The sequence below is a fragment of the Miscanthus floridulus genome, chromosome 12 (genome assembly GCF_019320115.1).
Source record: "Miscanthus floridulus cultivar M001 chromosome 12, ASM1932011v1, whole genome shotgun sequence".
In the NCBI taxonomy this organism is placed as follows: domain Eukaryota; kingdom Viridiplantae; phylum Streptophyta; class Magnoliopsida; order Poales; family Poaceae; genus Miscanthus; species Miscanthus floridulus.
Genome location: NC_089591.1, coordinates 42,046,232 through 42,118,320, shown reverse-complemented (window position 1 = coordinate 42,118,320; position 72,089 = coordinate 42,046,232). Strand labels below are relative to the sequence as shown.

Genomic DNA, 72,089 nt, shown 5'->3' with positions numbered 1-72,089 from the left:
GTGATTGTCTCTGGCTCCGATCGTGGTGATTGTGAGGGGTTCTTAACCTTTCTCCGGTAGAGAGCCAAAAGGTACTCTAGTGGATTGCTCAAGGCTTGTGTGATCCCCATCTTGTGTTGGTCGTCTGGCACCCAATTGTGGGTTAGGCATGTGATGCCTATTAGCGCGTGAACCTCCAAGTGGGTGAATCACTACAACAAGGACTAGCTTGCCGACAAGCAAGTGAACCTCGGTGAAAAATCATTGTGTCAATTGGTATTCATTGTGATTCATTTTTTGCTTGATCGGCTTAGTATTGATCTCTCTACCTCTCTTGTATTTACTTTTGTAGAGATATCTTGTGTAGAGGTAGCCTAGCTAGTAGAGTAGCTCTCTAGTGTAGCATAGAAGTAATTAGTTGAATTACTAATTTAGGTTGCTCACAAGTGGTAGTTTAAGCGACCAAGCCATTATGTGGTACACTAGAGATCATAGATTTAGAATTAGTTAGGTGGCTTGCAACACAAGAGTAGAGCTAGTGCAAAATTCGCTTCGCTATCTTATTTACTAATCACTTTGTCTTAGTGTTGTAGAAATTTTTAATAGGCTATTCACCCCCCCTGTAGCCATTAGAACCTTCCAATGACCATGAGCACTTCATGACTTTGCTTTACCTTGATGCAAGCTTCACAATGATGCCACGTGCCTCCTCCAAGTCCATCAAAAACTCTCAACCAAGTTTTGAGGCCCAAACCCAAAAACCAGGTATTTTCTCTACAAAGACACAATTACACGGTTTGCGGCGAACGTACCATAGGCTCAGGAAATCAATTTTATTGCACCCGATGAAACTCATATGTGACGAGGGTCAAGTGAAAGCGTGTTTCGATCCATTTGGAGATAGTGTTAATCTCATAGCAAAATTAGAACATAGTTTGCAACGATCAGAAAATGATTTGGTCACACCCAAAGGAACTTCTAGGTGACATGAGTCAAGTGAAAGCTCATTTTGGTACTTTTGGAGACATTATTAATCTTGGTACAAGCTTGGAGATCAGTTTTTGCCAAACGTACCAAGGCTCAAAAAATCATTTTCCATCGAGCTCTCAGCACCCATTCACTCCTTCCACCAGAAAATTAGGATCCTCTCCCTTCCTTGCCTGTTTGTAACCCCTACTGCAAACCAAGTACCGATAACATGAGCAACAATGAACTGGACATAAGGACGTTCTGCCCGAACCAGTATAAACCCTTATGTCCTTCGAGCACACCATCCAAGCCAGACGCACAAATACAATTTTAGTCGTCGGTGGTCCAAAAACACTGACAGTTGGCGTGCCAGGTAGGGGCTTTTTGTGCATCTCAACGTCCACATCAAGCCTCGAATGGCTAGTCATGGCATCAGCTGGGTCCTAGGCGCGCACGTGCGCTTTTGGAACCTGGACTTGATCGTTACAATAGAGGGAGAGTTGGCGTAGGTTCCCATCGCCATCCAACCTCTCCACTCCACCAGCCTCAACACGATCGCCGAGGTGCTTGAGGAGCTGTAGCTGCACGTACCGGAGGGCCATGCCCCTAAGAGCGACCAACTCCTCAGCTTCGATTATAGGAGGCTAGAGTGCTAGCTCGGTGCCTTCCTAGGACCGTGACCGTCCTAGGATGACCTGCGCTGCCTCACCTTCTCATTCACCAATGTCATGATGCAGCTTGTTGGAGGAGAGCCGCTTTCCCCAGAATACCTCATCCAAAGCACCCTGATAGTGCTCCCATTCAGTTTTCGCAACGTCGCAGAGACCGTTGGCCACCTTGTGGCACAGCGCAAGCCCCCACCCTCTATGAACGACGAGTTCATGGGGATGACCAAATACATCATGGAATCTTTCCACCACCTTCTCATGGGAGAATCAGAGTCGCCCTCCGACTTTGACTCCAGCAGGGGGAGCCATCACCCCTCGCGAGAATGTTTCATGGTAGGTACCCCAAGGGATACATCAAAAGCATCCATGAGGGATGGGCTACCCCAATAGATGACCTTGATGATGAGGTCGAGGGGGATGCAGGGGCCCCACCTCACCTATGGGTAGAGCAGCTGATGGCGTGGCACCAAGAGCTTGAAGAAGCATGACCCCAGCTCGAGCAGGAATGTGTGGAGCTCAAGCGAGAGATCGAGCACCACGAAGACGGTCGGCGTGCGCGTGCCATCGCCTGTGACATGAACCAGAGGATCATCAAGGATGATGAAGCCCTCCCACACTTCATCCGAGCAAGCCAGAACATCGCTATCATGACGGCCTTGCTCTAAGGGCCTTTGGAGCCCGCAACACCTGAGGATCATCGGGCCCATAGCGAGATTTGCATGCTACTTGAGCATGCGACGGTGTAGCAGGCCGAGAGCTCATTGTCCTGACAACACGAGCTTGATGCTAGCTAGCGCGTGCCTTCAAAGTGACCCAACAAGGACATGTTAGTTCACTAGGCATGACAAGGAGCCACACGCCATGGTCTTGGTGCATGAGCGTCTTGGCCACAACCGTGACGCGCGCGACACCATCAATGCCCGTAGGCGTGCCCATGGCAATGCGAGGGAGGGGGCTAGCCATAGCTACCACCCTTATCGTGGCAAACACTATGACAATGGCAAGGACCGAAGACCAAGCCCTGACTTGCTAGGACCTCAGGCCATCGGCCAACACATCCTCAACTCTGCCTTCCCACCATGGTACTGACCGCCGACTAACATCCTGAAATACTATAGGGAAACAAACCCTAGACTATGGCTCAAGGATTGTCGGCTTGCTTGCCAAGCCAGTGGAGTGGATAAGGATGATTTCATTATCCGCAACCTTCCATTATTCCTGGTCGATTCAGCATGAACGTGGTTGGAACACCTTCCGCCCAATAGAATCCAAAGTTGGGCAGACCTAAAAGAGATCTTTGTGGGAAACTTCTAGGGCACATACGCGCATCCTGGGAACCCATGGGATCTCAAAAACTACTAACAGAAGGTTGGGGAAACCCTTCGTGGGTACATCTAGCGCTTCTCCTAGCAGTGCAATGAGCTGCCCAATGTCGCTGATGTCGACATCTTAGGAGCTTTCCTGTCTAGGACCACCTACGAGTCCCTGGTCCATAAACTGGGATGTAAGGGCCCATGAACCACCAAGGAGCTGCTCGACATCACCACCAGCCATGCCTCAGGTGAGGAGGCGATTAGAGCGATCTTCAACCGCCTCAAGGGCAAGGCAAAATAGGACTAGGACACTGACGAAGGCACCTCCAACCATCCCAACATGAAGAAGAACAAGCAGCAGTGCGAGTGCTCGCTCGTGGCCATCGCCGACCACAAGGGGGGTCAAAAGACCACCGAGGGTACCCTGGACCACTTTGAGAAGCTGCTCGAAGGGCCATGCCCAAACCATGCCTTCCCTATCAAGCATCTATACAATGATTGTGGCCTCATGAAGCAGTTCTTGTCCGGAGGCTCCAACATGGGGAAGCATAGGAAGGAGCCTAAGCCCACCACGGATGATGTCGAAGGTAAGGATGATGGCTTTCCAATACTAGATGGCTGCCTCTTGATCTTTGGAGGGTTAGCGGCCTATGGCTCCAAGCGCCACCAGAAGCTTGCACGCCATGAGGTCTATATGGCCAAGCCGGCTGTGCATGCTTTCCTCCGATGGTCAGAGTCTGCCATAACCTTTGATCAGACCGACCACTCGAAAAGCATCCCACAGCTAGGAAGATATCTGCTCATGGTTGACCCAATCATTAGCACAAAGCAGCTCACCAAGGTGCTGATGGATGAACGCAGCGGCCTCAACATCATGTACGCCAAAATGCTCGACACCATTGGCATTGACCGATCGCGCATCCGACTGACCGGGGCACCTTTCCATGGCATCATGCCTAGAAAGCAGGACATGCCACTTGGGAAGATCAATCTGCCCATCACCTTCAGGGATCTGACCAATTACAGGACGGAAACCCTTACCTTCGAGGAGATCGGGTTCCATGGAACCTAACACTCCATCCTAGGACGTCCGTACTACGCGAAGTTCATGGTCGTCCCCAACTACACCTATCTAAAGTTGAAGATGTCGTGTCCATACAGGGTCATCACCATTAGCACCTCCATCTAGCACGCCTACAAGTGCGAGGTCGAGTGCTGCGAACATGCTATGGCAATCGTCGCCTCCAAAGAGCTTGTGGCCATCAGGAAGGAGGATGTCAAAGAAGCACCCAACCCCAAGCGGTCGGCTAGGTCTTTCAAGCTTGTGGAGGACGCCAAGGAGGTCCTCATAGACCCCAGCGGCTCCAAGGGCAAAGTGGTGCACATCGGCACCACGCTTTCCTCCAAATAGGAAAGCACGCTCGTCGACTTCCTTCGCGCCACCAGAGACATTTTTTTGTGGAGACCTTCGGACATGCTAGGCATTACGAGAGAAGTCGTCGAGCATGCCTTGAAGATCAGACTAGGCTCCAAGCTAATGAAGCAGCACCTGTGTCACTTCGACGAGGAGAAGCGCAGGGCCATCAGCAAGGAGATCGCGAAACTTTTGGTGGCCAAGTTCATCAAGGAAGTATACCACCCTAAGTGGTTAGCCAATCCCATTCTTGTATGAAAAAAGAATGGGAAATAGAGAATGTGTGTTGACTACACGGGTCTCAACAAAGCGTGTCCAAATGATCCGTTTCCTTTGCCACGCATAGACCAAGTAGTCGACTCAACCTCAGGGTGCGAGACCCTTTGCTTCCTTGATGCATACTCTGAGTACCATCAAATCATGATGAAAGAGTCCGACCAGCTTATGACATCTTTCATCACCTCATTCGGATCATTCTGCTATGTCACAATGCCATTCAGTCTGAAGAATGCAGGGGCTATGTACCAATGTTGCATGCTCAAGTGTTTCAAGGATCTCATCAGGTGGACTATTGAGGCCTACATGGATGACATCGTGGTCAAGTCCAAATGGGCTAACCAGGTCATAGGCGACCTAGAGCAGACCTTCATGAAACTACAAGTGAACGGCATCAAGCTCAACCCCGAGAAGTGCGTTTTTAGGGTCCCAATGGGTATGCTACTGGGTTTTATCATCTCCGAGCATGGCATCAATGCCAACCTAGAGAAGATCTCAGCCATCATGAGGATGGACCCGATTTAGAATAGAAAGGGGGTACAGCGAGTTGTAGGGTGCCTCGCCGTGCTCAACTGCTTTATCTCACGCCTCGGTGAATGAGGTCTCCCCCTCTATCGGCTTCTGAAGAAGGCTGACTGTTTCAAATGGATGCCCGAGGCCTAGGAGGCACTTGACACTGTCAAGTAGCTTTGGATGAAGGCCCCATTCCTAGTCCCTTCGACCAATGGAGAACTACTTTTGCTCTACATTGCGGCCACCACGCAAGTGGTCAGTGTCACCCTAGTGGTAGAACGAGAAGAAGAGGGACATGCCCTTAAAGTGCAGCATCCCATATACTTCATTAGTGAGGTCTTGTCTGATTCCAAGACCCGCTGCCCCCAACTCCAGAAGCTCTTGTATGCCATCCTTATCACCAAGAGGAAGTTGCATCACTACTTCAAGTCACATACGGTGACGATCATGATGTCCTTTCCTCTCAGTGAGGTCGTCCAAAACCAGGATGCCATAGGAAGAATCGTGAAGTGGGCACTCGAGCTAATGGGTCAAGGCATTTCATATGACCCTTAGATGGCCATCAAGTCCCAAGTCTTGGCTAATTTTGTTATAGAATGGACTGAGGTCCAAATGCCACCAGCAGTCATCGACTAAGAGTATTGGACGATGTACTTCAATGGATCACTGATGAAGAAAGGCACCGGTGCAGAGCTGGTCTTAGTTTCACCCCTTGGGGTATGCAGGAGGTACATGGTTCACATCCATTTCCCCTCCTCCAACAATGTGGCTGAGTATGAGGCGCTCATCAATGGCCTACACATCACCATCGAGTTGAGTATCCGATGACTCGATGTCCGGGGCGACTCCCAGCTGGTCATCGTCCAAGTCATGAAGGAATCAAGCTACCACAACACCAAGATGGCTGCATATGGTTGAGAAGTACACCAGTTGTAGGACAAGTTCAATGGTCTCAAGCTCAATCACATCTCGAGATGTCTCAATGAGGCAACCAATGTGCTGGTGAAAATGATGTCTAGTCGAGAGCCAATCCCGATGGGCATCTTCACCAGTGATCATTACAAGCCCTCGGTCTGCTACAAGGAACTAGAACAAGCTAGTGATGAGCCACCTGCCCTAGGGTTGGGGGCTAACCAACCATCAGCTCTATCTGACCCTAAAGTTATGGAGCTTAACAAGGATCCAGCGATAGAGCCTGACCCTCTGGCCGACTGGAGGACGCCTTACCTCGACTAACTCCTCTGTGAGGCACTACCGATGGACAAAATGGAGGCTCGATGACTCACACATCATGCCAAGTCCTTTGTCCTTATTAAGGGTGAGCTATATAAATGAAGCCACACCGAGATCCTATAGCGCTGCATCCCCATCAGACTCCAAATGATCCCCATCACATGGCCATTCATGGTCTAGGGGCTCGATCTGGTCGAACCTCTCAAGAGGGTGCCCGGGGGCTACACACACTTGTTTGTTGCCATAAACAAGTTCACAAAGAGGATAGAGGCTCGACCGATCTCTATGATCAAGTCCAAGCAAGCCGTGTTGTTCGTCCTTGACATCGTCCATCGCTTTGGGGTCTTGAACTCCATTATCACGAACAACAGCATGCAGTTCACCGGAAAGAAGTTCCTCCAATTCAGCAACATGTACCACATTTGTGTCAATTGGGCCGCCATGGTGCACCCCCACAAGAATAGGTAGGTTAAGCACATGAACGACATGGTCCTACAAGGTATCAAACCTAGGATCTTCAACTGGTTGAACAAGTTTAGTGGACGATGGGTTGCGGAGCTTCCCACGGTACTCTAGAGCCCGAGGATGGCCCTCGGCCGGGCCACTGGCTACACACCATTCTTCATGGTCTATGGTTTCAAAGCGATCCTCTCGACCAACCTCAATTATGGAGCACCAAGGGTTAGGGCGTATGAAGAACAGGGAGTAGAGGCATAACTCAACGATGCCATGGACCAGCTAGATGAAGCACGCAATGTCACCCTCCTCTGCTCGGCCAAGTACCAGCAAGCATTGTGCTGGTACCATAGCCGTTGAGTGCGGGGTCGGGCCTTCAACGTCAAGGACCTGGTGCTCTGCCTCTTCTAGAGCAACAAGAACCACCACAAGCTCTCTCCATCGTGGGAGGGACCATACATCATCATGGAGGTGCTACAACTAGGCACCTATAAGCTCAGGACCATCGACAGCGAAGTCTTCATCAACGCATAGAACATCGAACTGCTACGTCGCTTTTACCCTTAATATACGCATGCTTTCTCTTATCGGTTTCACTATCGACTCCTTGATCTTTAGTGACACCTGACCCTAGCAACGGCAAGGGGCTCAGGACCATCCATAGTGAAGTCTTCGTCAATGCCTAGAACATCAAACAGCTATGTCACTTTTACCCTTAATCTACGCACGCTTTCTCTTATCGGTTTCGCTATTGACTCCTCGATCTTTAGTAACACTTGACCACAGTAACGGCAAGGGGTTAGGCCTCACTCAGGAGCTAATAAGAGCATATCTATCTTGTAGACAATCTCTATGCCTGACCCTTTCTCATGTTAAGGTATAGAAGTAAGGGTTATGGAAACAAACGGTAAGTAAAACTGGTCGGACCGCAAGAAACCTACGCCCCAGCGGCTATGGAATTTGTGCTCACCAGCGTGATTAGAGTTTTTTGCCCGCACCCCGAGCTTTTTAGCCTTAACTATGGAAAGAGTCAAAATGCATTAAAGAGTATATGTATCTAGTTGAGATTCTCTATGCCCAACCCTTTCTCATGTTAAGATCTAGAAGCAAGGGTTACGGAAACATATGCTGAGTAAACTGGTTAGACCGCAAGAAACCTATGCCCAGTGGCTATGGCATTTTTGCTCACCAGCGTGATTAGAATTTTTTCACCCGCACCTTGAACTTTACAACCTTAATGACAGAAAGGGTTAGAATGCATTAACCTTTTTATACAAAAAGACTAGAAGAGCTAAACATCTGTTTGGCCATAACAAAATTTAAGAGCTTGTCCACTTATTACAAGTTCGCCGCCTGGCTTATCTACCTAACAAATTTCTTGGGGGATGATCTCATCCCCTATCTTGGCAGGTAAGTCTTGTGCTAGAGGGGCCACCTCCTTCTCAATATTGTCCAACTCGGTGTTGGTGTAGACAGGCGCGAGAACCATCATAGGTAAGGAGGGATATGGAGCTGAAAATGCTCCTACGGTCCATTCAAGCCTAGAAGTTCGAAGGCTGGCCCTCCGACGGGTTCACAGCCTCTCTAGGGTGCCCTTAGAGTGATGAGTGGAAAGGGATGGGCCCACTAGCAGCTAGAACCTAGGCACATGAGTGCCACAGGCATCCTAGCCCACGTTCGAGTCTTGGTCGGTTCCCAGTCCATGGTTTTTCCTCGAAGAAAGGCAACAAGCCCTTGGGACCGATCGAACAGACCCAAGAACTATATGGATTGGCCACTGAGAATCTAGAGTTAGTCACTAGCTAACCCATGCTAGACCCACATGAACGGGAAGCCAGGGCCCCACTCGGACTAGCCCGTTAATAGCTCACTGAGCACCAGGTTTCGTCCATCGAGGATAAATGTGGCACGGCTCAACCCCTCCATTTTATCGAAAAAATGCTTGAGGGATGACGATCACAAAGACGAGCCAACCCTCGACTGGACCCCTACTATGTGTGGGGGCTCGAGGGAAGTTGGGCTCATAAGGAGACCGAATGCATGGTCGTAGTACGATGGCGGACCAATCAGATCCTAGGGGACCGAAATCAAGAAAAATCTTTCCAACCCCCCAAATCCTATGGTTACATGCCCCTAAGAAGATCAATCATGACAAAAGAGAATCACCATCCTACCAGGACACGTCACGGGCTACAAAAAGAAGGCCAAGGCCCTCAGAGTCCTCCTGTCCGAAAAACCATCTAAAGGAGTATCCTACTCCTTCGCAGGCTCGGGGCTACTGGCGGGTATCGATATTAGGGATACCCAAAACAAGTAAGTTAGCACCCATGTTGACTTCCCTAGATGGCTTGAGACATATTAAAAGGTCTTACCCAACCCCAAGGCCATGGGCTCTGTCTTGCCTGATCTTAAGGCCACGGGCTCTGTCTCGCACGACCCCTTGGGTGCGGGCTCTGTCTTGCCTGACCCCAAGGACGCGGGCTCTGTCTTGCCCGACCTCGAGGCCATAGGCTCTATCTCGCCTAACCTCAATGCCGCAGGCTCCATCTTGCCTGACCCAAGGACACGGTTTCTATCTCACCCAAGGTCACGGGCTCCACCCCGCCCGACATCGAGGATGTGGGTTCAGTCTCATTCGATGGGGACCCATACCGCTACCAACCACTACAAGGCTAAGCATATGGGCCTAGGTTAAAACTCTAACACCAGTGAAGAGGTCGGCACACCTCGATGTAACCCGTGGCCATGACAGGCCATACCTAGGGATTTACATCAAGAATAGTATCGGGCGTGCCGGTGCTATTCTACCTAATCCTCGTACGGACGCTGATAGGCACGTCAGTTTACCATGATATCCATTGGGATGGAGTGGAATGCCAGACCAGCAGATGACACCTACGCATGGTGCCAGTGACAAACAGGGCCACGACATGGAGTCGTCCCTGTAGACATCTATAGGATCAGCGGGACCCGCATGAAGGAGAAGAAGGACCTAGCAACCCAAGAAGCCTTCTTCTCTCTCGTTCTTCTACTTTTCCTCCTCTATAACCCACGCTTTCCCTTCGTCTATAAAAGGGGAAGTAGGGCGCCCCATGGGGGGTCTGAATACAAGAGCACGACATGAGCACATTGCTGAGCGGCAAGCAAGCTCTCAGCACCCGTTCACTCCTTCCACTAGAGACTTGGGATCCTCTCCCTCTCTCGCCTGTTTGTAACCCCTACTGCAAACCAAGTGTCGGTAACATGAGCAGCAACAAACTATACGTAGGGACATTCTGCCCAAACTAGTATAAACCCTTGTATCCTCCAAGCACACCATCCGAGCCAGACATGTAAATACAAATTTACTCATCGGTGGTCCGAAAACACCGACAAGTAGAATACCATCAGAAAGTACAAACCATAGTGAACAAATGAGTTTCTTTTTCTTCCTTTCACATACTCTAGAGTACAACACAAATTTTGTTGAACTAGATCGAGCATAGCCCCTCATCGCCATCCTAGTCACATCATAGGAGGTTACATAGGGCTCGGGGGATCCTAACCAGAGTCTAACGTAGGAGTATATTAAGTCCTGAGAGAGAGACAGAGGATCGATAGATCCACAAAATGTCTTTTGCAATAGACCAATGGAAACTAGCCTGCACCTCTGTCTTCTTTGCCCTTTTGCTAAACTGGTTTGGAGCTAGGTTAACTTGTGAACCAGTATCAAAATTGCTCATAATCATTCAGTACCAGACATCTATGTTCAGAAATCATTTAGTACAAGATGTGGTTGGATACCAAAGCCATGACCTACCGCCTGTCGGTGACGCCGTGGCGCTTGTCGGATGGGAGCAAGCGGAAGGAGGTGGAGAATGTTAGGTTCACCAAGGATGAAGTGATGAATAGGAGGGGCGACCAGCCTTGAGGGGCCTCGACCCTACTACACCAGCGGCCGCCGCTGCTCCATGGTATCCTACGCAACATGAGACGCAAATAGCGTGCAAGATCATATGTGCCTCGCAGCGAGTCAGTGACACGTATGTCGACTGACACCCCATAATGGACTGCTATTGCCAGTTAGCCAGCCTTTCGATGTGGTGCCAATGTCATCACTATCTCTGGTTACCAAACTGACGATGCGATTAACATTGTTGTGCTTTGTGCAATGGGAATGGGCCCTTCCACTACTACAAAAATGATTTTTAGCAACGGGGCTTTTTTGTAGGGGCGGCTCCACTACCAACCGGCCCTATAGTGGGTGAGCTCAGGTCCTATGATTCTAGCCGCCCCTACAAATCTAATAGTAGGGGCGGCTAGTGATACGAGCCACCCCTATAAATGGGTAGATTTGTAGGGGCACCTCACTCACCAGCCACCCCTACTATTAGATTTGTAGGGGCGGCTCAATCACCAGCCGCCCCTACAAATGTCCATTGTATAAATGGTTGCAGCCTCCTTCTTCCTCCTCGGGTCACTCACTCCAACACGTGAAAAAAGGTAGGGAGGCCTTGGGCACCTCCCAAAAATTGCTCTACTAAGGGGGGAAGGTTTTGGTCTCAAATCCTTTGGTGGAGAGGTTGTAGAAGGTAAGAAAATGCTATTCCACACATTTTTTTTGAAGTTTTAATGGTTGGTTAGTGAGTAATTAGAGTTTTGCTTTTCTCTCTCTTCTTTGGTGCTTGAGCTACTTATGAAGCAAATTAGACCCAAGTTTTGAATGTACTAGGGTAAATTAGGTAAAGGAATAAGATCATACCCTTATTTGGTCCATGTTTCTTGATTTTAGTCAACAATTAGTTAGTTTTATGGATGTTTCATGTGCATGTAGATCTAGATCTAGGGTTTGGTTTTTTTATTAATTTTGTTTTTGTAAATTTATGTTTGATGAAATTGGGCAAGGGTTTGCATGAAAGATATTGGATAAAATATAATTGTTGCTAATTGTTGTCTTTGAAATTGTTTATTGTAATAAACAAATATGTATTTTAATTATTTATGGATAAATGGGCCATTAATTAATTTTCCTCTACCATGGTGTGTTTGTATGCTTCATGTAATTATATTTGATTTATATTCATATATATATCTGAAGTATATACAATTATTCTCAAGTAATTATTAATTTGATTCATTTTTTTATATATCTGAATAAGTAGTCCTTTAATGTTTGTTTTGTTGTTGTTGTAAAAGATGGAGTACAGGAACTCTTGGATATATGGTTTGTTAAGGTTCAAGGCAGGTTTTTGTGAAGAGGTGGATAAATTTATTGAAGCCGCAGAGAAGCATGCAACGACATTGATAGATAATAAGGATATAATTATTTGTCCCTGTAAAGATTGCAAGAACCGTATGGCATGGATAGATGTGACTATCATCAGATCACATTTGATTATGCGAGGATTTGTTGAGGACTACACAGTGTGGATTCATCATGGTGAAATGTTTATTGTTAACGACGAGGATGAGGAGGAATACGACGACGAAACCCTAGAATCCCTGTCCCAAAATTCAGCAGAGCTTGATGCACGAATGGATCCCGAGTTTGGCAATGAACAAGGTGGTGATGCTAGTGGTTGGGATGGTAACAACAAAGGTGGTGCCAATAATGATGGTGGAGCACGTGTCGAGGATGAAGATGATTTGGAGGACAAGATTCGAGCCCTTGGACCAGAGATTTTACTAAAGAGCCTGAAAGGTCTAGAAAATTTAGAAAGGGTGACAAAAGCATCGAAGGAGACTGTGTATGGTGTTGAAAAGGGTTGTCCGACATATTGGACATTGCTACATTTTGTGCTTGAGCTACTCATCCTGAAGGCTAAGTACGGCTGGTCAGACTGTAGTTTCAATAATCTATTACGTCTCCTATCATGGGTGCTGCCACAACCAAACTCAGTTCCTGCCAACACATACCAAGCGAAGAAGGTCATAAGTCCATTGACAATGGGGGTTGAAAAAATCCAAGCATGCCCCAACCACTGTATCCTTTTTCATGGCAAAACATTTAAGTCACTAGATAAATGTCCCTAGTGTGGGGCCAGCCGATACAAGAACAATGACCTTTACGGTGGGGACAAAGCCTCCACGGAGAAAAAGAGGAATAAGAAGGTTACAAAAAAGGTGGTACAAGAATCTCAGCCCCTAGAGGACACTCCATTAGGCAATGATGCAAAGCATAGAAGAATTCCTACCTTGGTAATGTGGTACTTGACAGTGACCGGCCGCTTGAGACGTATCTTCCTAAACCCTAAAGAAGCCGCACTCATGACATGGTGGAATGATGAGCGTAAGGTGGATGATGATAAGATTGCACACCCGGCTAATTGTAGTCAGTGGCAAAGGATCGATGAGAAGCATAAAGAATTCAGCGATGACCCAAGGAATATATGGTTTGGCTTGAGCACTGAAGGAATGAATCCCTTCAATGAGAGGATGAGTGACCATAGCACTTGGCTAGTGATCTTGACCATGTACAACATCCCAACGTGGTTGTGTCAAAAGAGAAAGTACCTTCTCTTTACTATTCTTATTTCTGGCCCTAAACATCTAGGCATTGATATAGACGTGTTCCTTGAGCCTTTGATGCAAGAAATGGAGAGACTATAGAGGCATGGGGAGCCGATGTATGATGCATTCTGAAAGGAGGACTTCATATGTAGAGCAATAATATTTATTACTACCAATGATTACCCCGTGTTGTTTGCTTTGTTTGGATAGATCAAAGGGAAGATAGGATGCTTGGTTTGCTTGGATGGTACTACATGGGTGTTCCTAGATGCATCCAAGAAGATAGCTTACCTAAGGAACCGGCGCTTCTTAAAGACAAGTCACAAGTACCACAGCAAATTGTTCTTTAGATTTTATGACAACACCCCGCAGATTGAACCCTCTCTAGAGAGACGTCATAATAGAGAACACATGTATAGAATGGTGAAAGAAGAACATATGCGTCGTCTATGGAAAGAAGAATCCGGATGGGATGAACAGAGATAGAAGCACACCTCCTGTCGAAGGCGTACCTTTCAAGAAACAATCGATCTTCTTTCAGTATCTGCCTTATTGGCCAGACTTGGAGATACCCCATGCAATTGATGTTATGCACATGCAGAGAATGTCTTTGAGAGTCTCACTGCTACCTTGATGGACACCATGCAAGTCAAAGATGGTCTGAAATCACGGAAAGACATGGTGCAGCTAAATGTGATGCCACAGCTTCACCCGGTACCTGAGGCTAATGGAAAATACACTCTACCCGCGACGTGCTTCAAACTAACACCAGAAGATAAGAGAGCTATTGGTTCATGCCCCCATGGAGCAAAATAATTATTTAGTAATTACAGCATTATTGCATAATGGCTGGCCCACAAGCATTCCATTTTAGTTGAGTGAATCAACACGTGAATGGTTTGTTCACTTTAGGATTGCCGCCAGCCGAGCATACAATGCTAGATTTTGTTGGCATACCATTTTTTCTAAACTATAGCCCTAGCAGCAAGTATGGTTTACTCTCAAGCAAAATTAAATTCATCCACACAAAACTGATAATACAATTCAGTGGCATCTAAGCATGTTCTCATCCTATGGCGAAGATGGAGAACCTTCTAAGAACATGTTCGACAGTTAAGGATACTATTACCACAAATTCAGTAAAGAAAATAGAAAGCTTGCACCCTAGTAGATTTGAACTATATGTGTTCTAGCTTTCAAAACTATATAACTCCATTACAGGCCAAAGAAAACAGAAAGAAAATTAACACCCTGTACAAATTCTTTTGGGCCAACTTCATAAGCTTGCCAACTAAAATTCACACCCTGTACTGCTACCTAGATGTGAACTCAATTTTATTATCTTTTATCTAAGTTAAGTGCTTGTTTAGTTTCCAAAATGCATAACTGGTGTTAGAAGTATCCAAAAGTATACAATGTTGGTGGTTGATTGGTGGACCCTCTGGTGCCTCCAGCTCTCCACATGCACAGTTATCCCTGCGCTCCTTGCATTCCAGAATCTCTATAATCAATAATAGCTTACAGAAATGCCTCTTGTGTTGGTTGGGTCACTACAAAAGAAAAGGGCATACATGAATATAGAATCAAGGACAATGCAGGTATACAAAAATCAAATGGCCAAAAATCACAGCATCTCTATTCTGAAAAAAACTTCAATCTTTTCATGAGCAAGTAACTAAAGAAAAAAGAGGTTAACTACATCATAAACCAATGTGTGAAGAGCATGCAAATATGGCATATGTCAACCTCGAGGCAGCATCTTGTGATTGCTGACCCTTTCCACTGAGTTCGACAGGAACACTCTGTTCAAAGTCTTCTAATAACCTCACATATGTGGAGTTGGGTTTTTAAAAAAAAGTGTTGTTGTTGCTTCTCACTGTTAGTTGTAAAGAAGCAACGAACACACCAGGCATTGATACTTTTTGCTGAATTGTCACATATAAGTAATGGTGGTGTTGCTTGTGTAAACATGACAACCTCTGTCTTCTCAGGTTAACCGTGTGCTTCAACATGACAATAATATGATATAGATTCCATTAAGATGATCATGTTGTCTTTATGCACGAGCTTAACTTTGTCAGACAGACCCCAATTTACGCATGAATACCTCATTTTCATGAAAGACTAAGGGTTTCATAAACCTTGGGGATGCCATGCAGTAGCTACTTTGTTTTGTTCCAAATCGCTCTATTTTAGTTCCTATTGTCCCATTTAACCTGGTGCAAGTCTGATAAGTAGTGACACTGGTGGCATCACTGTGCATGGTTCGGTTAGGCCCTTGGTTTTCTATATTCCTATTTGAACTAGGTAAAGTTATCTGTTAAGGGTAGAATTTGTTGTAATTTAGTTGCAACAGAATGCAATTCGGATTTTGCTTGTTGTGGAAATGTTGTATATCTCAGATTTTGCTTGTTGTGGAACTGGACAAGTCTGATAAGTATTACAGTTGAAAAGAGTTCTTTCTATTGCTCCATTCAATATAAAACAATTTTGATTTTTCTTGAGAAAATATACACCAGTTTTTGTACAACAGCAACATAGAATTATAATTGGTTTGTCGTTTTTCATTGTTCCAGCTATTCACTCGTATATAGCTCTTGGTAATTTCAATCGGTCGAGTATGATCTTTATTTCAATCTGCCAATGCTCTTGGTAATTTCAGTTTGCCTGATAGCTAACTTGTTTTTTGTAACATTTGAGAATTCATTTTATTCAGTTTTGCCTAATAGCTCTAGTCAACAGTTCTCATAAAAAGAGGTTGTAGCTTATCTTCAGTTACCCATATTATTTTTGTATTGGATATATAGAATCAATAATGATTGTTTAATATACATATACCATGTGTTTAATATCAAGGCTGGTGATTAACTACTTGCAGCGCCTGATCAGTCCTTGCTACTTGATTGATTTAATAGTTATTATTGTTTTGTTACTTCACTGCTCTATCGCTTCTAAAAATTCAGATTAAACCCATTTTCAGTGAACTGCTCATTTCAGTCAACAGTTTATATAGTTTGCTTTGTTCTTCCCCAATAGATATCTATAGTTTGTTATTCCTGGCTACATTCTATGGTTCCTGGCTTGCGGCTGTCATAAACTACAATTCAGTACTATTGACTATATATATTTTATATGGTTCAGATTTTCATTTGTCCAATGTGCAGCTTGGGGCATAGGACCAGTGGGCCACTACTGCTTTTTGGCTATTTTTGCCATTAGCTGTTGCTCTATGTTTGCTAAGCAGTTGTTGCCTTTTTTTGCCAAATCTCCCCTCTCCTCTCCTCTCCTCTCCATTATTTTGCCGATGATAAAATTGACCAAGTCCATACATTATATGAAATATGAGCTAATGATCAAGAACTTGTGAGGAACTTGGCATCATTACTAGCCGCCCCTATATTACCTTCTCCTCTCTTCTCTGTTATGATGCCACTATGCTCCAAGTTCATGATCAAATGATGATTGACATGTTTCTGAGGCCTCTACTACTGCTACTACTCATTTTTTTATATATTATTGTTTTATAGGACTACTTTGGTTTATAGACCTTTTTATTTCTTATACCATCTCACATACCTAAAGCAATATCAAGTAAATTATCAGAAGCTAGAACTGCAAAGGAGTTCTCAGTGATGTTATAATTACCTTCAGTGATGTCCTGCACCTCTTTTTCTGCTGTCTTCCTCTCCTTCTGTGAATTTGGAAGATCCTGCTCTTTAACCCTCTTACTCTATCTAACATGTTGACATACCATCATAGCCCATTTTCCATTCTTATCAGCATGATTCGGTAACTTTAATTCTTGACACATCTGAGCCTCCATAACCGTTACCTCAGCACCCTCTTCTTGCTGAAACAAATCAGATTCTGATACTTGGCATATCTAAACCTCCACTGTAGCTACAACAGCGCCCTTTTCTTGTTGATTCAGAGTATTTTCTTGGCCTTTCTGAGCATTCACCTCAACCAAGTCGTCTCCATCCTTTTGTTGATCCAGTTGCTTTTCAAATTCTTCATCCTGACTCAACTTCTCCCAATTGACTAGGTCCTCTTCTAACCCATAGTCTAATTTAATTTTCTTTATTTCTTTATCTTCATGGTAAAAGAATTGATATATGATTCCCAACAGCAGCTTGGAAAGCTCTCACTTGATAGTTGTGCATGACATGTTTCTTTTTTTTCACTAAGGCCTTGTAGAATCTGTTTATGGAATCTGACCTTCATGCTAGTGCTAGAAAGTTCCTTAGTTCATGCTGCATTTTCTTGGTCGATCACCTTCTTGGTCGGTCGGTCTCTCTAGCTAGCTGAAGCTCCGGTCATCGACTACTATATGTGGAGTACCCATCTATCGCCTCTATCTAGTTCTTGGCTTCTTCTTGCTACTATATATCTATTGATCTGTAGCTATAGTTTAGCTGCCACTACTGCTAGTACAACAACTGCTATTGCTGCTACTGCTGCAAATTACCTATTAGCCTATTGCTCTTTCATATGCTTTGCTGCTGGTATTGCTACGTACTAGAACTACTACTGCCTCCTAATTAGGTCAGTTGTGGATCTGATCATTTCCCAGCTTAATTGGTGACTCTACTATTTGCTGTTACTGGAGTACTGCTAATCCTCTAGCTGCAGTTGTGAACTTCTTGTGTGATGATATGCTTGCCTAGCAGCTTGCTCGTCCTTGCTTAATTAACTTGGGATTTTAATCAGCCAGCCGGCTACATCTACATCGATTTGGTGAAATTAATCCTCTTGTTTAATTTCTAGCTTGCTGTTGATCTACCGGCTGCGTGCTTGGGGGCATAGGACCAGTGGGCCACTATTGTTTTTTTGGCTATTTTTGCCATGAGCTGCTGCTCTATGTTTGCTAAACAGTTGTTGTTTTTTTTTTGCCAAATCTCCCCTCTCCTCTCATCTCCTTTGTTTTGCCGATGATGAAATTATCCAAGTCCATACATTATATGGAATATGAGCTGATGATCAAGAACTTGTGAGGAACTTGGCATCATTACCAGCCACACCTACATTACCTTCTCCTATCTTCTCCGTTATGATGCCTTGATGCTCCAAGTTCATGATCAAATGATGATTGACATGTTTCTAAGGCCTCTACTACTGCTACTACTCGTTTTTTTATATATTGTTGTTTTATAGGACTACTTTGGCTTATAGACCTTTTTTATTTCATATACCTTCTCGCGTACCTAAAGCACACTTTCTTGCATCTATTAGAACAAAGCATGAAATAATGTCGCAAACACCAGATAGTGCAGCAAGATGCCCCGAGCATGATGAGCAGCCAACCTATGAGGAGCAAGCACTAGAGGACCAGCTTACTCAGGAGCAGTTCGATAATGAGTTAGAAAAGGATCTTGAAGTGATGCTTACTTAGGAGCAGTGTGACAAGGAGGAAGGGGGAGCAGAAGGAAGAGCAGGAGACGCTGCTGAAGGCAAAGAAGAAGAGGATGATGATGAGGAGGACTCAGAAGTGGGATATGTAAGTCCCAAGGATCCTTTCTCATGTGAAGCCAAAAGGAGGCCAACGGAGGAAGATTTGGACAAGGATTTTGACCCAAACGAGGAGGTAGGGAAAAAGCCTGAGCTTGTAAATTTTGCTAAAGCTTTGGCTATGTTACCTCTGCTAACACTTTGACCTGTCATATATACAAGTCCCTCCTGAAACTCAGAAAAGATGACATCAACGTCCGCGACATCTTGCCGGACAAGACGGAGTAGAGGAAAGGAGAGCAGAGGCAATAGCCACAGAGACAGACATTGAGGCCTCTGCTCCACAACCTCAAGACACAACCATGAACATGACTACCAAACCAAAGAGGAGACAAGGGGATAGAAAAGAAAACCAATATCTAGATAAGACATGCTATGTGATAATAGAGGTCGGGCCAGCAGGGGAGATCCTTGAGCCAAAGGAATTCAGAGGATGATTCTATAATGCGATCAGGGCCTTAGTAAGAGATAAATTGAACCCAACAATCTCTAACTGGAAAGAGATATTAGAGAAGAAAAAGGATGAACTATGGGATAAGCAGCTGAAGCTCAATTTTAGATTTCTAGAGGGTAAGCATGAACTGGTAAAAAAATGCTTTCAGGATTATGGGAGAGTCATTCTGACATTGGAGATCGGAGCTCAACAAGAAGTATATCCAAAAGGGGTTAACTCCCTTCAACGAGTTCGATGACATAACTCCTAGTCAATAGGAGGAGCTCATGGCTCAGAAGACTTTACCGGAGGCATTGGAGCTCAGTGCCCGTAACATTGAGCTGACGAAGAGGAACAAACACCACCATCATCTAGGCCCTAGTGGCTATTATGCCAAGGAAGAGCAGTTTAGGAAGATCAACAAAGAGGCCGCAACATCTGGGAATATCGATGTGAAGAATTTGAAGGTACGCTTAAGGAATTGGATATATAAGAGGAGTACAGAATCATCCGGCGGTAATCTTAAGTTTGATAAGCCAGAGACCCAAGAGGCGGTATCAAGGATTCTGAAATATGCTGAAGACAAGGAGAAGGGCTCATTCAATCCTTCCAGAGAGAGGGACGAGCTTAGCCTTGGCTTGGAAAACAACGAGCACATAGGCCACACCAGGGGCCTAGGGAAAAAGAACGACCTAGAAGCACGGATTCGAAGAGGACATGCACATGTACAAGAAACATGGCAAAGACTGAGAGACTAATCTTGAGCTCCAAGTGAAGGCTCTAGTTGTGAAGGCGCTAGAGGAGCAAGGACTGTCTATGGAGCCACGGACATTAATGACGCCATCGGGAGAACTGGCATTAGTTGGCAGCCCTTTAAAAGTTCCTAGCAGCCAAGGTTCCACTATAGCCACCACCCTAGTCGATCGCATACGGGAACCAACTAGTTGCACCTTGGTGTTTCTCAGCGGCCGACAGAACATTGTGATGGAGGTGGCAACGGGTGTGGCACATCCTCTTGGTGACTTACACCACAATAATAAGATACCGCCGGACTACACTAGGGTCGAGGTGCATACCGTGAAGCCTAAGTTCATGCAGTGGAGGATAGACTATGCAACTCCTAAGGGGGCTGGTGTTACTCGGAGATGTAATGGGGCAGTTCATCCTCTAGCACAAACGGGACATTATATTGACAGCTTTTTCGCTGCCTCCCCCTCTCTTAAATTTGGAGCGAGTTGTTGAGGACGGGGAGATATTTTCACCGTCTCATGACCACCGCAATCCTGAGATGTCACATTCTTCGCTGCCTCATAGCAAGCATGTGCCTGATAAGCCACAACCTTCTCCAGCTCGTACCAAGCAAGTGCATAATGAGATGCCACAGTCTTCTCAACAAGCACAGCCGATACATGAATAGCAAGTGCCTCCTAAAGAAGGTGATGCACAAGAAGATGAGGACATGTCCTGAATGGGAACTTCGAAAGAAGCATCCAATCACCATAAGACCAATTTATGTTCCGATGAAAGACGTCTCATCGGTGCACAAGTCGTATTCCCATGACCAGTTCAAGCCTAAGAATCAAGTTAAAAAGAGTCCCATCATGGGCTTCTGAGGAGGCCGTCACTAGCAAACTCCACCAAACAGCAAAGCAGTATCCAAATGTTGATACCATCAAATGGTCAAAGAATTGCCCGAAAACATATGAAAAAGGCAAGCCCTTCCTACCAAACTAGGACATCCAGCACCTACCACTTGGAATGAGAAGGTTCCATGATTGGTACTTGCGTGTTCTTCTAATGAGCATAGACCTCGTACAAGCATGCTTCCCCACCGGCACATTTGGAAGCCCAGCCGGGAAAATTATCTTTGATTTCAATGACATGCAGACATGCTTTCACCTTGGAGCAATGAAAATGAATCTAATTCGCACATGGTTCCTATAAGTCCTTGTCCTTCCGATATGATATGAATGTAATCTTTGAATTTTGTTGTAACTAACCTACACCATGATTTATAGAATGCAAGTGCACATTGTAAAACAAATGCCAAGTGTGAAAACCAGGTATATAGACCCTTAAGCTATAGCACAAACAAATTTTAATTGCCCTAGACAATAAAAACTGGATGCCAAAGAGCTAGCTGTTGGAAAGACCCTTCGGAAGAAAGAGGACATCTGTATGAAGAAACTAAGGCAAGAGTCCCTTAAGGTTTCAGCATACATTGCCCTGACTTTTAAAAATCTCCAACAACACTCTACTATATGGCTACCATACAATTTTGAGTAAGTTTAACTCTATACTTAAAGCTTTGTTCGATATATTTTATTCGATGTAAAAGAGCTTATCTAGTTCTATGATTAAATCCATGTAGCAACCACTAAATTTGTATAGACGTCTATGTCGGGAGAAGTATGGCATAGGTCTTTGATTCAATAGATAGAGACCCGGTGACATACAAAGACTTCATATCGATTCTCAAGACGTATACATATCGACAATCCTCATTAGCTTATATATTTGTATATATACTTGTAGCGTTCTCTTTTGGATACTAACAAGTTGTATTTGCTAAAATAATTCGAACAGAGCATTTAGGTTCTATGTCAATCAACATCACAGAAGGCATGATCCAGTAAGGAAGGAAAGGTTGGCTATAAAAATACTATGTGCGGTATGTGTAATTTACTTTAGTACTTTATTACGTGGCTATCAAAAGCATTACTTAATATTTTTATATGGAAAACACACAGTGCCCCAAGCAGAAATCTGGGAGTGTACATTGTAGATACTATGTATGTTCTATAATGAGTAACACCAGTGCCTATAGGAGACACCCCTTAAGGATAAGTTTAAACCTCTTCACCCGTAGTATAAAAACTTCGCACATGATATGAAAATACTAAACCGAAACTTGTTCTCTTGTAGTGGAAAGAAGAGAAAGAAATGAAAAGAGACCCATACAAGGATGACCAACTCTTAGAGCTCGTCGGTGACCTTTGTAATTTCATATTGGACCAGATTATACACGTCAAAGGCACCTACCATGATCGAGATTCTAACTTATGTAGAAATCCTCAGTACCAACACCTTCGTGAGACTGAAAGGCTAATTCTAGGCCGTTGATAACAATGTGTATGGAATTTAACATTGGTCTTACCTTGTGGGACGGTTTGGACTTGTGGAACGAATTAGACTTATGAATTATGTCTATTTAACGATGTATTGTATATATTCTTGTGAATTGGACTTATAATTGTAGTTTATATAATACTCTTGTGCTCGTGATTAGATTTAAATTATATATGTTCTGGTCGAATTTGAATTGTAAATTTAAATTCTTTTTTTGTGAAAAAACATACTGACTGAACCGCCCCTACAAACAGGTATTATAGGGGCAGCTGAATAGATTTGTAGGGACGGTCTGGGAACCGCCCCTACAAATACATGATCTGTAGCCACGCTTTGGTAGGGGCGGCTCGCCAAACCGCCCCTACAAATCACCTGGAGCCGCCCCTACAAAAGGTTTATGTAGTAGTGTTCAAATCTACTCTTCAGAGTCTGTTTGGTACAGCTCCAGCTCCGGTCAAAACAGCTCTAGTCGTGACTTCACCTGTAAAGTAGATTCATTTGAGGAGCTGAAGTAGTTTTTTTTACCATCTAGCAAAATAGCTTCTAATGATAGTCTAAAATGATGAAATGTCTGTAATACCTATTTTTTTCTTTTTTCTTTTTTCTTTCTTTTTTTCCCCAAGCTTATCTGCCTGGTCGAATTGCATGTGTCTCAATGCATCTCCCGCATCCAGCCATGGTGCAGTGCCAGAGCCGCAGCCATCCGCATCTCCACATCCAGACGGACGCGGTGCCAGAGCATCCAGCCATCCACATCTCCGCGTCTCAGCTCCTCCGCGGCCAGGCGAGCTTGCCCGCGCGCGGCCCGGCGAACCGGTGACCCAGCATCCCGACGGAGCCGCTCCTCCTCGCACATGCGTGCGTCCTGCGCTCGTCGCCGCCGCGCCGCCGTCCCTCTCTGCCGGCGCACAGCCTATGCCCCTCGCCGTGCGTCCGTGTCGTCGCCCCTTCCCGTGCCGGCCCACGCCTCCCCCGACCGTGCCCGCGCGTGGGGGCCACCAATGCGAGGTGATGCCGGTGGGAGCTAGTATTTTTTTGGCTCCTCTTTCCTCTCCTTGCTTGTCTCAGTGTGACTTTAGTGGCTCCTACCGGGGGCGCTTTCGTTTTCGGGCGTTTGGCGGAGTGAGCCGCAGAATGGCTCCGGGAGCCGGTACAGAGTCTGTACCAAACGACCCCTCAGTTTACCGTGTTCTCTCTACTAGTACTGCAGTACAGGCAGAAGAAACCAACGAGTAGCAATAGCATGGCATACATCCAATTAAAACCGGCATGGCAAACACTGGTTTACTGAGGTGGAGGAGTTCGACCGGGACTCAGATGCCTGCCAACACCCAACCACAATGGCTTTTTCGACGTGCATGGCTGAATATATTGTTCGTTGAGTTATCGTAAAAAAAATATTATTTGTTCATTAAAATAGCACGGACAAATGTCTCCATCGCACACCAGTCACCTCCGGACCATGGCAAAGAAACGAATAACGATGCAGTACAAGTTGTGATCCAGAACTTCCGGTTGCATCCATGCCCGCGCACAGGCACAGCATCATTTCCTGTTTGCTCGCGGGGTGATGGATCGTGGATAGCTGTCGTGCACTCACGCTCGCGGTCAATGCCCAATGCTACGTACATTTTTCCAGCTGAATTCCGTGGAGGATCCCCCTCGCGGACAAAGGATGAAGGATCGAGTTATGTGGACAAGGACGTATCCGGCTTGAGCTTCTGTGGCACCAAACATTCGCCTTACAAGGACAAGCAGGGCCGTCGTGGCCCGTCGTCAAACCCCGTCCACGTCCAGTCCAAAAGGCCAAGTTATAGGAATGTTGGTCTCTACGTACAGAAACACAAAGACTGCAGTGCGTGAGTGAGAATGAGGGATCACTGAGATGGAGATGCAGACCGGTTCCTGTAGGTGATTTCCAATCCAACCATCCAATTCCAATCTAACCAGGGCCTTGTTTAGATGCCATCTAAATTCCAAGTTTTTTTACTCTCTCTCCATCACATCAATTTTTAGCCGATTGCATGGAGTATTAAATGTAGGTAAAAAAAATAACTAATTACACAGTTTAGTTGGAAATCACGAGATAAATCTTTTGAGCTTAGTTGGTCTACGATTGGACAATATTTGCCAGATAAGACGAAAATAGTACTATTTATCGGATTCTTTTTTTCAAAGTGAACGAGGCCCAGATGCGTCCGGGTGCACGCACAGGCGCCCCCGCCGCACGAGGACAACGCCCGCCCGCCCGCCGGGAGATCTTGACAATCCAGGGCAACTAGCCCACGGATTGATAATATGCATGCGTGGAATGGAACAAACAGTGTCCTCGATCAGTTGCTGGTGCCAAAAGGCAAAAGCAAAGGGGGAACAGTTCTTCAGGCGCGGAAGAAAGAAACGGGAAGACAGTGACGTGAAGGTAAACGAGAAGAAGGGTTTTGAGACTTGGGTCAGGAATTGCGGTCACGAGCTCACTCCGACGCCTCAGCTACTGCGCCGATTCACTGAACGAAAACACAGGACGCAGGCACTGTGATGAGATGAAACGACAACCTGCTCTTTTTTCTGTAGCGCTTGAGAGACTTTCCACGTATAGGCTGTCGTAGGTTCCATGGCCCTCTAGCTTGACGGCCTTTTCCTGCAGGTAGATACATGCACCACACCACACTACCAACTGTACTACAACAGCACGAGTCGTAAGAAGCGGCGTCTGTCTCTGTTAGCGTAACAGGAACTATGGAATACGCGATGTGTTAGTCACGAATCAGTGTTGTCTACGTATATGCACGATGGAGAGCATGGTACGGCAAGTCCACTAGGCCGAGCTACGTTTATAATCTAACACTCTCCTGCAGTCAGGAATTAGAAGCACCTGCGAACATTAAAACTGGACCTAAGCTCTACAAAGACGGATGTCAGGAGTCCCTTGGTGAAGATATCAGCCTACTGGGATGTCGTAGGGACATGTACAACACGAACTTCTCTAAGGACGACACGGTCACAGACGAAGTGTAGACAACATGCTTGGTCCGCTAGTGCTGAACGGGGTTGGTGGACAAATAAATGGCACTGATATTGTCATAGTACACAATGATGGCTCGCCGAAGAGGTGAATGGAGCTCATGAAGGAGTTGGCACAACCAGCATGCCTCCGCAACTCCATTGGCGACAGCGCGATACTCAGCCTCTGCACTGGATCTAGAGACAGTTGCCTGACGCTTCGAAGACCAGGAGATCAAATTGTCACCTAAAAATACGCCGTAGCCAGAGGTGGAACAGCGAGTGTTGGGACAACCGGCCCAATCAGCATCTCAATATAAAGTCAGATCAACAGGCGAGGTGCGACGTTCACCAAGATCCAGAGTACCCTGAATATAGCGCAGGATGCACTTCATGGCAGCAAGGTGTGGCTCTCTCGCATCGTGCATGTGAAGACAGACACGGCATAGGCAATATCAGGACGAGTGAAGGTGAGGTACTGAAGGGCACCGGCAATGCTACGAAAATGTGTCGAATCGTTCACCAGGAACACCAATGGCAGACATCTTGGCGTGAGTATCGACAGGGTGTGCTGCAAGGCTTGTAGTCACGCATACCGGCACGGTCCAGAATATCCAGCATATACTGCCTCTGAGAGAGAAATAATCCATCAGCTCGACGGTCAACAGAGATACCTAGAAAGTGATGAAGAAGGACCCATATATGTCAGAGAATTCCCACCGGAGAGCTGCTATGACCTGCTGAAGAAAACTCTGTGACGAGGCGGTGAGAACAATACCATGCATATAGAGAGGCAAAAAAAGTTATGTCAGCGTCGTGGCGGTAAATGAACAGGGAGGTGTCAGCCTTGGCCTCAACAAATCCAAGAGAGGTGATGTGACGGACAAAGCGACTGTGCCACACGCGAGGTGCCTGCTTCAGTCTATACAGTGATTTGTTCAGCCTGCACACATAGCTGGGTTCAGAGGAATCAACAAATCCATATGGCTGCTCATAGTAGACAATCTCAGTTAATTAATGTCCCATGGAGGAAGGCATTCTTGACGTCCAGATGATGGATCGGCCAAGAGCGAGACAGAGCCAGTGTAAGAACAACCCGGACTGTAGCTGGCTTGACGACCGAACTAAAAGTTTAATCATAATCAATCCCAGGGCGCTGAGTGAAGCCACGAAGAACCCACCTCGCCTTATAGCAATCAAGAGAGCCATCAGACAAAAATTTGTGATGATAAAACCATTTACTGGTGACGACGTTCATACCAGGTGGACAGGCAACCAATGTCCAAGTGTCAGTTAGCCAGGAGTGCATCGAACTCAGCCTGCATCGCTGCTCGCCAGTTGGGGTCTGCCAAGGCAGAGCGGAAGGTCTTTGGCAAGGGAGAGAGAGTCGCCGTATGAAGATCCAGACGATCGACTGGCTGAATAAAGCCAGACTTGCCTCGAGTCCGCATGCTGTGATCGTTGACCACATGCACGATGGACTGAGGCCAGTGTAGCGTCGGTGCACCCAGCTTTACTGGCAGCGACCTAGGACGGAACGTCAATAGGGGCAGTAGAGCCAGACGCTGAGGAGCCAGGGGCAATACCTAGACCAGAGCCTGGCTCAATGGTCGGTGGCGCACTAGGTGCAGCCGCACTACCCGAGCCAGAGGCGGGCAGTGGACTAGGCGTAGGCGAGGGAGCACTGGACATGGGCGATGACGCCCTGGGTGCCGATGCATGAACTCCAGGCACGGGCAACTAAGGTGCGCCAAGTGGAGTACCTGCAACCACAGCACTAGGCCCAATAGGCATAGTGGAAATGTCATCACTGTTCAAAAAATCCAAGGTGGCGGGATCCAAGGGTGAGGTTGACATCTCAAAAAAGGGGAACAAGGACTCATCAAATATCACATGATGAGAGATGATGATTCTGTTGGAGTGGAGGTCAAGACATCGTTAGCCCTTATGATCGGAGGAATAACCGAGGAACACACACAAGGAGGAACAAGGTGATAATTTGTGCGGGGTTGTGGAGGACAAGTTTGGATAACAGGCACATCCAAAGACCCAAAGGTGAGTGTAGGATGGATTAGTGACGTAGAGAGCAAAAAACGGTGTAAGGCCGCCAAGGGTCGTAGTGGGGTGACGGTTAAGGAGGTAAGTGGCAGTGTGGAGGGATTCAACCCAATAGACCAGTGGAAGGCTGCCCTAGAAAAGGAGAGAGCGCACAATATTATTAATAGTGCGAAGAGCGCGCTCGGCTTTACCGTTTTGCTGAGAAGTGTATGGGCACGACATACAGAGGACGGTGCCCTGTGAGAGGAAGAACGTGCGAGCCAAAGAGTGATCGAACTCACGGCCGTTGCCGCACTGGACGGCCTTGACAGGAGTGCCAAACTGCGTGCACACGTAGGCAAAAAAAGTTAGAAAGCATGGCAAAAGTCTCAGATTTAAGACAAACCAAAAATGTCCAAGCATAGTGGGAGCAATCATCAATAATAATGAGATAATATTTGTAACCCGACACGCTAGCAATAGGAGATATCCAAAGATCACAATGTATTAAGTCGAATTTATTGACTAGCTCGAGAAGTAGATGTTCCAAAAGGAAAACAAACATGACGCCCCAATTGGCAAGCATATGACATACGTGATCACATTTGGGTTTATTACACGGAATAGCTTGAGAGCTAATGAGCTTGGACAAAGCATTGGAGCCAAGGTGACCGAGATGACGATGCCACAGGGTGGAGGTGGAGGCAGTAGCGGCGAGTGAGGGTGTGCTGCTGGTGGGCGGGAAGAACGGGTAGAGGTCAGTCGTGCTATTGCACTACCGATCACGCTCCGCGTTTGTAGGTCCTTCATAGAAAGGCCAAAAGGATCAAACTCGATGGAACAATTATTATATGTGGTGAACCGACGTACAAAAATTAAGTTCTTAATAATTCTAGGGGACACTAAAACATTGTTGAGAACAAGAGGATGACTCGGTGCATTAAAAGAGAATTGATCCAATAGAAGTAATGGGTAGCAAGGCACCATTACCGACAATGATAGATGAAGGACCAGACAAAGAGGGAGGCTGAGGAGAAGAGAGAATACCAGAGTGGGCCACTTGGCGGAGCTAGCTGGTGGCGTCAAAGAATCATGTTGAAGTTGTTGATGAGGGACGCCTGCTCCCAAGACCCACCAGACATGGGGTTCCATGGCTCCAGCGTCGACGATGTTCCTGATGAAGAAGCCGAGGACGTCCCTCCCCTGTAACTGAAGCCTGGGGGCGGTGCGAACAACGACGCGAACCCTGGGGGTGGCGCCAGGTAGTAGGGCTCGGGGTACGACACCATGTTGAATGTCGGTTGGGGTTGTTCGTACACCATAGAATGGGGGCAGCATGGGACCAGAGAGGCCTCCGTAGCCATGAGGCCATAGTTGCATAGTGCCAGACCATGGATTAACATGGCCGGTGCCTGGGCCAGACGGCGCGCCATAGGACAGAGCACCACTAGGTCGGGGACCACCAGGACCGCCGCTAGACTTACCGCCGCGTCCACAATAGCGGGAGTTACGTGATCTAGAGGAAGCGCTTGAACCAGCAGGTGCCAGCACTAGAGGGCGCTGCTGTGGAGGTGATGGTGCTGCAACCAGGGCCTGTGCCGTGGCGGGAGTTGCATTGTCCATGGTTTTGTTGAAGTCGATCTCCTCAAGGAGGAGGAGCGTATGCGCCTGTCGAACATGGGGAACGGCCGCTGCATCTTCATGTTGGACACCTTGTGATTAGACTTAGCGTTGAGGCCATGGAAGAGGGTGAGGACCAGCTGTCGATCACCGATCGGATCGCCAAACTCAGCGATAGAGGCGGCCATCGTCTCAAGGCGGTGATAGTAGTCCATGATGGACAGTTCACCCTGCTTGAAGGTGCGGAACTCAGCCTCCAGCAGGTGGGCGCGAGACTCGCCCTACTCGAGGAATTCATCCTCGAGGTAGAGCCATGTAGCGCGGGCGCCGGGTTCCTGGATCATCAATGATTGCTGCAAATCGTTGGACACAGTGTCGTAGATCCAGGTGAGGACGCAGCAGTCCATGGTCGACCAAGCCGATCAGTCAGCGTAGGAGTCATCAGAGAGTACATGAGGCTTGAGGTTGTACTTGCCGAGGACGATGAGGAAGAGGGAGCGCCAGCGGCCATAGTTGTTGGCCGGCTTCTCCAAGGTGATGGGAACCAAAACCTTAATGATGATGACGGCGATCGCCTGCGTGTGCAGGGTGGTGTTGGTGGCTTCCTCGGCAGCGAGCTTCTGGTTAAGGGCCGCATGGGCCTCGTCCTCGAGGCGCTTGGCCTCGGCAGGCTGGGCCGTGGCAGCAGCGTTGTCGTCGCTGGGGGCCATGACCAGATCGGCAGCAGCAGGTTCCTAACGATAGGATCATCGGCAGGAAGGTGGCCCAGCGAGGATCTTAGCGGCAGGCGATGGAAGGGCCGGCGATGTGAGGTTAGTGGCGGCCTAGGGTTTGTGGGACCGGCGACGTAGTCAGCGGTAGCTAGGGTTTGCGGAAGCGCGATCGCAGGAGCGAACCGTCTGTGATACCATGTTAGCGTAATAAGAATTGTGGAATACGTGGTGTATTACTCAGGAACCAATGTTGTGTATATATAGGCACAATGGGGAGCCTGGTACGGCAGGCCCATGGGCCGAGGCACGTTTACAATCTAATAGTCTCGTCGTTCTTCTGAAGAACACTCACTCTTCAGAAAACCTAAGAGTCGTGACAAAGGAACGGAGTCGATCGAGACGCTCCTTTCTTAGACGGCACACCACTGTGGGAACCAGCGTTTCGGTTATTTTTTAATAATAGATAGATAAAATCCGACTTCATCATCCCTTATAGCCAAAGAAATTAGCCCAACTATTATAAAAAAAACTTGACAATACAGAGAGCCGATCTAACTTAAGATTCAATCCTAACATTAAAAGGACATCCAAAAGCAAAAAAGAATTTTAAAGCTGTGACTTCTAATGTTTGACACGCGTGGATGATGCTCTCATTGTTTTCTTCACCATTCCAGTTGTATCCAATAGCGTAACCAATGTGTTCCTCCGAATAAAACCTTCAAGAAAAGTTTTAGGTTGTCAAAAACGATTTCATTCCTCGTAAGCCATATTGCCCAACAAATGGCAGCACCTCCTGTTAACAAAAGAGCATTGTTCATTCTTGTTAACAAAAGAGCATTATTCATTCTACCCCATGTTTGTACCACCCATTGAAAAAGGTCAGTAACATTATTAGGTGATCACAAATAACAACTGCATATTTGATCTAAGCTGTCCGGATCACTTCCCCAAGAATCACTTCACAACTTTTGCGCCACTTTGCTACTGGCATCTGTGGAAATGTCGAAATTCAGGCCCTCTTTGGCAGGGCTCTGGCGGCTCCGGCTCCCGCCCCTGTCCACCTGTCGGCCGCCCATAGGCCGACAGGGGCTACTGTTCACCGGAGCCGTTTTTCTCTCTCCTCCTTTCCTCTCTCATAGACACCGCCGGAGCCGGAGAAGCTCGTTTTTCGGGCTCCGCGGCTTCAGCTCCCCCTGGCACCTATCGGCCCATGGACGGCCGACAGGTGCGGGAGCCGGAGCCCTGCCAAAGAGGCCCTCAGTTGTGTTCATTACAGAGTTCTACACTCACCGATAGGTCTTCCTGCTAATGCACAATGGTGCAAAGTTTTGGAGATCCGGATTACCAAAGAAGGATAGGGAGAGGTAGCTGATGTTTGGTGCCAACTCTTGTTAATTACCTTTATGTAATCAGTAAATTGGAAATGATGACCATGTAACTCTACAAATAGACGGGCTCCTTGAAGCTGATCAATGAAATAAGAAAAACAAGGTGGGGAGCCTCCCCCGGTGGACAGTATAAAAAACATCACTAGGTGATCTCAAACCTAAAACTAGGTAAATCGTACTACGCCAAAGAAATTTAGGATAGATGCAATCAAAGAACAGATGTTGAATTGTTTAACAGGTGTTGAATCGTTTCCTCAAGCATATCCCGATTCAAACAAAACCAAGGCGACCCGATTCAAACACGAAGGAAACAAAGAAGGAACCGGCTTAAATGTACATGAAGGCAGTTTTTTTTTCCCTCGTGGACACATGTCCTCGTATCGTGGACCACAGAATTCCCACTGAGATTCGTGTCGAATCCCTAGCAGCAGAGCATTTGTCCATTGGGGCAAAATTTACTCTCTTAAATGCCCAGCAGTTCTTCAGCTCAAGTGCACGCATATACCGTATAATCTACTGTTTCTTCGGCTCCAATGCATCTAACACATATTACAAAGGTCCTGTACCGAGGGTCTCTAATACAATGGCTCTGTTTGTTTGTTTGTTGGTTTCTGGATTGATAAACTCGATAGGTGCTGGTTTGTTATGAGAAAAAAATATCGTTGGTTGATTGATAAGCTCTGACTGAAACCAACAAGCGAACAGGCTGAATACATATAGCTCCAACAAAGTAAGTATATGGAAGATCCATTGTGGATGTCAGGAGAGGCATAACATAAATCTGAGTATCATCTTTCCTACAGACCCATTTACCAAAAAAAAGTTATTGTTATTGAAAAAGACTAAAAATAAATATTAATTTTTTTGTCTATAACGCTGCTCAGAGGACGAGTAAATTTTATATTTTAGATCGTGGTGGTCGGAGACAATCTGACGAGCAATAATGTGCACTGTGCAGTAACAAATGCTGTTCGTACGACATACACCAAGACGTGTGTGAACAAGAGAACGCCACATACGTGTTGCTTCCTGTACTGTACATGGTTATCATGTATCCTTCAGATCTTCGCTACAAATTAATTCGTTCTAGAAGCGTTTGGGCGGCCAGATCCTGACGCGAGATCAGGGAACCCATGATGGCCGGCCAGGACGCCGGACACCATAAAGGCAACAGTGTCGCAACACCTAGATAAAAGGATGTTCCCATCCCAGAGAGCCATACTAGTATTTTTTTTATGCAACTTATCAACTAATCTGAAGGTTTTGTATTTTTTTTAACTGTGAGGCAGATCTAGAACTGGAACCAACAGGGAGTTTGAATAATCTTCAATTTCTCAGGCAATCCTGACAGTGACTGTTCCTGTCATGCCCAACAGATGAAGCCTAGCATAAAAAATATCCATCCCTACAGGATTTGTGCCGGCCAAACAAAATTTAACTAGATGTAAAAAAATATTAGCATCATTTTAATCTCCAAGTAAATTTATTATAAAAATATTTTCAATAACCTATCTAATGATATTAATTATGAATTATAAATATTATCGTTTTTATATATATTTGATACCAGCGGAACAGGCCTCTCTGGCTTCATCATCTACCCAGTTCATTTTGTTGGTAACGAAAACGACTTCATCAATATTACAGTAATCAAACAGTAAGGCTACAGTGATCAAACGTTAGAGAAGGAAAACTCTTTTGAGATGTGTGCCAAAGAGAACCTAACAGAGGACACTCCTTCCTAAGTCCTAACAAGGGCACGTTCCGTTCAGCGGCAACGGCGGCAGGTCTGCACTACAACTGTACGCAATAGTGCTGCATAGGTGTAGCATTTGCGATAGCTGTTGCAGCAAAAGACACCCTTTAGTAACCAGGCTAGAAGCGAACAACCTCTTCGCTTCATCGTAAACGATCGTAAATTTTCAGTTAGAACAGTATTTTTCTTTCATACTAAATCTGTCAGCAGTAATAATCCACGATACGATCGTATCAGCACCAAACAGGTTGGAACATATTGAGCGAACCACCTTGGCTTTAATTAAAGCTGAAAAATAAGAGGATAATAAGATGTTCCTAAAAACGTGCCTCCCATACATTTATTCATCATGACCAAATGTATAGTTTAATTTATTATGCGATCATCTAAATAATTTGGGCTCGAAGATTTATATAACGATTATGTCATCAAAAAGCACGAGCCCTCACTATCTCTACTCCATGCATAGAGTCGCTCCTAAACCTCTACAAATTGATACTCATATAAGCTCTTTCTAACTTATTTTTCTAGATCCACCACTGGTCATTGGTCTCTAATAACTCTTGGAGTCAGGACTCTGTACCGTGGCTAGATACTCACTACTTGAGGTTTGTGTGTTGAATTTAGATTGAAAACTTGGTCTCACGTTGAGTTGTAGTAGAAGTGTTTGGAGAAGCTTCAAGATGCTCTAGTTCTGGCCCCCCAAAATATTGTGTAGCATTGTTCGGTACTGCAACATGTTGTAGCAGGAAGAAAAACAACTCTAGCTCCTCCGAAATGAATTAAGTGTGGAGCCGAAGCATATGCGTATTTGGTTCTTCTCATGGCTCCGCTGCATTGCTATAGTTGAGGAGCTGAAACCAAGGAGAAGCCCCCTCTCTAAACAGGGCCTAAGAGTGAAATGAGAGGGTGTAATGGGGATTTTGATTTGAAATAGAAACGTGTGTACAGTAAGAGTGATATATGGGAGGGAAATGAGCTGTGATGGATGTTGATTTGAAATAGAAACGTGTGGACAGTAAAAGTGAAAGAGAGAATTTTTTTTATCCTGTAACATTAGTTACAGATAGACTTGGGAACGGCGAAGAGCAAAAATACAAAAAATACTTAGACGTTTGTATTACTCCACTCCAGATTACTGAAATGAAGTTTAAGCTACGTACTGGACATGTCGGGCGGCACTCAGCTCAGCACTTGAGTTCACAATTTTTAACAGCTTCGGACGGCGGATCTTGCAGAAACCAAGTGGGAACGTAGGATCGTACGTGAGCCGTACAGTGGTACCCGCAGGTCCCCACTCCCAGTCCCAGGCAGCACTACAGGCTTCGTGACGTGACCGGGAGGACCACGCACGTTGACACGAAGCATCCGATATCAATTCGGCTTTTGACCGGTGACCACACATCCGTGGTAGCGTGCAGGCTAATTTTTAGCCTGCTATACAGTATACATACATATACACAATAGATTGGGCCTCCTAAACGGCCGTGGTAGCCCCTCAGACCGCCCGCGGGACACCTATATACTACTCTGCCGCCTCCAGTCTCCTTTCAGCAGTGCAGCGGGCAATCGCCGTTCGCGAAAACGATGGCCTACTAGCGCAATTACGCCCCCCGATGCCTCACGGCTCCTACAAACTAGCCTGCTGGTGTGTGGTGTCGGTGTCGTGTCGTGAACGTAGTAGGAGTACGTGGTAGGCGGCAGGCGCGCCACGAGACACGTGAAAAGGACCGCGACCCTTGTAGGAGTATTCATTGGAGACGACGGGGGAATCCAACAGGGGCGTACACCGGCACCACACCACACCACTACACCAGTGGGCTCCTCCCCTTCCGCCGGGGACCCTGGCACAGGCGCGCGTGGGAAAAACCGGGGGAAATGCACGCGCCAATCCTGTCAACCGCCGAAATTCAGCAATACGTCCTACTGTAGCAAGCTGTACAGCAAGTCCAGCTTGATGCTAGTAGGGAGGACAGCATGATATGACGCCGGACGGCAGATGGAGAGTATACATCAAGAGTGCATACCGTATTCAATTTGAAGGATCATACAAAGTTACGGATCATGCCGATATGGAAGGGTAGGGCTGAGCCGAAATGCAATTTTTTCTCGTGGACGTTGCTACATAAGAAGATCCTGACGGCGAATAATTTGATAAAAAGAAATTGACCAAATGACCCTATATGCAAGCTATGCGAAGTTGATCCAGAAAACCCCACGCATTTGTACAAGGGCTGTCCCTTCTCAAAACAAGTATGGTCCATCTTGAGAACTTAGTTTGGGCTCTCAGCAATCGACACAGTGGGAGACAATGGGTCGCTCCATGGTTACTAGCACAGATGTAGGCTTCGGATAGATAAACCTCATATGAGAAACTTTGATGGTCCTCACGATCTATTTTGGGTGGAACATATGGAAAAAGAGAAATAGAAGAACTTTTCAAAACAAAAGCTTGCAGCTAAGAGAGGTGGCATTCTTATGCAAGGAGGAGATCGATCAATTCGGATTGGCCACAATACCAAATGTAGAAGCTCATCAGTAGCGTTTATTTTTCTCTGTTCATTTCTCTTTAAGAGTTCTACTGGTTTTGTTTTCTTTTCTCAGTAGAGTGGTCTGATCTGTATGCCTTTAGTAGAGTTGAGTCTGTTGTTGAGGTTGTAAAAACTTTATAACACCTCTTTTTTTTTCTTCTTTCTATCATCTAATAAAAATCCAGCAAAAACTTTTTTGCCGCCTCTCGAAAAAAAATGCACGCGCCCTCCAGAGTCCGCAACGGCTAAAACACACGTCGCACGCCCACCTATGACGCGGACGCGCCCCACAGCCCCGTCCTGCTCCTGCCCGGGGCGCGTGAGAGGATCATCGGCCGGAATGGCAGGAGGAACGCACGCGCGGCCCCCATATCCATATGCCGGAGGCGGCAGAGGAATGCCACGCGTGATCCCCCAGCACCACCACGCGTCCCTCCGTGGGCGCGCAGCCGTGGTGCCGCCACGCCAAAGGACAGCAAGGTGGCCGGGCCGTCCTGCTCCCGCGGCACGCCCCCACCGACCGGTCCTGTCGACGCCACGGCAGCGCCACAGAAACCACCGATCGGTTCCCGTCGACGCCACGGGACGCACTGAGCCACCGCTCACTGACACGGGGTGAATTGCGCGCAGAGAAACGGAAGACCCCGTCGTTTTCGCGGAAGACTCCTTGCGGAAACAAACACCATGTTCGCTTAACACCATGTTCGCTTGATCGTTTCTGTGACTTATAAACCGGCTAATAGTTGTTTTATTGTGAGAGAAAAATACTGTATCATGACTGTTAAGCCTAGACGATACGCTTGAACAATGTGAATGGCGCCCAAGGGAGAAGTAAATGAGGCAACACGATGGGCAGAGCAGAGCCTCGCTTTGACCGGGAGTGAGTCTAACTACAGTGCACTGGCCCTGCTTATTATTATATATAAACCCCGTGCGGCTAAACTAAAGCGTCGTCTCATCATAACATAAGCCAGAGTTAACTCCTCCATCCAGGTAGAAGAGAGACACTGAGACAGCCTCACTAGTGGGAGATGCTGACCACGACGATCGAGGACCTCCACGCCGACGTGCTGGGCTGCGCGCTGCGGCGCCTGGACGGGCGGTCGCTGGCCGCGGCCAGCTGCGCCACGGCCGCGCTCCGGGCGCTGGCCACGGACCCGGAGACGTGGCGCGCGCTCTGCCTCGCCGAGTGGCCGTCGCTGGCGCTGCTGGCGGCCCAGCCCCAGCGCCGCCAGCTGCTCGCCGCGCTCCCGCCGCAGCGGCTCTTCGCCGACGCGCATCCGTTCCCGTCCGCGGACGCGGACACCGGGTGCGTCCTCGGCGGAGGAGACGGCCTCCTCCCCCTCCCCGTTCCCGCCGGGGAGCTGCTGGTCTCCGCGGTGGACGTCTACTACAGGGGCGCTCCCCTGCTCTCCCGCGTGGTGGAGACGCCCGCGTCGTCGTCGTGGTTCCTCGCGTCGCCGTTCCGCGTGGAGGCCCTCGAGCGAAAAAAGCCGGCGCCGGCGACGGAGGCCGCCGCTGCTGCGGCGCCCTCGCCGGCGGAGCTGGAGCTGAGCTGGGTGGTCGTGGACCCGGCCCGCGGCCGCGCGGTGAACGTCTCCAGCCGGCGCCCCGTGGCGGTGGACCGCCACTGGTACACGGGCGAGACGCTGGCGCGGTTCGCCGTGGTGCTGGGAGGGTGCAAGTTCGAGGCCACCGTCGCCTGCTCCGAGGGCGCTGCTGGCTGGCACGCCATCAGCGAGGTCACCCTGGCCGTGGAGGACGCCGACGGCGCGGCGGTCAGCGGCGAGGGCACGCTGCGGCTCCTCGCCGCGGCGATGGAGGCCCCCCGGAAGGGAGGGGAGAGCGAGCCCGAGGAGGCCAAGAGGCGGTACCTCGAGTTCGTCAAGCGCAAGAAGGGGAGGAAGGAGAGCAAGGCGCGCCGCGAGGCGCTCGTGGACCTCTGCTGCTCCGCTGCCAGCGCTGTCGTCGTGCTCACCTGCCTCGCCGCTGTAGCGCTCCGGTGACCGGCGGGCGACTGCTGGCCGGACGATCGAGCGCATGTACGGAGACTGAGAACTTGACTTGATAAACCTTCGAGGGCACAAAAGACGCCATTTAGTCACGAGTATTAGCGTACAACAACATTGAGCAGCGATCTTTTCTGTAACGCTTTTTCTTGCCGGGAACAGTTAGGAGGAAATGTACATCACCATGTCCTGCGCTGATGTGCATCGTTTTCCTATATATTTTGCCCCTATTCGTTTTCCCTGAAATTCGGTTGATACTGATTTGGTGTAAGAAAAAAACATTATGCCTTCGCTAAAAAGTACTGCTAAAGTAGTACTGGAAAAACATGGCGTTTATCATATAACAAACAAACAACGTGACGACAATACAGAAGAAAATATCCCCCTGTCGAGACATTGCCATTCACTATCCACGTTCCCAACTTCCAGGGACCAGATCCGCCAAAAAGAAAAAGGAATTTCCAGGGACCATAGGAAGTTTAGAGACGTACAGATGAACTGCAAAGCATTGGTTCCAGAATAGAACAGATTCAAGACGACATGCAACTACCATCCGCAACCTGTAACATCTAGTCTAGTAGATGTTTCGTGTGGCTAGCATTACGGATTTAAAGCAGCACCTGTCATGACAAGAAAACACAGCAACATCTGATCCGAACAAGCATGTTACGAGTACTCAGGATGTTTAAGTGAACTCTATTTACGTTCAAGCATAACCTCGAAATCTGCAGAATATTGCACATCACGTTTCATCTAAGAGCCCCCATATCCGACAATTGAACTAGTATGCCAGCTGAGGGCGGGAGGGAAGTATGCAACTACACACCAGGCCTTCCTGTCAGTCGTTGCTAATTGGCTTAGGAGGACCTCTCGCTATTGGGAGAGCATCTGTAGCACGGTCCGGTTTGGCCTTTGCGATGTCCACGTATATGACCCGACCGTTCAATGCCTGTCAGGAGCTCGCATTGCTCAGCTCTTTTCCAGATGGCACCAAGAAAAAAAAGCAACAAACAGTAATATTTTAGGAGGAAATCTTGCCTTGCCGTTCATCTCTTCCCTCGCGTTATTGGCTTCCTCCGGGGAAGCAAATTTCACGAAGCCGAATCCTTTTGGTATGTCGGTCACCTTATCCCTGACGACGGTAGCTGCATTCAAGCAAGAAGCCCAGCTTTGGTATCACATAAGAACAGCAGGCAGAATAACTATAGGTTATCAACACAAATGCGCTCTGGCAAAGTGGCAAGCGACGAGGATAGACCTTCTATTACTTGTCCGTAACGTGAGAATGCTTCTGATAGGCTTTCCTCAGTTGCAAATTGTGATAAACCTGCAAAAGGGCAGATGACTCGGACGAGGTTATAAACAGCTGTGGACAGTTGCCCAATGGTCCCCCGTGATTCTCAGTTGTGTACGGTGTTAGTGCTTTAGCTCCCACTTAGCTCAGGTAGAGCTCATGCAACATCAATATCATATTTTGAATAACATTAACAATGTGTACTTGCAAGAACATGACTAGCAACTGGTATCGGCGTGAATATGTGAATATGTGAACTTAGTAATTTGGCATAGTTAAGAGTAGAGATAATTCCAGGCAGCGTAGATTAACAATATACGAACCCTTGCTGGAATATCTAGGGATTTTGCAGTTTTATTTTCTTAATAAAAAAAGAAGCAGTATAAACCTAAACAATTAGTTGGAATCCAATAGAATTTCGATGCTCAGTAATATACTCCTATTACATCGACAACTTTAAAATGTGCTCTTTGTAATTTATTTCTTTCTATAAGGCATAAAGGCAAATAAAGCACTGAAACTAAGTGTCCCAGTCCTAGATAACAGGCAGTCCTTCTAGGAGGGTGCCCACATTTTTTGGAGATACTTTTTTTTTTCTCAAACACGCAAGAGAGTTGTGTATCATTATATTAAAAAGAGAACAAAAACACGGAGAAAGATCCCTTATACCAAAAAAAAAAAAAAAAAAAACCACACAAACCCACACCAAAACCTATGTTGTTACACAAGAGATCCTTCTGATCAAAGATGTTGGCAGTTTGGCACCACATCAACTTCCGAGGAACATTTTAATTCCTTGAAAACAAATGGACTAGACGCTAATGGCAAAAAGGTCTACTCCCTTTGTCCCAAAAACAATGTACATTTCACTTTTCAAGGAGTTAAAAAAAATTAAGTCTAACTAAATATACACAAAAAGAATTACCAATACTTACAAATTACGATGTGCAAGTAATAGTAGAATATATTTTTCATAATAAATATATTTGGAGATACAAATTTGATATTATTTTTTATAAATCTAGTCAAGCTTAAAAATTTTGACTCCTCGAAAAGCGAAATGTGTGTTCTTTTTAGGGCAGGAGAGTAAGCAACATCTGACACCTTCTTAGAGAGAGTATAATAAAGAGCTATAAGAGCAAGTTCAATAATAGACCTAAGTGCTTGGCTACAAGTGAAATTATACAACAGTTGTCTCCTATTTATCTGCAATTTTTTAGAAACTATGTGGTACCATGTCTCACATTCTCTTTCCTGTTTCTCCTCATATATTTGTTACTTGGCCACTACTACATAGACGCTGTGTCTAGCTAGTTGCTTGCATGAGAGCCAAGTTCTCCTTTCTTCTCCACTACATCAGCATTAGATTGGCTATAAGACCATTATTATACTTGCTCTAAGTGGGATTTATGCTAGGTGGAAGAGAGAGAGAGAGGAGAAAGTAGAAAAGTAGGATGCAGTTATAGCCAGCTGATGCACAATCTCTAAGAAACTTTGTGAGAGACCCAACTAGAAACTATTGGGCAGTTTCCATACTAAGTCATGTAGGCGCTACACACAAAAAAAAACATATTCATAATGGATGGTTTTCTCAAAATAGATTTTTGTCAAATCATATGTCTTCTCTCTCCTATCATCTACTTATCACATCTCATTCTATCTTGGTTCTTGTGCGGACATAATTTCTTATTAGGAACTTTCTAATTATATAAGAAACCATTTATATCTCTCTCTTTCTTAAATTCAATGTCACATCACTATTTTGCTCAGTTGGCACACTATTATATGATGAAAATTTTATAGAGTTGTAAAAGTACATATAGCCAACAATGAGTTTTATTATTAGCCATGCTCTCCGAAGCCATAGACTTTGAGACGCACTAATCTCTCACGAGCAGCAGAGACCCAATCAATGTGCTGCCACGCATTTCAAGATTCAAACTGCAAGTTTCTGATTTTGCGTATTTTGTGGTAGGAAATTGTAGTAGTAAATTTCACAATTTGGCGCTACATTCCTATGATTTTGATTTTGATTTTGATTTTGATTTTGGTGTTTCCACTAAATTAGTTTTTGCAGACCGCGTTCAGTTAGAAACTAAAAATCAGTGTAACTATAAATGGTCTCAATGGGGCATTAAGCCGCCCGGCCTGTACCGGCAGGGCATTCCGTCGAACACTAGGCACGCATGCCCTGGCGATGAATCAGGCGCTCAACAAATGTGCAAAATATGGAGCAGAGCACTCGACTGGTCAAGAAGTAGAAGGGACGCGCGCGTGAGGACTGAGGACTAGGGGAGGAAATGGGCAATTGAGGCAAAGAAAAAAAAACCAACCTCCGACGAAGAGCTTGTAAGTGATGCCGCGCGACTGCGCGAGGAGCATGGGTCGCGCGGCCGCAGGGCTCCCCCTGGACGCCAGGCAGCGGGAGGCCTCCCGCAGCGCCGCCATGGCCATGGCTGCCCCTTTTTATTGGGAAATCTGGAGCCGCGTGTGTGACGGAAGCACGGAGGCGAGGCGAGGCTGGCGAGGGCACGGGACGAGATGGCGCACAGGCAAAGCTCGGCTCTTATGGGCAGTCCGGCCCGGAATCCATCGCTGCCGACCAGTCGGATGGAATTCGTCCGCCGACCCCCTCCCCTCTTTCTATTTTTTATTTTTCTACTAGTGTTTAATTTGGCCCATTTCGTCACCAGCGCGCGGCCCATCTATTCCTGGACGTGAAGTTTCCCCAAGCTCGGCCAATCTATTCTCCAGAACGACGCTCGCGGAGTCATGGCTCCCATCCCACGCGGCCACGTCAACAGGTACGTACGAATCCTTTCTTTCTTTCTTTTTTTCTTTTGTTTTGTTTGCTTTCTATTTCTTTTCTTTTTTCTCTTCTGTTTTCATTTTCATTGATCTTTTATTATATTTTTATTTTATTTTATCTTCTCTTTCTTTATTTTACCTTTTACTCTACGTAATTATTTACTTTATTTATTTTTAGTTTCTTTTTTATTCTTTCTTCTATTCTATTTTCATTTATTTTTTGTTGTATGTTTTCCTTTTATTTTTTTCTTTCCTTTCATTTATTTATAGTCTTTTTCTTTTTTTTGTGGACTTTTGTCATTCTTTTTATTTTCTTTATTCTTTTATTTTTTTATTTTACTCTATTAATTTTTATTTTCTTTTTTCCCTTTCCTCGCTTCTATTTAGTTTTAATTTTTCTTTCTTTTTGTTTTCTTATCTTTTTATTTTTTAACATTTATAAATTTTAAAATTCTTTTTCGGTAGAATTAATATTTTTGTTTATTTTAGTTTCTATTTTTGTATTTTATTATTTTCCTTTCTTTTCTTTCTATTTATAATTTTATGTTTGACTTTTTTATTTACAGATACACGTAATGTTCATGTAATATACATGTAATGCTTTATGATGTATTTTTTGATGTCCATGAGTAGAAAATGTGATGTTCTATGATGTATTTGTGATGTTCAGTACGTATGCATTGATGTTCTAGGATATATTTTATGATGTTCGGTAGTATTTTTTCTTCTTTTTATTTGACTCTAATTAATTACATCACTAATTTTATTATTTTATTTTATATTTTATGATATTTTGTGATGCTCACGTAGTATACATATGATGTTCTATGATATATTTTGTGATATTCATGTAGTGTTAATGTGATGTTTTACGATGTATTTTGTGATGTTCAGTAAACATACATTGATGTTCTAGGATATATTTTATGATGTTCAATAGCATCTTTTCTTCTTTTTATTTGGCTATAACTAATTACTTCACTAATTTTATTTTTTATTTTTTTATATTTCATGGTATATGGGATGTTCACTTAGTATTTATATGATGTTCTATGCTATACTTTGTGATGTTCGTGTAGTGTTAATGTGATGTTCTACGATGTTTTATGATATTTTGTATTATATATGTAAATATTTTTTCTAAATATACCCAAGTGGGATTTTCATCTAAATGATTTATTATAAGAAACACAGTGGCGCAATCGAAATTTAATTTGGATGCATATTTTAGTAGTTACGACTTTTATCAATTTTAGATTATACATTCAAGTGGTGGGCCATAGGTTGTCTCCTACATTTTGGTGCTCTCCTCTAGATTTGTATACATGTGTGGGCCATAGTTTGCTCAAAACTTGTAAGGAGAAACATGAGATAGTGAAATTACATTCGTTTCGCAGCATGCACGACCCATCTGGCCTATAACAATAGTAAAATCGGCCCATATACGTGCTGCGAATTATTTTGGTGTGCGTGTGTGTGGTGGTGTTGGGGTGGAGGGGGGTCGGCAGCTGGTACCTACCGCCAGGGTCGACGCATAGGCGCCCCTAGTCCGGCCCTGTTTATACAAAGAAAAAAAACCATTCCCCTATTTACTAGCTAGTCTAAGGGCCTGTTTGCTAGAGCTTCTCCCTGCCTTCGGCTCCAACTTCTCCGGAGGAGCCCGCCAAACAGTTTAGATGGAGGAGCCGTTTTAGCACCTTTTCAGTGGAAAAAGGAGGAGCCGAAGACATTTCGAAGAAGTCACGAGCCATAAATTATGGCTTCTCCAAAATGACTCCAGCTCCTCTAGAGAAGCCTATGAAGAGGAGTCCTTCCAAACACACCCTAAAACCAGACATATGAACTCTAAAAATCACCCATTCAAATTATCTCTGTGTGTTGTTTTAGAGTAGTTCTAAAGGTGATTTTATTTTTTTACTTGAAAAATCTAGTAAATACTTGATAAGATTATTAAACTATAGAAAATATCTCTAAACTTCTAAGACTTTCCAACAAATCATAGAGATAGATTAGGATACAAATAATCCAAATAAAATATTTATAACTAGTGAAGAACGAGAGAAATATTCAAAAAATTTCCCAAAACATTTTTTTATCTATAAACATGTTATGAAAACTTTGCACAACAAAAACGTATGACACAACCATACACATGTATAGCATTAATGCATGTTGCATTCATGTTGACTATTCATTTTTTTGTTGTGTGAAGTTTCTAAAACATATTAAAACATCGATTATAATGTTATAGGATTTTTTTTAGTTTTTTCTAGAGCTAAATATTTTTTGGTGCTTAAAGACATATTTTCAATATTATATTTGGATTATTGGTATGCCAATCTATCATTGGAAAGTTTCATTCTATGATTTCATATTTAATTTCATGAATCACAGAGAGTTAGTAATTATGCCAAAAGAGTTTCATTCACTTCTTCTCTCTACTTAAAAACGTTGATAGTTTGCCATGTCATAGAAAATGCTTACGTAGCGGTTTATTAAATTCAAATGAAACTTTCATTAAGACTACCCTAAAATAGTATTTTCTCTATACAAATGGATTCCATTTCCCATGGGAGTTTGGATAAAGTGCAATAAGTATTGGACCATGCTAGCTCCCGCACATTCGAACGGATCCACGCGTTCGGACGCCTACGCATGCTGCTGTGCCTACTCGTGTGTTGCTGCGTGGTGCACCCCATGTCGGGTTCATAAACCTGGGGTCCCCAATGGACCCACTTCCCTATAAAAACTCAGCCTGGTAGATGGCATAGCGACAACACGCGCCTCCTGGGCTGACCTAGATACTTAATGATAGGCCAGGAGAACGATCTGGTCTCCGACCGGAAGGCCTGGCCAAGGTGGGAACATAGTCTGACTCCAACCTCCTTTTCCGACCAGGGATACGCTGGACCTCTGCTCGTGGCTCTTCCCCGGTCGACACGGTCGGGGCCGACTAGGAATGACCGACCGAGGATGCCCACTCGGTGAGGGCCCAGGGATCAGGCAGAGCAGATAAGGTAAGGCGCTCAAGTCAAACCGCAATACCGAGAACCGTACCCTACCATACCCTATGCACCTGCAAGACGATGCCATTAGGCAATGCCAGATGGGCACTATGCAACCTTCCAGGCATGTCAGAACACAAATAGTATTGTAGACGTCGACGTTTGCCATACTAGACGACCACAGTAGAGCCTGCCACATGCATCTGGACATAAACAATATTATGGGCACCTGAAAGCTCTAGTTTGGTTTTGGTGAATTGATAAAACCCTAAGTGCTAACCTAGTTTATCAAGTGATTATGACATAGGTAGCACACTTCAAGTAGAAGAAGCTAATGAAGATCATAGCATGACAATGGTGATGGCATGGCGATGATCAAGGGCTTAAACTTGAAATGAAGAAAGAGAAAAACAAAAAGCTCAAGGCAAAGGTATAAACCATAGGAGCTATTTTGTTTTGGTGATCAAGACACTTAGAGAGTGTGATCACATTTAGGTTTGATAGCCGTACTATTAAGAGGGGTGAAACTCGTATCGGAATGCGGTTATCAAAGTGCCACTAGATGCTCTAACTCATTGCATATGCATTTAGGATCTAGTGGAGTGCTAACACCCTTGAAAATATTTGTGAAAATATGCTAACACATGTGCACAAGGTGTTTGCAGGGTTGAGATGGGTTTGGGTCCCTCTCTCCCTCCCGCCGAGCTTGCGAGGCGGGATTCGGCGCTTTCGGGAAAATGAAATGTCTATTTTCTATTGCGCCGGATGCAAAATTCTTGGTGGTTGGCACATTTGAGCAAGGGTAAAGAAGTTAGAGTTGAAATGGAGTTGGTCGAAATGATGCTGGCGTCGGTCTACTGACCGGACGCTGGGTCACTCAGCGACCGGACGCTGAAGGGCTGCGTCCGGTCGAGCTGTCAGACGGCACAGTCACTGGGATTGAGCACCGGACGCTGGTCTGCGTCCGGTCAAGGTGGACCGGACGCGTCCGGTCGAAAAAACATGCCTCGGGGAGCTTACTGGAAACGACCGGACGCTGGGGCTTCAGCGTCCGGTCAGTTTTGATCGGAGCGTCTGGTCAGCTTCGTAGCCGTTGGAATCTGACGAACAGCATTTGAAGGTGATGACACGTGGCGTCCATTGGGCGACCGGACGCTGAGGGCCAGCGTCCGGTCAGTATGACCGGAGCGTCCGGTCAGAGCGCGTTTTGCCCAGTAAAGGGGTATAACGGCTCTATTTGATTGGGGCTCTATTTATAGCCCCATGACCGGCTGTGGCTCACATCTTTGGCCATTTTCATTGACATAGCAACCTTGTGAGCTAAGCCAAAGCCCTCCCACTCATCTACATCATTGATTCATCATCATAGTGAGATTGGGAGTGATCCAAGTGCATTGCTTGAGTGATTGCATCTAGAGGCACTTAGTGATCATGGTTCGCTGCGGATTTCGCTTGTTACTCTTGGTGGTTGCCGCCACCTAGACGGCTTGGAGCAGCGAGGATCGTCGAGCGGAGGTGGTGATTGTCTCTGGCTCCGATCGTGGTGATTGTGAGGGGTTCTTGACCTTTCCCCGGTGGAGCGCCAAAAGGTACTCTAGTGGATTGCTCGTGGCTTATGTGATCCTTATCTTGTGTTGGTTGTGCAGCACCCTATTGAGGGTTTGGCGTGTGAAGCCAATTAGCGCGTGAACCTCCAAGTGAGTGAATCGCCACAACGAGGACTAGCTTGCCGGTAAGCAAGTGAACCTCGGTAAAAATCATTGTCTTCATCATTGATTCTGAGGTGATTGGTCATCATTGTTATTCATCTTCATGATTGATTGGTTCATTCATCTACACGGCGGTATAACCCTCTTGATCACTCTCTTTACTTTACCGCAAACTAGTTGACAAGCTCTTTAGTGTAGCTAGTTGTGAGAGCTTGCATGCTTGGTTGGTGTGGCTCTTTAGTTAGCCTTTGAGAGCACACTAACATAGGGTAGTGTCATTGCTCTTGTGTGAATTGACACTATCTAAACTAGAATTGTGGTAGGTGGCTTGCATTTTGAGTAGGCTAGCGCAACACTCGCTTCGCCTCATAATTGTCTAACCATTTGGTTAAGTGTTGTTATAGAAATTTTTATTAGGCTATTCACCCCCCCTCTAGCCATTAGGACCTTTCAGCACCGACGACTGTCTTGTACCCGACAGCGTGGGCAACAAGACTAGGTAGCACATGTATACATTCTCTCTTTCTCTAACTTGTAAGGCCATCCCCTTCGACTATAAAAGGGGATGAGGTCTCTCCTAAAAAGCTCTCTCTGGCTCTCTAGCTCTCCTCAAAAAAGAGAAGCTAGACAATTCGAGCACTCAACGACCTAAGAACTCGAATAGCTCAATAGCTCTAGAACTCTAAAGCTACATAGAGCATATGCTCTAATACTTAGTGCACGTTAGAGCCCTCATCACTCTTGGCCCTTCGGTTTAGAGTTCGACCAGGCCTTTAACGCCCCCTTCTAATTCCAACTCGTTTGTAACCCCACAGCAAACTTCGATCTCCTGGGCTTAGGAATAAAGTCACCGATCGACTGAAACTAGACGTAGGGCACATTGCCTAAACCAGTATAAATCTATGTCATTAAGTTCTAGGCCACATCCGATCACAACGCATGACAAAACTACAAATATTTACTTGTTGGTTACTTTTTGCACCGATAGTTGGCGTCGTCCGTGGGGAGGATGTCGTGTGTTCATGCTTTTGGTCATCGTAATACCCACCTTTCCACCATCTTTGTCATGGCGGCTCGAGCGATATGATTTGCTTCAGCTCACTAGAATTCCCCATGCTCCCACCTGTTGGGATGTGGGTTCCTCCCGTCTTTGTGCCACTCTAGACCTTCGTCTTTAGGAGTCTAGACTTCATCGCTGACTGGCTTGGCATACTCTCCTCTGCAAGGAGGCGCTCGTCCTGACGTCCACTGGAGGAGGAGCGCCCTCCATCAGCCCTGGCCCACCCGATGACCTCAATGTCAAAACCCTCGTGCTTCACCTCGAGCCCATGCTAGGCTCAAACTCCACGGTGAGTAACGTATATGTTGTTCTTTACTCATTGTTTAACACCTTCCGCTGACTCTCCGGAGGGACCCCGTTATCCCCATTGCGACCATTGTGTGACTAGTTCCCCTATGGCTTCACGTCCCCTGGGGACGCGTACGCGAGGGGACTTCGAAGGATGCTGACGCCACCCCCTCTCACATCCAAATTTGTGGGGATGGCGGGCTACACTCCCACCTCCTTTCATGACCTCATAGATGATGAGGTCGAAAGCAACAGCTCCAGTATCGATGACATCATGGCACCTAGCCACCCTCTGTCCTAGGAGTGCGCTATGGCGGATGCCCCGGGATAGCTAAAAGCTCTAGTTTGGTTTTGGTTAATTGATGAAACCCTAAGTGCTAACCTAGTGTATCAAGATGATTATGAGATAGGTGGCACTACTCCAAGTGATGAAGCAATGGCGAAGATCATGACAATGGTGATGGTCAAATGCTTAAACTTGGAAAAGAAGAAAGAGAAAAACAAAAGGCTCAAGGCAAAGGTATAAAATGTATGTAGGAGCCATTTTGTTTTAGTGATCAAGACACTTAGTAAGTGTGATCACATTTAGGATAGATAGCCATACTATTAAGAGGAGTGAAACTCATATCGGAATGCGGTTATCAAAGTGCCACTAGATGCTCTAACTCATTGCATATGCATTTAGGATCTAGTGGAGTGCTAACACCCTTGAAAATGTTTGTGAAAATATGCTAACACTTGTGCACAAGGTGATACACTTGGTGGTGTTGGCACATCTACAAAGGAGGTGGTGTCGGTGCTTTTGGGAAAATGAAATGCCTATTTTCTATTGTGCCAGATGCAAAATTCTTGGTGGTTGGCACATTTGAGCAAGGGTGAAGAAGTTAGAGTTGAAATGGAGTTGGTCGAAATGATGCTGGCGTCGGTCTACTGACCGGACGCTGGGTCACTCAGCGACCGTACGCTGAAAGGCTGCGTCCGGTCGAGCTGCCAGATGGCACAGTGGCTAGGGTTGAGCACCGGACGCTGGCTACGTCCGGTCAAGGTGGACCGGATGCGTCCGGTCGAAAAATATGCCTTGGGGAGCTTACTGGAAACGACCGAACGCTGGGGCTTCAGTGTCCGGTCAGTTTTGACCGGAGCGTCCGGTCAGCTTCGTAGCTGTTGAAATCTGATGAACAGCGTTTGAAGCTAGTGACACGTGGCGTCCATCGGGCGACCGGACGCTGAGGGCCAGCGTCCGGTCAGTATGACCGGAGCGTCCGGTCAGAGCGCGTTTTGCCCAGTGAAGGGGTATAACGGCTCTATTTGATGGGGGCTCTATTTATAGCCCCATGGCCGGCTCAAGGGAGAACTCTTGCACATTTTCATTGACATAACAACCTTGTGAGCTTAGCCAAAGTCCTCCCACTCATCTCCATCATTGATCCATCATCATTGTGAGATTGGGAGAGAATCCAAGTACATTGCTTGAGTGATTGCATCTTGTGGCACTTGGTATTCGTGTTGCGCTGCGGATTTCGCTTGTTTCTCTTGGTGGTTGCCACCACCTAGACGGTTGGAGCAGCGGTGGAGGATTGGCATGAGTTGGTGATTGTTCGTGGCCACCTTCGGTGATTGTAAGGGGAGTTGTACCTTCCCCGGCGGAGTGCCGAAAGGTAACTCTAGTAAATTGCTCGTGTCATTGAGTTACCTCACTTGTGGGTCGGTTCTTGCGGTGTCCTATCATGTGGACGAGGTTTGTGAAACACCTCTTAGCCGCCGAACCACCAAGTGTTGGTCGACACAACAGGGACTAGCGTGTTGGCAAACACGTGAACCTTGGGAGAAAAATCGGTTGTCTCTTGTCATTTGCATTCTCCCGATGATTGGCTTGATCTTCATCTTGTGATTGGTTCATCCCCTACACGGCTATATAATCACCCTACTTGCTTGTTTACATTCTTGCAAACTAGTTGATACAAGCTCTTTAGTGTAATTAGAATTGAGAGCTTGCTTTGTTATTTACATTCATCTAGTTGAGCTCTTTAGACTAGTAAGTTTGTGTGCCTTATTTAACTTTGCAACTAGAAGTGTCGGATAGGTGGCTTGCAACCCTTGTAGAGCTAGAGCAAGTTTGCATTACGCTATTTGTCATACTAATCAAATTGCTCTAGTTGATTTATAGATTTTTAAATAGGCTATTCACCCCCCCTCTAGCCATACTAGGACCTTTCAACAGCCACTAGTGGTAGCGGAATCTCTGTAGACTCACACCTCTATGGACCCTCATGTGAAGGCCCTCGAGCGTGTGTAGGAGCACAGAGAGGAGTTACAACAAATGCGGCAGAGTCAGCCACCACATGCGCGTAACTCGATGAGCAGTGCTCGGGGTCATGCCCGCTAGGTCCAGCGTAACATCCTAGATAGAGGGAATGATCCCCCATGGTTTGCTTAGGCTGGCCAGAATATCACTGTTGTGGCAATGCTTCTACGCGGCCTTCCTGAGCCTACCGACCCCTAGGAACAGGTAATCCACCGGAACCTCTGGGCACTGGTGGAAACCTCCACCGTTCAATAGGTGGAGAGCTCCACATTGTGACACTGGCTCGTGGCCTCTTGCCCCACTGGGGGAATAGGGTCGCACCAGTCAAATCACTCCATCCACTCACCACTACAGTTGCTGGCGTGGGGCAGGAGGCCACGGCTGCACCATAGCCCAACCCGACGCCCGCTCCACACACACCAGCTATGCATGAACAGCTCGGGCAAACCGTGACACTCACAGCATCATCAATAATCGTCGCCATGCCTGGCACCATGATGACATTCATCAAGTGGCGGCGAGAGCAGGCAGCACGGGCCCTGGCTTGACCATCGAGGAGTGTGGGGACATGCATCCTAGGCATGGTGGCTGACCAAATGACCGGAGCCCTAGCCCAGATGGCCCAGGGCCATGGGCCTTTGGTCGTCGCATCCAGAGAGCACCGTTCCCATAGCGCTTCCGACCACCCACCAACATCGCTAGATACACCGGGGAAACGAACCTTGGTATATGTCTTAAAGACTTCTGGCTCGCCTGCCGAGCCGAAGAAGTGGATGATGACCACTTCATCATTTAGTATCTCCCCATCTATGTGGGGGAGCATGTTTGAGCATGGCTCAAATTCCTCCCGCTCGACAGCATCCGCGACTAGGCGGATCTCAAGAGGGTCTTCGTCAGAAATTTTTAGGGGACATATGTCCAGCCTAGGAATTCCTAGGACTTCAAGAGCTGCCAACAGGAGACTAATGAGTCCCTATGGGATTACATCTGTAGGTTCTCAAAGTGGTGCAACTCCCTTCCTGATGTTGTCAATGCACGTTCCTCTCTAGGACAACCTATGAGTCCTTGATCCACAAGCTCGGTTGTCTAAAGCCCTATACCACCCACGACCTGCTCGACATCGTCATGAACTACGCCTCTAGCAAGGAGGCGATTGGGGTGGTCTTTAGCAATGGCCAGGATAGGTGCCAAGCCAAGCACGAGGACCAAGGTGAGGCCCCTCCATGCAAAAGGGTAAGAAGAACAAGAAGGATCAGCGTCGACCGACCAACCAGCTTTGGTCACCATAGCTGAATGTGTGGGCAAGCAGCCCTAGCAGGACCCGCTCGACCACTTCGACAAGCTCATGGAGTCCATGCACCAACCATGCCTACCCCATCAAGCACCTCTACAAGGACTATGAGCTCATCAACCGCTTTCTACGATAGGTCGGCAAGCCAAAGGAAGGGAAGGGCAAGGAGGAGGCAGCCAAGAAAGGAGGCATGATGGTTAAGGATGATGATAGCTTCCCCAACCCTGAGGAATGCCTCATGATCTTTGGGGGATCCGACACCATCCACTCCAAGTGACAGCACAAGGTACGCTATAGAGAGGCATGTGCCGTCGAGTCAGTCGTCCCCTCTTTCCTTAGCTGGTTGGACTCCCGAATCACTTTTGATCAGAGAGACCATCCTTCCCACGTCACCCGACTAGGTCACTACCCTCTCGTCATCGACCCAATCGTCCATAAGAAGTGCCTCACCAAGGTGCTGATGGACGGAGGCAGTGACCTCAACATCCTCTACGTCGACACCCTCAATGCCATGCGCATCCCCCTGTCAGAGCTCCAACCAATGAGCTCTCCCTTCCACGACGTGATCCTAGGGACGTAGGTGTACCCACTCGGGCAGATCAACCTACCCATCTCGTTTGGTGACCGAGCCAACTTGCACTCGGAGGTCCTCACCTTCGAGGTGGTGGACTTTCTAGGGTCCTACCACGCCATCTTGGGGCAGCCATGCTACACCAAGTTCATGGTGATCCCCAACTACACCTACCTCAAGTTGAAGATGATAGGACCAAACAACGTCGTCACTATGGATAGCACCTTTTCGCGTGCCTACACGTGCGACCGCGAGCATTATGAGCTTGCCACGGCTGTCATCAACTCTATCGAGCTTCTGGAGCTTAGGAATTCGTTGACTCCAGTAGTCCTAGACTACAACAAGCCGACCTCCTCGAGTGTCTTCCACCCAACCAACGAAACCAAGGTGGTGGGGATCGACCCCGCTGACCCGACCAAGATGGTGTGGATCGGGACCAAGCTCTCGCCCAAATAGGAAAGCGAGCTCGCCGACTTTCTACGCGCCAATCATGATGTCTTCGCATGGAAACCGTCTGACATGCTGGTTATACCAAGGGAGGTCACCAAGCATGCATTACATCTCATCCTGGGCTCAAAGCCCACCAAGCAACGCTTGCGTCGTTTTGACGACAAGAGGCGTAGGGCCATAGGCGAGGAGATCGCCAAACTCCTAGCAGTCGGGTTCATCAAAGAGGTATACCACTCTAACTGGCTAGCTAATCCTATTCTTATGAAAAAGAAGACCAAGAACTAGAGAATGTGTGTTGATTATACTGGCCTCAACAAGGTGTGTCCAAAGGACCATTTTCCTTTGCCACACATAGACCAGATGGTCGACTCCACATCAGGATGTGAAATCCTCTCCTTTCTGGATGCCTACTCAGGCTACCACCAGATCATGATGAAAGAGTCTAACTAGGTCGTGACTTTATTCATTACCCCATATAGTTCGTACTGCTATGTAACCATGCCTTTTGGTCTGAAGAACACCGGTGCCACCTATCAACGGTGCATGCAACGATGCTTCACCGACCAAATTGACCCACCCGACCAGCCTAACCAAGTCAAGCGACCGAAACCAACAAATCACCATCTATATAGATGACATAGTGGTGAAAATGGCTCAAGCTAGCTACCTGATCGTAAATTTGGTCGCAACATTCGCAAACCTCTAAAGGTTAAATATCAAATTGAATCCCAAAAAATATGTTTTTGGAGTTCCGAAGGGGAAGCTCCTTGGATACATTGTGTCTGCGTGCGGCATCAAAGCCAACCCCAAAAAATCACAGCCATCTCCAACATTGGCCCTATACGCAACGTCAAGGGCGTACAAAGGCTCACGGACTGTTTGGCCGCCCTAAGCCGGTTCATCTCCCTACTAGGGGAACGGGGGATGCCTCTCTATAAACTTCTCAAGAAGATAGATGCATTCGTCTAGACAGTGGAGGCACAGTAAGCTTTGGAAAGCCTTAAAGCATCACTAACGTCGGCCCCAGTCCTTGTCGCTCCTGAACAGGGAGAACCCCTCCTCTACATCACGGCAAACAACCACATTGTGAGTGCCGCCCTCGTCATCGAAAGGGAGGAGCCAGGATGCCCCCTGAAGGTAATGACCAGTGTACTTCATCGGTGAGGTACTCACCAATGCCAAGGCTTGATACCCCTAGGTGTAGAAGCTTTTGTATGCCATGCTGATGGCGACACGGAAGCTCCTGCACTACTTCATCGACCATGAGGTCATGGTTGCCACCTCATACCCGCTAGGAGATATCATCCGCAACCACGATGTCATGGGATAAATCTCCAAGTGGGCTCTCAAGCTCATGGGTCATGACATCAGGTATGTCCCTTGCACCACTATCAGGTCTCAGGCTCTCATTGACTTAATCGTCGAATGGACGGAAGTCTAGCTTCTAACCTTGGATATCACCCATGAGTACTAGATAATGTACTTTGATGGGTCAATTATGGCACCCGGCTCAGGGGCTAGAGTGGTTTTGATCTCCCCAGATGGGAGCAGGCTCCGCTATGTGATCCATCTCCATTTTTTGGCCTTAAACAATGCCATGGAGTATGAGGCCCTCATCAATGATCTGCGCATCGCCGTTGAGCTCGGCGCTACATGGCTATACGTCCGCGGTGACTCAGAGTTGGTCGTCAACCAAGTCATGAAGGAGTCCTCCTACAAGAGCCCTCTCATGGCAACATACTGCCAAGAGGTGCGAAAGCTCAAGGACAAGTTCTGAGGGATCAAACTACATCATGTCCCCTGAGAGGACAACGATGCCATCGATTTCCTCACAAAATTGGCTGCCAGGCGGGTTACATCTCTAGATGGGGTCTTCATCAACTATCTCCATGAGCCATCTGCCCATGTTTTGGAGGATCTGATCTAGATACACCCTGACACTAATCTGGCACTCGGGGGGTCCAACCTCCTGATGTGCCCCGACCCTGACCAAGTGCTTGGGGGCTCTGACCTTGGCGCCTCCATGACAACATCGCCCACCGACGTCACCATGGTGGCACTCAATCAGGCTGACTGGAGAGCACCACTACTAGCCTACCTCATTGAGGAGGTTCTCCCACCGAAAAGGATTGAAGCATGACAAATCACTCAACGTGTCAAGACGTTTGTCGCCATCGGTGATGGACTTTACAAGTGAAGTCCGTTGGGAGTACTCATGAAGTGCATCCCGACTGACCAAGGGAAATAGCTCCTCCTTGAGGTCCATGCTAGAATCTACGGACATCACGTGGCCCTAAGGTTGCTGGTCGAGAAAGCATTTCACCAAGGTTTTTACTAGCCCACTACGCTACGAAATGTAGAGGAGGTTGTCCGCAGGTGTGAAGGATGCCAGTTCTATGCTCGGCAAACTCATCTGCCAGCATAGGAGCTTCAGACCATCCCTATCACCTAGCCATTCATAGTCTAGGGCCTTGACAAGGTCAGACCCCTCAAAAAGACCCTAGGTGGCTTCACTCACCTGCTCATAGTGGTGGACAAATTCACCAAGTGGATAGAGGTGAAGCTCATCACCAATATCAGCTTCGGAAGATGCGGTCAAGTTCTTCCTCGACATCATCTATCGGTTTGGTGTTCCAAACTGTATCATCGCCAACCACGGAACAAATTTCACCAGAAAGAAGTTCCTAGACTTCTATGATGGATACGACATCAGGATTGATTGGGCCTTGGTCGGGCACCCACATACCAACGGTCAGGTCAAGCGGGCCAATGGCATGGTCCTCTAAGGACTCAAGCCCCACATCTTTGATCGACTCAAGAAGTATGCTGAGCAATGGGTTGTAGAGGTTTCAGCAATCCTCTGGAGCCTAAGAACAACGCCAAACTGGTCCATAGGGTTCACCCCTTTCTTCCTCACATACGGAGCCAAAGCAGTGTTGCCCTCCGACCTCGATCATGGCGCCCCGAGAGTAAAGGCCTTCGACCAAGACTAAGCCACAGAGGCTCAGCAAGATGCGGTCGACCTGCTCGAGGAGGCTCATGAGATGACCGTCATCCGCTCCGCTCATTACCGACAAACTCTCCATAGGTACCATGAAAGACAAATCAGGACGAGGATCCTCGAGGCTAGTGACCTTGTACTCTGAAGGACCCAGTCAACCAAAGAGAAACATAAACTCTCTCCACCATGGGAAGGACCCTACATGGTGACCAAGGTGATCTGGTCGGCGCCTACCGGCTAAAGGACGACAATGGCAACATTCTCACCAACACATGGAACATTGAACAGTTACGTCATTTCTTCCCTTAAAACTCGATCTTACCATTCTCTTTCCATTCAATGTTTGCTCCTATAGCACCCCAGCCTGAGCACTCTCGGCCTAGATCACTCGAGGGTTGCATAGGGGTGCGATACCACCCTCCTCTTTTACTATCATATAGTAATACTTTTTGCCCAAATGAAAGGGCGTCACCCAAACGAAAGGGTATTCCGTTCCTTTGATTACCCTACGTAACTTGCGTTTTAACCTCCCGACCGATCACACCTCGCCATGACCTACAGTTACGAGCAGCTGAGCCTCACGGGCCACTCTTAGGTTCTTAAGGTTGCAGCCTATGGGTCAACGGGCAGGTGTGAAAAACAAAGGACAAAAAATAAAGCTATGCTAGGGTAAAAATAAGGGCGGATGGGACAAGCTTCCCCTCACGAATGATTTCATCACAAAATGAACTTAGAATATTCACGAATGCAAAGCTATTCACATGGGGGCTCCCCCATGAACTCATCTCTTACATGAACTGACTATTTCTACTCTAAACTCCATTATGGCCTCCTAGTGACATCGGCTAATGGTACGGTCGACAAGGATGAAGGCAGCTCGCTTCCGGTTGGGACGACGTTCGGCTCTATTGGGGGTGGGATGACGCTCGCCTCTAACCCAGTCTCTACTCCCTCCATAGGCTAGATGAGATCTTCCCAGCATACGTCTTCAGCCATGGACAAACGGAGAGCCTCCATCACCCACTGTGCGGTGACCTGCTCGACAACCATCTGTGCATGTGGCACCAAACTCTCCCCCAGCGCATGGATTTTGTCTGGGCTCCACCTATCGGCATATCATCTATAGATGGCTATGAAGTCTAGATTGAGGTGATGGGTCGCCACCAAGGTCAGCACCCCCGTCGCTCTGTCAAACATACTATCAGTGATGAGCGCCCGAACTCCATTCAAGACCTCCGCCAGCTGGACGACAGGCATACTAGTGCTTGGTCCTGACCCGAACACCTTGGAGATGACCACCTGCATGATGTTGTGAATCTGGTCGAGCTCCCCCTTGAGAGTGCGTTGCTCCTCAAGGGACTGGGCTAGCGCCTCCGTGCCTCGACCAACCACCGCTTTGACCGTCTCCAGCTCTTGCTCTAGAGAGCCAATCTTTCCACCCAGTTTTGGAAAAAGACAACAAATTCAGAAGCAAAGAAAAGGAAAAATCAAGGCATCAACCGAGGGTAGAATAGATACATACCAAGGCGGGCGCTTTCAAGAATGGAGAGCCCTTCCTCTTGCTGGGTCACCCTCTTAAGCAGTCGAGTGTTCAACTCCTCTACCCTGAGCGTCTGCCCTAGGAGCGCAACCAATTCTTGTTCGACATCTGACCAGAACTTCCACTCTGCCTCTAGAGCCTCCAAGGACTTCTGAAGTGCTGCCTCGGTCTCCACCAAGTGGACCTTTGTAGTGTCAAGTTCCTACTCAACAGCAGTCACCTGCTTGACCGCATGCAGCTTCGCTATCCGTGCTCTCATTGCCTCAACCACCTGGTCTTGGGACTCATGACGAACGAACTCTAGCTGGTGCCTAAGCTTGTCAACCCGTCGAGACACCGTTGCTTCCTGCTCCATCCAACCATGCTCCTCCTAAAGAAATTAGGACTTACGGATCGACATCATCTCTAGATCCTATGAGACAAGAAGCAGGTATGCTGAGACAACCATTGAAAGGCTAAGGAGTCAAGGACAACACTAAAAACACAGAGAACTTACCTCTACAATGCATGGCAGGTCGACTATCATTGCCTAATGGATGAGCTCAACCTTCTCCAAGGCCTCCTTGAGCCTCGCCTTGGTAAGGGCGAGATCAGGCTCCATTGATAGTCCTATCTCCCCAAGAAGGTGCCAGAGCTTCACCTCCTCCTCATCACAAAGGACAAATCGAGCCTTTCTCGGCTTGTCGGGACAAGGCCACACCAGCTTGCGAGTCACCCTTGACCCACTGGAAGATCCATCCATAGTAGTATCATGTGATGACCGGATCATCACTAGCTCCTAGGATGATGGGATGGCCGGTGGCTCCACCCTGGTGTCTTCCTCACCGGAGAAGGGGATGTCCACTGCTAGGACTCCATGGCTCACCGGTGGATGCACTACCTCTAGCCTGGCCATGGTGCCTCCCGACCCCTCTAGCTCTGACCAGGTGGGTGAACCATGCGCTCCTCCACCGGGCGAGGCAGGGAGCTCGGTTTCCCTCCTCTCCTCCTTAGCAACTATTGGGGGAGAGACCATGAGAGTCACCTCTGACCTGACCTCCATCGTCACCACAGGGATCGCCGCCATCACAGCTGCCGCCGCTGCCACCGTTCTCTCGACCGGCCAGGAAGACACAACCCCTAGTAGGGAAGGTCATGCCATCGCCATCCTACATCCCCCACCGCTCATCGTGACCCGCTACAAGCTAGGTCTCCACTCTTCTTGCATGGGAGGTGGGGAGATTCCAGTCCTACTAGCCCCTGCCACTATCGAACAAGTGTAGGTTAGTCACACTCAAAAACTCAACTATGAGAACAAAAAGGAGCATGAATGCATACCTAGACGAAAGCAGCAGAGCCCTGAAGCCCCGACCGGTTGATGACGAGCCAACCGGACGAGGATCACTCATGGGTCATGAATTGAGCCCCCTTGCATTGGCTTAGGGAGGGGCCAACCGGCCGGTCCCCGATCAGCCCATGAACGGCCACGACTGTCAGCTCGTGGTGAAACCACCGGAGCAACTAGCGGGGCATCCCCCTGTTGGGGGTCACACACATGTGCCGACCCCAAAGATGTAGGGGAACGATCATGTCCCCCTGACCGATCAGCGTGCTCCACCACACTCAGAGCAGGGGGCACGAAGCCGATGACGCCTCCAAAGGGCGCAGCGACCGTGCCTAGTTTGCCTCTCATTTGAGGGTGGTGTCTTCGCTCACAGCGTGCTTCCTCAACTTAGGAACCTCGCTGCGCATCTCCACATCACGCCCGCCGCTGACGAACACAGCCGCGGGCTCATGGTGCTCCACTAAGGTCACAACAGTGCCCCTGACTCCTTCATCCTTCGAGGCACTTATGATGTCACCCATCTTTGTGGGCTCCTCTGACTCGAGCTTTGCCTCTACGTCACTCCAGCTCTCACCCTCCCTGACCTACCAGTTGATCTCCTTCTCCTTATCGAACCTTCTCTAGGCCTTTTTGGCTTTCTTCTTCTTCTTAGCAAGCGCTGCCTCCCTCTAGGCAACTTGCTGAGCCATGCCTTCTGGCCCTCTCAGAAGATGTGGCTGGGATTTATAGCCCACGAGTCCCTTCAAAATGGGCAACTCAAAATCACTCAACACATCAAAACAAGAAGGAAAAGGTCACAAAAAGGGGGGCATACCAAATTGGATAGTTTTGCGGCATGAAGGGGACCGGGCATCCCTTCGAGTGAGTCTTTATCCCTCAACTGTAGCACCCAATTGAGATGACTCTAGACTTCATCCTTTAGCAACTCCTTCGGCGATGCGCGGTCGGCTTCCATCGGGCCAGAGTATTCCCACATCAGTCGCGTTCTTTCCACCAATGGGGTGACCTAACGGTAGAAGAAGGTATGGAAGACCCACAACCCATCGAGGCCATGCTGCACAAGCCTTTGAAGCTCCATCTCGATAACCTCCACCTTGTTTTGCCAACCGGTAGGACCCCATGACCAGCTTTCCCTTATCTCCGGCATTTTTTCGGTGAACGTCGGAAATGGCGCTTCCGCTGGGTTCCTGATGTAGAACCACTCACCGTGCCACCCCCAAATGGAATCTAGCCCTAGGCATTTGGTACTACCTAAAAGCATCTAGGCCCCTAGTTGGGTTTTGATGATCAATTACAATATGTGATTACTATGACTAACATGTGTTTTGCAGAGGCAATTAAGTTAGGTCATGGTAATGGAGATCGATAGGGCTATCATGGTGGTCATGCCCCTACAATGGAAATTGTTTCAGTTTTCAAAGGATGGACGACAAGGTTAAGGATGGACTAGTTCTAAGTGTCCTTTGGTATTGAAGAGACACTTAGAGTAGTTTAGGACTTTGTTTTTCCTTTGGCCATACTATTAAGGGGGTATGGATGGGTAGCTTGACCTAGGTGAGTCTAGTGGGTTAGGTGTGGTGCACACTTGCTAAACTTAGAACTAGGTAGCTCCTAAAAAGCCCTTAGATCCACTGGAGCAAACTTCATTCACGTACGATCAAAAATTAGAAGTGAATGGAGGGTCAAATACTGACCGGACGCTGGCTTCGGTGTGACCGAATGCTGGCGCAGAGTCCGGTCAGTTCATTTGATCAAGGTGAAGTCATCTGGAAGTGACCAGACGCTGGGAGGTGAAGTGATCGGACGCTGAGGGCCAGCGTCCGGTCAACTCTAGTAAGTTTCCAGAGAGGGAAAATCACGACTGGACGCGTCCGGTCACTATTTGATCATTGGAATTTGGGGTGAACTGACCAGCACATCCGGTCAACATGACCAAAGCGTCCGGTCACCCCGTAGAGGCACATAACGGTTCGTTTTTCAGCCCATGTTATAAATACTTTCTCCATTCATGTGTGGGTGTACTTTTGCCCATTTCAACAGCTAAGAAACACCTTTGAGAGTGCCAAGAAGAGCAAGGTCCTAGTGAGGTGATTGAAATTTGAGAATCCCAAAGAGAGCCCTCATTAGTGAGATCAAGAGTAGCAAAGTGTGCATCCACCCTTCTCATTAGGCTTGTCGTGGTCAAGTGAGAGTTTGTGCTTGTTACTCTTGGTGATCCCCATCACCTAGATGGCTTGGTGGTGATTGGGAGCTTGGTGATCATCCAGTAGAGCTTGTGGATGACCCAACTCAAGTTGTGAGCAGTTGTGGGTGATTCACCGCGATGGAGTGTCAAAGAATCAACCCATAGAGAGCACTTGATCCTTGCACAGATCAAGGGGGAGCTACACCCATGCGCAGGTGCTCCAACGAGGACTAGTGGGAGTGGCGACTCTCTGATACCTCGACAAAACATCGCCGTGTTCCTCCTTCTCTCTTTACTTTGAGCATTTACTTTGAGCAATTCAATACTTGTCTTTACATTCATAGAATTGCTAGAGTAGGATTGGAACTTAGGTTGCAAGACTTTTTGTGCGGTAGAACATTAGAAACACTTTCTAGGCACAAGGGGTTATTTGGGCTAACTGTTGGATTTAATTATTGCAAAGAAATTTAGAATTAGCCCAATTCACCCCCCCTCTTGGGCATCTTGATCCTTTCAATTGGTATCAGAGCCTCGTGCTCACGTATTTAGGTTTAACCTCCTAGAGAAAGATGTCTCATGGGGATGAACTTCCTTCTATCTTTGAGGGGGATGATTTTCCATATTGAAAAATTCACATGGAGGCGTACTTAGAAGCTCTAGATGTTGGAATACTTAGAGCCGCCTCACAAGGCTTCCCAAAACCTTGGGATGCTAGAAACCTACAAGGCGATGAGGTGAATTATGAGAAATGGAATGTAAAGGCTCGAAACACCATCTTTAGAGGTCTTTGCAAAGATGTGTTCAACCGAGTGAGGAACCACAAAGACGCCCATGCACTATGGTTGAACATGGAACAAAGAGTAAGCATAAGGAACGCTATCATCTTATCATGAAAAAGCTTAACTCCTTTGAGATGCTTCCTAAAGAATGTGCTAATGAAATGTATTCGTGCTTGAATATTCTTGTAGAGGAAGTCAATGGGCTTGGACTCACTCAAATGCAACCATCCGATGTTGTAAGAATGATCTTGAGTGTCCTCCCCATTGACAAATATGGGCATATTGTGACCGTGCTTCATCAAGGTGATCTTTCCACCGCTGCACCGACACAAATCTTGGGAAAGATCAATGCTCATGAGATGTACATGCACATCACACCTCAAGATGGCTCATCCTCTACAAAGAAGAAAGAAAAGGACTTAGCATTCAAAGCTAGCCAAGAGAAGGGCAAAGCAAGACTTGAGTATGAGAGCTCAAGTGATGATGAAGTTGATGATGCAAGTCTTGCTCTCATGGTGAGAAAACCACCAAGATGCTAAAGAAGCTCAGCAAGAGTGGCATCAAGTTTGATGGCAAGAAGAAGAAGTTCTTCACTAGCTCTAGAAGGAAGCCAATCTCCGAGATGGATTTTGCTACAATTGTGGAGAACTTGGTCATCTAGCAGACCAATGCACCAATCCCAAGAAAGACAAGTTCAAGAACAAGAACAAGGGCAAGAAAGATGACTCAAGTAATGAAGAAGAAGATGAGAAGAAGAAAAACAAGCCATACAAGAAGAGAGATGGCAAGAAGAAAGATTTCCACAAGAAGAAGAAGAGTGGAAAGGCATACATCATCGGTGATTGGCTCACAGACATTGATTCATCTAGTGGCTCATCCGATGATGATAGTGACAATGAGAAGGTGGCCGCCATCGTTATTGACTCTTCATCATCTTCACCGCCACCACCACCATCATCCTCTACACACCTATGCCTTATGGCCAAAGGTGAATGCAAGGTATCAAATGATGATGATAGTAGTGGTGATGAACATGCTAGTAATGATGATAGCGATAGTGATGATGATGAATATGAATCACCTTCTTATGATGATCTTGCTAGATTTCTAAAACAATACACTAAGATCATTATAAAGACTAGAGCTAAGAATGAAAAGCTAGAAGCTAAGAATGATTCACTTTTGGCAAAATGTGATATGGCAAAAAAGGCTAGTATTGAGCTTAGAGAAGCAAATTATGCTATATCATCCAAACTCAAGGAGCTCAAATCTTCTAAGAAAGAGCTTAGAGATAAACATGATAAACTTGAGAGGATACACAATGAGCTCATCACTAGCCATAACAAGCTAAAAGAAGAATATACAACTCTAAAGATCAATCATGATGATCTTGTTATTGCTCAAGAATTCTTATCCAATGAGCCACATGATGCTACTAATGATGTTGTTAAGATTGATATAGCTACATCATGTGATGATTTGATAATTGAGAGCATTGAGAAAAGTTCTAGTAGCAAGGGCAAGCAAGTGGTTGAGGCCGATGATTATGATGAGTTTGTCAAGCTCAAGAATGACAATGAAAAGCTCAAGAAAGATTTTGAAGAGATCAAAAGCCACAACACTATTGTGCAAGAAACTCTTGATCATGATGGTGACTTGATCCTTGAGAATGAGAAGCTCAAAGAAGAGAACAAGAAGCTCAAGGAAGAGAAAAACAATGATGCTCTCAAGGAAGAAAATAAGAAGCTCAAATTGGAGAAAGAGCATCTCAAGATTAGATTAAGCAAGTTTACAAGAGGCAAGTATCTACAAAGTGAGCTGCTTATGAACACCATCATGAAGATGGATAGAAGTGGCATTGGATATTTGGCAAACCAAGAGAAGAAGGCTCAAGCTCAACAACAACACAAGTCAAAGCCAAAGCCAAAGAGATGTTTTGAGTGTGGACAAGAAGGTCACTTTGCCCATGAGTGTCAAACTCCACCACCACAACCCTTGCCCAAGCATGCTAGACCTTTTGCCTTCAATGCTCACTACATGCTTAGAAAGGATTCTAGTAGGAAAATAAAAGTCATGTTCTTAGGAACTCCCAACAAGAATAGGCCTAAGAAAATTTGGGTTGCAAAGTCACTTGTTGAGAAGGTGAAGGGCCCTCTGAAAGGATCAAGATGCCCAAGAAAGGGGGTGAATTGGGCTAATTCTAAATTTTCTTGCAATAATTAAATCCTACGGTTAGCTCAATTAACCCCTTGTGCCTAGAAGAGTGTTTCTATTATTCTAACGCACAAAGGACTTGCAACCTATGTTCCAAACTTACTCTAGCATGGCAATTCTATGAATGTAAAAACAAGTATTAAATTGCTCAAAGTAAATAGAGAGAGAGAGGAACGCGGCGATGTTTTGCTGAGGTATCGGAGAATCGCCACTCCCCACTAGTCCTCATTGGAGCACCCATGCAAGGGTGTAGCTCCCCCTTGATCCGTGCAAGGATCAAGTGCTCTCTACGGGTTGATTCTTCGACACTTCATCATGGTGAATCACCCAAAACCGCTCACAACTTGAGTTGGGTCACCCACAAGCTCCACCGGGTGATCACCAAGCTCCCAATCACCACCAAGCCATCTAGGTGATGGCGATCACCAAGAGTAACAAGCATGAACTCTCACTTGACCACGCGAAGCCTAATGAGAACGGTGGATGCACACTTTGCTACTCTTGATTCACTAATGAGGCTACTCTCTTGGATTCTCAAATCACAATCACCTCACTAGGACCTTGCTCTTCTTGGCACTCACAAACGTGTTTCTCAGCTGTTGGAATGAGCAAAAGTGACTCCACACACGAGTGGAGCTTCTATTTATAAGGCAGCCTGAAAAACAAACCGTTATATGCCTCTGCAGGGTGATCAGACGCTCCGGTCATGTTGACTGAACGCTCTAGTTAGTTCAACCTACACACCAGTGTTTAAGTGTTGATCGGACGCTGGCAGGGTCTGATCACCACTGACCGGACACGTCCGGTCACATTAAACCCTCACTGGAACCTTACTATACTCGACCGGACGCTGAACCCCTAGGGTCCGGTCAGTACTGACCGGACGCGTCCGATCGCATATATTCTCTTCTGGAACCTTACTGGAGTCGACCGGATGCTGGACCTCAACGTCCGGTCACTTGACCACTCCAGCATCCAGTCGCACCAGATGCATTCTCCTTGATCAAATGAACTGACCAGACCCTGCAGCCAGCGTCCGGTCGCAACGAAGCCAGCGTCCAGTCAGCATTTGACCCTCCATTCACTTCCAACTCTCGATCATATGTGAATGAAGTTTGCTCCAAAGGATCTTAGGCATAAGTAGGAGCTACCTAGTGCTAGTTTTAACAAGTGTGCACCACACCTAACTCACTAGACTCACCTAGGTCAAGCTACTCGTCCATACCCCCCTTAATAGTATGGCCAAAGGAAAAACAAAGTCCTAAACTACTCTAAGTGTCTCTCCAACTCCAATCGACACTTAGAACTAGTCATCCTTAACCTCGTCGTCCATCCTTTGAAAACCGAAACGATTTCCATCGTAGGGGCATGACCACCTCGATTGCCCAATTGATCTCCATTACCATGACCTAACTTAATTGCTTCTGCAAAACACATGTTAGTCATAGTAATCTAGTATTGTCATTAATCACCGAAATCTAACTAGGGGCCTAGATGTTTTCAATCTCCCCCTTTTTGGTGATTGATGACAATACCACCTCGAGTATGTGAAAGAGTGAGGTTTTTGACATGCTTGGTTCATATAGGCTTTTGTCAATAAGAACAAAAGAGTTAGTCAAGCTTATATGACCCAAGCCAACACGATGTACTCAAAAGATATGAAATAAGCATGAGTATAAGTGGTGAAGCTCATTTGCATCGGAGTTAAGCATGGAAGCAAAGGCAAATGAGCATAACACACGTGATATGACATATAAATAATTCAAAGTAAGTAGAGAGCACACATGTCATATATCACAATCACATAGATATCACTATCACATAGATATAATAGTATGCATGAAAGTAACCACATGAATGCATAATAGTAATAGTGTATCACACAAATAAAACTCCAAATGTATATAATAGACTAATAGCTAAGCAAGCTCCCCTGAGTCTACATACTCGAACCCTCTCCCCCTTTGGTGGCAAACACCGAAACCTAAGGGTCGGTCGGCAGGGCTGCAGTGGACGAGCCGGGCACTGAGGTATGAGGGGCAAGCTGGAACTAGGTGCCATCATCATCTAACCCTGAGCTCTGTACTGACTGACCCTCTATGGCTGGAAGCATCGCTGAAGTGGTCTGGGTCTAAGCTAGGGCAGGTGCTGCCTGTGATGCTGCTGGTATGTCTATCGTAGGATCTAAAGATGCGATAGAAGAAGGGAGCCTCTGAGTAGTCATGGCGACAGGAGCTATTGTAGAAGGACCTAGGGCATACATATGTGGTGGTGTAGGCATCCCTGTCAACTTGCTAAAGGATGCTCCAAGACTCCTAGAGACTGACGTGTCAGGCACAAATAGCAAGGGTGACTGATCCGGTGTGAAGCCCATCTAGAATGGCGTGAAACGTAGGGCTACCACTAGCGAGGATAACCACTGGGACACCTATACTATGGGTGAAGCAAACGGAGCTGGAGGCTATCCTTGACTCTGAAGCCCACTGGGCTATACTACTGGAGTCGTCATAGTGGTAGTAGGCTGACCAATCTGGGGTGAAAGCTGTGGCTGTGGGGCCCCAATGGCTATCACTACATGCTGCATGAATCCCAAAAGCTACTACTACATGAGTAACTGCTGCTGATGCATCTACTATTGCTATTGCTGGAGGACCTGCTGCTGTCGCTAGAACTCATCCTAACGAGCCTGAAACTATGCAAAGTTAGCAGTGGTCTCCTGAGCCTATCTAGCCTGATCTTGCTGCATCTGCTCAAGGATAGCAATCAAAGCGGGGTCTGTCTATGGGGCAGGTGGAGTTGAGCTAGAACTGATGGCCTCTGCATCATGTCTGCGTGGAGGCATCTGAGGAATAGGCAGATAGTCATCATCCGAACTGTCACTAGACTCGCTCCTCTCCCCCTGAGCCTCAAGCTACTCCTCCTCAGTAGCGTCTATGCCTCTGATAATCTCATCCTGCTGAACTACGAACTCTGGTACATCTAGACAATGGTGAGGCTAAGTGGGTGCCTATGGTGTGCTATGCCTGATCCTCTATGCCATGTTATAAGCTAGAAACTCGGTGGTGGCACCTCTATACTCTGCAACCATCTCTGGTGACCAAACTTGCACAACCTTGAGTATAAGGAATGTGATCCAATGTGCATATGGAAGCTGCCTATGACCCTTGAAGCCCTCATCTATAGTATCCTCCATCTCTGATAGAAAAAGGTCCCAAATATCAAACACTGTCTGCTGCATCAGGGTGTTGAGGAGCCAAAGCTAGAGGCGAGTCAAGCCCTCTCTATATCCCATCTTGGGAAGAAGTGTCCTCCTTATGATAGCCTCTAGCACTCAAGCTGTAGGAGTAAGGTCACTGGGGTTCCTCCTCGACCCCTCACCAAAGGGCTCCTTGAAACAATGGCGCACAAGATCTGTAGGGGGCACCATACCACCATGAGGATGACTGGGAGGCTCTTGCTGTCCATAACATACCTCATGTAACCTGACAAGCTACTCTTGTAACCTCAGTATCTCCCTAGCCCTCTGACTCATCATCTTGTAGTCTCTGCCTCTGAATGCAAAGTGTATAAAGTTATGATGTGGGTCAATGTAGAGCGAAGCATAGAACTGCCGAACCCAAGATGGTACATACAATCCTGTCCGGCCAATCAGATCTGTCAGCCCTAGTAGATATGCAAGGTAGGGGCGAATATGCTCTCCAGCTACTACGACTATAGCCTCAATGCTGCAAACCTGCTAAGATCTGAAAACTGCCCCACTGTTCAGATATGCATTGTAGAAGTCTTCCTAGAGCGGTGTGTAGAAACCCTCTGCTACTCTCTCATCCCTCCTAGGTGGAAACCACACATCAAATTCCACGAAGCAAATCTGCTGAACCTGCTTGGCCGTGGCGGCCCTCAAGTCAAGGTGGGTCACTAGGGGTGGACCCTGTGGTCTAGGTGGTGGACGTGATCCCCTGCGCTGAGCAGCTGGCCTCGGTGAGACTGGAACATGAGTACGACCAGAGTGGCGTAGCAGCGACTGGGGTGCCTGCTCGGCCTCCTCGGCCTCCTCGGCCTGCTGGCCCTCCTGAGTCTACTTTGTCAGCTCTGCTGGTGGGGGCTGCTGCTGTGACTCCTGCTATGACTCCCCCTAAGGCTAAGGATCCACAATGGGAAGACGTCGTCCTGCCATCATGACAGTCCCAGCTGGACTACCATGAAGACGCTCAATATGCTCAAGTCTACCCTACGCCTCTGGTGACAGATGATCTATAATAACCACTCCACTATGAGCTCCTCCTCTCTCGGCACGCTCTGTGGCCTCTACAACTGCTACCGCACTCACTGTCTCTACATCAGGGTACTTGCACTTCTTTGATGCAACCTGCTTCATCGCCTTGCCTTTAGGTCCTGCAGGCTAGCGAGGCAGAGGCCTTCGATCATCATCTCCTGGACCACCACCAACATTCTTGGTGCGAGCCATCTGATCTGACTAGAACCACTGCCACTGAGAAGACCAACTATCCACTAACACTTTTGAGGCTTAGCCTTGATCCGTACTCACAAGCTTGTCTCCGAGTTGACTGTCAACTACCACTAACACCTCAACGGCACCGACTCACTGCATGATGGAATAGAAGGATATACTAGTAAATATGATATATCTAATAGATGTGAAACCCTATGAGAGCAAGCAATGTAGATGTGAAATAGAAGCGAGTGGCTTGCTACCTAATGAACCGGTGATCCGAGAAGAAGAGAAGCGACCCACGGGGACCCACCGACTCGGCTAGGGTTAGAGTTTCGACTCGACAAAGATTGGCGACGCAAGCGGTGAATCGATGGCCGAGAGGATGAAGGACATGAGCTCGGTGATTGGGGCAAGTGTAATGGCAATGCTGCTATGGTGGAGCTTGGCTCGATGGAGGGCGGTGCTGGTGAGGCTTGTGGAGGCTAGGGCACAATGCGGCACTAGGAGGCGCTGGCAGCGCGGGAGCAGGCGGCGACGTGCGCGTGGGCTGGCGGTGGCGTGTGCGTGTGGTGGCGGCGGTGTGCACGCTGGCGGCTAGAGATGGCAGCTATGGTGACTCATGGTGGCTAGGGCACAAAGGATGCGGGACTAGATAGATGGCGCGCAGTTAAATAGGGTGGCCCCCCAAGTCAGGAAAGGAAACGAAGAAGAGAGTCCTGATGCCGCACAAAATCTACTAACCGGATGCTCCGGTGGTAGCGACCGAACGCTACCACCCAGCGTCCGATCGATTCCAGAGAGGTCCAATTCCTCTAGAATCACGACCGGACGCGTCCGGTGGACACTAACTGGACGCACCCAGAGTCCGGTCAACTTAGCCTTCGTCTTCTTCACACGACTGGACGCTGAGACGTCTTCTGACCAGACGCTGAAAGACAAAGTTTGGTCACTCCTTTGCAGCGAGTTCACCTCTTATGAATTGACTGGATGCTAGACTATAGAGTCCAGTGCAGCGTCCGGTCACTCTTTTCCAGCAAATCTTCAATGTTCCTCCGCGCTGCCTGTTCCCAATCGAGTCCCAACTCAAATAAGATCCAAATAAACACCAATTGGGACTGATGTGAGTGACCTCTCTCAAACCCTTATATTTTTTTAAAATATTTTGCCTTAGGCTATAATTCTTTTTAAGAAAATAGGAAACAAGAGGGCAAATGGAACAAAATGACAAAACAACATTCATGCATATGCAATACTTGTAAGTAAATCTAGTTGCTTGTCAAGTTTGATCCAAGGTTAAGCTGTTTCTCACACACTTTTCGACGGTTATCTTAACCACGTTAGACAAGCCCTATATGCATTATAAAGCGTTAAACATGTTGTATATTACAATGCAATGCAAGGGACAACACAAGCTCAATTTTTAGTGAAGTTGCTAAAATGAAGCACATTGAGCTCATTCCGCAATCTACAAAATGTAGCCTCATCTAGTGGTTTAGTGAAGATATCCGCTAATTGATCTTCGGTTCTTACACCTTCTAGTGATATATCATTTTTAGCAACATTATCTCTTAGAAAGTGATGGCGGATATCTATGTGCTTGGTGCGAGAGTGTTGAACCGGATTGTTAGCAAGTTTTATCGCACTTTCATTGTCGCACAAAAGAGGTACCTTTTCTAGAACTACACCATAGTCTAGCAAAGTTTGTTTCATGTATAATATTTGTGCACAACAAGCACCCGCGACAATGTATTCCGCTTCGACGGTGGACAAAGCCACACTATTTTGTTTCTTGGAGGACCAAGACACAAGTGATCTACCAAGCAAATGGCACCTTCTAGATGTGCTTTTTCTATCAACTTTGCAACCGGCATAATCCAAATCGGAATAGCCAACTAATTCAAATATAGCTCCTTTGGGATACCAAAGGCCAATGCTTGGTGTGTGTTTAAGATACCTAAGGATTCTTTTTACGGCAATTAAATGTGTTTCCTTAGGATTAGCTTGAAATCTAGCACACATACACACACTAAACATGATGTCGGGCCTAGATGTGGTTAAATATAACAAGCTACCAATCATGGAATGGTAGAGAGTTTGATCAACCGGGTTACCTTCCTCATCTAGGTCAAGATGTCCATTTGTAGGCATTGGTGCCTTGATTGGCTTACATTCATCCATCTTGAATCTCTTGAGAAGATCTTTTGTGTATTTCTCTTGAGAGATGAAGATGCCTTCTTTCATTTGCTTGACTTGAAAATCAAGAAAGAATGTAAGCTCACCAATCATTGACATCTTGAACTCCTGTGACATCAATTCACCAAATTCTTTGCATGAGTCTTCATTTGATGATCCAAAGATGATATCATCAACATATACTTGACAATTGAAGATATGCCCATCAAGCTTTTTGGTGAATAGTGTGGTGTCGACCTTCCCAATAGTGAAGCCCTTCTCAATGAGGAAGTTCTGAAGGCGCTCATACCAAGCTCTTAGGGCTTGCTTAAGCCCATATAGTGCCTTGGACAACCTATAAACATGATTAGGATATCTAGGGTCTTCAAACCCAGGAGGTTGATCAACATAGACTAGTTCATTAATAAAGCCATTTAAAAATGCACTTTTCACATCCATTTGATATAGTTTCATTTCATGATGTGATGCATATATAAGTAGGATATGGATGGCTTCTAATCTTGCAACTGATGCAAAGGTCTCTCCAAAATCCAAACCTTTAACTTGGGAGAACCCCTTTGCAACTAGTTTTTCCTTGTTTCTCACAACAACACCTTGATCATCTTGCTTGTTGCGAAACACCCACTTTGTTCCAATGACTCTTGCACCTTTTGGTCGATCTTCAAGAGTCCAAACTTCATTGCGAGTGAAGTTGTTCAACTCTTCATGCATGGCATTGATCCAATCTAGATCATTAAGAGCTTCTTCTACCTGGGTAGGCTCATAGCAAGAGACAAAAGAGTGATGAGCGATAAATGAAGCAAGTTTTTGAGATCGAGTCATTACACCCTTTGATTGACTCCCTATGATGAGATCTTGTGGATGATCTTGTAGGAGAGGTGTATTTCTTGTATTGACCACTTGAGGAGGAGGTTGTGGAGCATCAACATCTTGTGCTTGTACCACCATTTGCTCATGGGAGATATGAGTATCTTCATTTTCTACTCTCCCATCTTTTTCACCATCTTGTGTCACACTTGATGAAGAAGGTTGATCAATGACTATACATCATCTTCATCATCTTTTGGCTTGATGTCTCTCACTGGAATATTCTTCATAGCCTCCCTCAATGGTTCATCACCTACATCATCAAGATTCTCATGTGCTCCTTGGGAGCCGTTAGATTCATCAAATTCCACATCATATGTTTCTTCAACCAAGCTGGTGGCATGATTAAATACTCTATATGCTTTGGACTTTGATGAGTAACCAACAAGAAAACCAATATCACAACGTCTTTGGAACTTCCCTAGGTGTTGCCTCTTTTTGTAGATGTGGCATTTGCAACCCAACACCCTAAAGAAGGAGACGTCCGACTTCTTCCCATTGAGGAACTCATAAGGTGTCGTGCCAAGGAACTTTTGAAGGAATAGGTGGTTGGATGCATAGCATGCGGTGTTGATTGCTTCCACCCATAGAGCTTCAGGGGTGTTGTACTCATCAAGCATTATTCTTGCAAGAGTGATCAATGTTTGGTTCTTCCTCTCAACTACACCATTTTGTTGAGGAGTATAAGTTGCAGAGACTTCATGTTTGATTCCAACTTCATCACAATAGGCTTCAATGTTTATGTTGTCATATTCTTTCCCATTGTCACTTCTAATCTTTTTGAGCTTCACTTCAAATTCATTTTGAGCTCTCTTGGTAAACTTCTTGAAGCAAGATGCAACTTCGGATTTGTCATGAAGAAAGAATACCCATGTATACCTTGAATAGTCATCAACAATCACAAGACAATAGAGATTTCCTCCCAAACTCTTGTATGTTGTTGGTCTAAATAAATCCATGTGAAGGAGTTCTAGCACTCTTGTGGGTGACATGAAAGCTTTGGTTGGATGAGTATTTGCAACTTGCTTGCCAGCTTGACATGCACTACAAAGCTTATCCTTTTCAAACTTCACATCCTTCAACCCTCTCACCAAATCATTCTTCATAAGCTTCTTGAGTGAGCTCATCCCAACATGAGCAAGTCTTCTATGCCATAGCCACCCAAGTGTTGTTTTGGTGAATAGGCAAGTCTTCAAATTTGTATCTTTGGAGGTGAAGTCTACTAGATATAAGTTGTTGTATCTAAATCCATTGAATATCACTTGATTATCATCTACCTTGGATACAACAACCTCCTTCTTGGTGAACAAGCATTGGA

At 46.7% G+C, this 72,089-nt stretch overlaps 2 protein-coding genes across 4 annotated transcripts; one reads left to right on the top strand and one right to left on the bottom strand.

Moving 5' to 3' along the window:
* The first annotated feature begins 36,163 nt into the window (after positions 1 to 36,163).
* LOC136496871 (probable F-box protein At2g36090) lies at positions 36,164 to 37,438 on the top strand. Its single transcript, XM_066492639.1, has one exon. The coding sequence runs from the start codon at positions 36,457 to 36,459 to the stop codon at positions 37,429 to 37,431; it is 975 nt and encodes a 324-aa protein (XP_066348736.1). The 5' UTR covers positions 36,164 to 36,456; the 3' UTR covers positions 37,432 to 37,438.
* A 21-nt stretch (positions 37,439 to 37,459) lies between these two features.
* LOC136496873 (small RNA-binding protein 11, chloroplastic-like) lies at positions 37,460 to 41,361 on the bottom strand. Of its 3 annotated transcripts, XR_010769147.1 has the most exons (6): positions 41,062 to 41,361; positions 38,693 to 38,761; positions 38,473 to 38,579; positions 38,261 to 38,383; positions 37,613 to 37,674; positions 37,460 to 37,498 (listed from the first exon to the last, which is right to left on the bottom strand). XR_010769147.1 is itself a non-coding variant. In XM_066492641.1 (5 exons), the coding sequence occupies exons 1-4, from the start codon at positions 41,180 to 41,182 to the stop codon at positions 38,273 to 38,275; spliced, it is 408 nt and encodes a 135-aa protein (XP_066348738.1). In that variant the 5' UTR covers positions 41,183 to 41,361; the 3' UTR covers positions 37,564 to 37,674; positions 38,261 to 38,272. The 3 variants fall into 3 exon arrangements, 2 of the variants coding, with proteins under 2 accessions (XP_066348738.1, XP_066348737.1); XM_066492641.1 differs by lacking the exon at positions 37,460 to 37,498 and having other exon boundaries at positions 37,564 to 37,674; XM_066492640.1 differs by lacking the exons at positions 37,460 to 37,498; positions 37,613 to 37,674 and having other exon boundaries at positions 38,084 to 38,383.
* Positions 41,362 to 72,089: the final 30,728 nt, after the last annotated feature.

Coding starts and splice junctions, on each gene's coding strand:
- LOC136496873 (XM_066492641.1), bottom strand. CDS start 41,182: ATGGCCATGGCGGCGCTGCGGGAGGCCTCCCGCTGCCTGGCGTCCAGG. Junction 38,762..41,061: donor TTACAAGCTCTTCGTCGGAG/GTTGGTTTTTTT, acceptor GCCCTTTTGCAG/GTTTATCACAATTTGCAACT. Junction 38,580..38,692: donor TTACGGACAAGTAATAGAAG/GTCTATCCTCGT, acceptor GCTTGAATGCAG/CTACCGTCGTCAGGGATAAG.
- LOC136496871 (XM_066492639.1), top strand. CDS start 36,457: ATGCTGACCACGACGATCGAGGACCTCCACGCCGACGTGCTGGGCTGC.